Here is a 72,089-nt window from a genome sequence, read left to right as displayed (position 1 = left end):
TTTTAATGCTTGTAAATCCTGTTGAACAAAGAGAGAATTACAAGTACATTATCATTACCTCCATACTCCAAGGAATGAGACGTCAGCGATTCGTTGACCGTTGTAGACCTAGGTTTGTTACTGCTATTCAAATTGCTCTCGCCACAGCTCACACAGGTCCGAATATCTTCATTTTTAGCAAACCCAGCACTACATATACACTCAAAATGGTACCAAATTAAACACTTTTCACACTGGATACCATTCTTCACTCGCTTCTTGTTTACACCACACTTATTCCCGATTATTTCGCAAGTGAACCGGGAGCTATCTTCACTTACATCCTTCGCTGATACCATCTTGAAAAAGAAATCCCGCGAAATCCATCTCCTTAGGAGAAAGGTATCCTCTGCTGTGTAGTAATAATTTTATCTGCAGTAATTAAGAAGTATATCGGATAGAGATATACAGCATTTGCAATTCTATGTGTGCGCGTTGATTACATAGGAGTGCGATTGTATCAACAGGGAGATTAATCTTATAATGTTCTGCCTTATAAATTTATCTGTTCTGAACACTAACATTCAACATGTTTTGTCTTGTTCTACAATCAATTTTAGTGTGTGCTAATTGTAACTTGTCTTGACGAATAGAAACATATAGCACAATAGGGATAAAAGTTTTCTCTTTAATAGTCAACATGTTTTGTCTAGTCGGATGAAGTCATACAGAATGTCAGTTCTATATATTTGTAATTGCATTCCGCAACCAGATGGAACATGTTTTGTCTTGTCGGATACAGCATTATCTTATCCTACAATATTTTCGCATGCTGAAGATTTATTACTTTCTCCATACCGCCTCCTCCTCCTACCGCTTCCTCCTCAATCAGAAAACTTATGCGACCAGGACAACGCTATATAATGTAAGTATATTTGTTTGTAATGTAACGATCAATTCAGGAAAGCATCTGTCTGTAAGAGGAGGGATTGAGCTAACCTCAGTAACTGTATGAAGGAGTCCTTTTGCCTTTTTGCCCTTTTGCCACGAAGAGACCTTTTGCCAGGAGGAGGAGCCCTTTTGCCAAGAGGAGGAGCCCTTTTGCGAAGAAGAAGAAGAGCCCTTTTCCTCTTTTGCCCTTTTACCCTTTTCTTAAACGGATAAAGATGAGCCCTTTTGCCCTTTTGCCCTACAGATGAGAAGGAGCTGTCCTTCCTGTCCATTTGCCCTTCTACTAGGTAGAGTTTCCCTTTTGCTCTTTTGCCCTTTTGCTATACGGATGAGGAGGAGGAGGAGGCAGATTAAGAGGAGGAGGGCGACTGTGTCCTTTCGGAGGAGGAAGAGGCCATAAGAACCTATGTAACGCCACCATCTTGTGCAGTAGCCACTGGGCTGATTTTCTCCATAGGAGCCTGTGTATAGGCACTATGGCAAGCAAGCGCCCTTAAGCCGTCTCCTAAGAGCTTACGTATACCCGTCATCTTGCACAGTACCCTCTGACCCAGGGTCGAGGAGTTAGTCTCATAAGAGCCTGTGTATAGCCGCTTTCTTGTGCAGCAGCCTCAAGCTAGCTTTCTCCATATAAGCCTGTATATAGCCGCCATCGTACACAAGCGTCAGTGACCACCATCTTTCTCTATAACAGCGCATGTATAGCCGCCATCTTGTGCAACCACCCTTCACCGGCATCTTTCTCCATGAGAGCCTATGTATAGCCACAATCTCGCGCAAGCGCCCTTAAGCCGTCTCATAAGAGCCTATGTATAGCCGCCATCTTGAGCAGTAGCCTCTAAGCTAGCTTTCTCCACATAAGCCTGTGTATAGCCGCCATCTTGGGCAATCGCCCATGGCCGGCATCTTTCTCCATAAGAGTCTATGTATAGCTGCCATCTTGTGCAATCCCTCCATGGACGGCATCTTTCTTTATAAGAGGCTATATATAGCCGCCATCATGTGCAATCGCCCATGGCCGGCATTTTTATCTAAAAGAGCGGATGCATAACCGCCATCTTGCGCAATAGCCCATGGGGGCATCTTTCTGCATAAGAAGCCGTATATAGCCGCCATCTTGCTCAAGTGCCCCTAGGCGTCTAATAAGAGCAGAAGCCATCTTGCCCAATCGGCCATAGCCGTCATCTTTCTCCATAAGGAGCAGTGAATAACCACAACTTCTTGCCCAAACGCCCCTAAGCCGTCCCATAAGCAGCTGTGTATAGTCACCATTTTGTGTAATTAGACAGCAGCCATCTTGCGCAAGTGTCCCTAGGCTGTCTCAAAAAAAGGTTTCTATAGTCATCATCTTGCGCATTTCGATAGCCGCAACCTTGCGGAAGCGTCTCTAGGCCGTGTCATGAGAGCCTATGTATAGCCGCCATCTTGCGCAAGCGCACTAGGCCGTCTCATAAAGAGCTGTGAGTAGCCGCCATCTTGTGCAGTTGGCGTCGGGAACGGCATCTTGCCGTAAAACTATGGATACCCCTCTTCAAGACGGCCGATGTGAGGTTAGGATTGCTCTCTTAGAAGTCGAGAAGAGCAACTAGCCGTTAAAGTGAGGGTACGCACTTCAAGATGGCGACTGTGATGTTAGGCTCGCTTTCTTATGTAAAAACCACAAATCGGCCTCTACTACTATGATACGGGTCAATGACCTCGGCTCAATGACCTTTGGGCTAGACCCCGCCCAGGTTCACTACTAGAGGTCAATGAAATGGGTTGCTATAATTCTAGAAAATAGATCTCAGAGAATTAGAGTAGGTGAAGCTTTATCTGACCCTGTAATAATTAAGAGGGGAATTCCACATGGCAGTATTATCGGACCTTTATGTTTTCTTATATATATAAATGATATGAGTAAAGGAGTGGAATCGGAGGTAAGGCTTTTTGCGGATGATGTTATTCTCTATAGAGTGATAAATATGTTACAAGATTGTGAGCAACTGCAACATGACCTCGATAATGTTGTGAGATGGACAGCAGTCAATGGTATGTTGATAAACGGGGTTAAAAGTCAGGTTGTGAGTTTCACAAATAGAAAAAGTCCTCTCAGTTTTAATTACTGCGTTGATGGGGTGAAAGTTCCTGTTGGGGATCATTGTAAGTATCTAGGTGTTAATATAAGGAAAGACCTTCATTGGGGTAATCACATAAATGGGATTGTAAATGAAGGGTACAGATCTCTGCACATGGTTATGAGGGTGTTTAGGGCTTTTAGTAAGGATGTAAAGGTGAGGGCATATAAGTCTCCTGTTAGACCCCAACTAGAGTATGGTTCCAGTGTATGGGACCCTCACCAGGATTACCTGATTCAAGAATTGGAAAGAATTCAAAGAAAAGCAGCTCGATTTGTTCTGGGTGATTTCCGACAAAAGAGTAGCTTTACAAAAATGTTGCAAAGTTTGGGTTGGGAAGAATTGAGAAAAAGAAGAAGAGCTACTCGACTAAGTGGTATGTTCCGAGCTGTCAGCGGAGAGATGGCGTGGAAGGACATTAGTTGACGAATAAGTTTGAGTGGCGTTTATAAAAGTAGGAAAGATCACAATATGAAGATAAAGTTGGAATTCAAGAGGACAAACTGGGGCAAATATTCATTTATAGGAAGGGGAGTTAGGGGTTGGAATAACTTACCAAGGAGACTTTTAATAAATTTCCAATTTCTTTGAAATCTTTTAAGAAAAGGCTAGGAAAACAACAGATAGGGAATCTGCCACATGGGCGACTGCCCTAAATGCAGATCAGTATTGATTGATTGATTGATTGATTGATTGATTGATTGATTGATCGATCGATCGATCGATTGATTGATTGATTGATTGATTGATTGATTGATTGATTGATTGATTGATTGATTGATTGATTGATTGATTGATTGATTGATTGATTGATTGATTGATTGATTGATTGATTGATTGATTGATTGATTGATTGATTGACCTCGGGTGCTGACGCTGCAAAAAATGCTGACGCTTACGTGTAGGGAGCCCCGCTGCTCCACTACTATTGTTAGTCAACACGAAGTGGATACTTTATGGGAAGATGGAGCGTGGGATGTACAGGAAAGAAGAAGGGAGATGTCAAAGGGAGCACACACCATAGCGGGGTCCAAAGTACTTGAAAATAACAAATACAAGGCTGGAGATGAGAAGGCGTGGCTGTGTGTAGGCCGCATACATCGATTCGTCTATAAGGACAATTCGGTTAGCATTTAAAGCAAGATGGAACTGAAGGGAAGATAGAATGTGAGGAGTTGACCACAGCGGGCGAGAACAAAGCGTTCAAAGTGCCTGCCCCCTTCGAAGGCAAAGGCATGGTGGAACATCCACAATTTTGGCCGAGAAGCATCGTCGTCGACTACGTCTTTTTCGGAGATACTACGACACAAGGATCCGACCCGCGGGAGAAAACTATGACTGAGAATATCAGAACAATGACATGAAAAATAGAAGATGCAATGAGTGCTCTAAGCATGTCCCCAGTCAATGAACTCAAAGACTTTGACATTGTAATCCTAACGGAAAACTTTCTCACTAAGGACTTGAATTTTGAAGATTTATTCAACATCCATGTTCTTGCTCTGCAGGGACCAAAAGGTAGGCAGTTCGGTGGAATCGCCTGCCTGCTGAAGCCGATAATTACCCATTTACTGTGGAATACATGACCCGAGAGAAGATTGTGTTTAAAACGAGTCTGTGTTCGATCATATATGTGTATCTCCAGCCGTGGTATAGTGATGAAGATATTATAGATATCATTAGCCTTGAACATTACAAGGTGGGACAACAGGAATTAGTTATACTCGCTGGAGTCATTAACTGCAGAGTAGACATTGACAACACTAAGTCATAGGGAGTCTTCGGATTCCTTCAAGGAGAAGGTCTGAACCTGATCAACTCTTAGGCAGAGAGGACATACTTCTGCCGCAACGGATTAGCACGATCGATTTAGTGTTCTCAAATACGAATAACGTGACAACGTAGCGCAAATAATACAGAAGAATAGTGTCAGGAACATCTGCTTGTGGTGACAAACTTTACTGTACAGCAAAGCATCCCTACCACATCACATACCATAAAGTGGAGCAGAGCACTGGATATACAAACGATCGAGGAATCCACCCCGTTGATCTCTGATGCAATGCAGCTCATACAGCATGGATACAGTGATAGAGTCGTACAGGAATTAGAAGACGACATACTCTGCGCAACGACAGTACTACTGACATTTAACAGGATAGCCAAGCCCTGGTTCAACGCAGCCTGTTACCAGTCCAGGAAAGCAACGATTCAATCGCTGCACGCAGCGTTGATGTCACCGTGTGAAGCCACCCTGTGCGAATACTCCAGGAAAAGACAGAGCTACAAAGCACTGATCAGAGAAACAAAACGAAACATTTTGAGGGAACAGTAGAGAGGCTTGTAGAAGAAGTTAAGAATAACACATTCAAAGTCTTAAAGCCGAGGAATACAACGTTCACGAGAGACATTCCTATGCAGATCTAGCGTGATCACTTCAGTAAAGTGTTACAGTCTAAAGACATTACATCTTGCGATGCTACTGTCAGCCAAGGAAACTTGAGAAGCACTGAGTCATTCACTCAAGAACAGATGGTAGAAGCAATTGCAACACTGAAACCCAATAAAGCCTGTGGACGTGATTTGATTCCAAGTGAATATCTCCAGAGTTCAGCTCAAATATTAGGAAAGGCATGGACTGAATTGCTTTATGAATGTCTCCAGCAGGGGAGAATTCCGGACAATTGGAGGATTTCGAGGGTTAAAACACTGTATAATGGTAGAGGGGTCCATAATATCCCTGATTCCTACAGGGGCATAGCGCTAAAATGTGCATTATATAAAGCCCTTGGCGAAACTTCTGACCTTGAAATTGACAGCCATAGTAGACAAGTGTATCCCAGAAGAACAGTTGTGTTTTAGGAAATGTCGATCGACAATCCAAGCAGTAGAACGACATATATGAAGCCCTTTGACATCCAAAAAGGGAAACTAGACGTTGCCTTCGTTGATCGTACCAAGGCATTCGACACTATCAACATAACGAAGCTAATGACGAAACTACTATGAGAAGAGGACTGCTTTACGAGGCTAGTGAAAAATATACTTTAAAGGAACTATACTGAAGTGGACGATGCATTTATGATCTCTAACCCGATCAACCAGACGATGGGAGTCTTACAACGGGACCCGGTAATCCCCCTCCTATTCAGCATTTCTACATACGACGTGGTGCAGGCAACGAAGACGTAATGGTATACCTGTACGCGGATGATACGGTCCTGGTTTCAACATCGATCACTTCGTTACAAAAAGCGTTCGATCACCTAGTGGACTGGGCGAACGACAGTGATCTCCAACTCTACGGGCTGAAGTCGGTGAAAATGACCTTTAAAAAGGAGAAAGACAAGCAGCAGGGGACGTTATATACTTAGGCCAACAACCACTAAGCACTGTGAGCAGATTCAAATATTTGGGAAGCACTCTACAGGCACAGGGAGGAACATTCTATGCCCATGTTAGAGAGAGCGTGGCCGCATCTATGATTGCAAGAAATAATATCAGACATATCAAGAAGTTTTCACTCCGAACAGCTATGAAATTATTTACATTTAAGGTTATACCCGTAGCTACGTAAAGGTTACAGTTAATCTTCCATTGCTTCACAAAAGCGAACTTGAAGGACATCGCAAAGGTTAAGATCAAGTATATGAAGCGAGTCATCGGTGTCTCCAAATTGTTCCCATCTAGACTGGGCTACGAGTTGTGCAGCGAATCTATGCTTTTTAAGGTCTTCGCCTACAGTTTGGACTGCCATCCACGCCGGCTTATGAGGAAATAACCTCCGAACAGCACAGGAAAATATAAAGACATCTGGATTGACTTCTACAGCACAGACGCGATGTTGACAAATGACTGGGAGAAACTGAACTACGAGCTGAGGCACTTTGTGACAAGGTGCGCGATCCACGGCTTTCACTTCAAAGTCTGCTGCACTGACCGATTCTTTGAACCATGTGAAGACTGTAGTTGTTCCTTGGGTAGTAAGTCATGTGATCGATACCACCCGCAATTTTGTGCGAGCCGGCGTATGTCGCCTACAAAATTCTGCTCGGAAACTGTTAATACCGAGCAGACTGTCAATTATACAAATGAGTTTGTTATTTGTAACATCTACTTATATACAGTATTTAAGTTTCTCTATGACCATTGGCTGCAATAAACGTATTATTAAATGTTGTCTCGATTTTATAGAGTTCGTCTTGAGAAAATCTTTACAAAGAAGCATAGCAACCGTGCGCCAATATACGCACTTAACGTTTACGCTGAACACTTGAAAATGTTAACAATTTAAAGGACATGGCCTCACATGCTCACACCACGCACCTTGCTTATTTTGTTAACACATTCAATTATAGATGAGTACTTCCATTGCCAGCACCCTTGACATCGCAGTAGGGACCCTAACCTTTGACTTCATCTAAAGCGCTTTGGCGGGAAAATACCTAATCTAAGTGTACACATAAAATATCTGAGTGGTAAAGCACATCCTGCTAGTGTACAACTCGCAACACACAAAAATCAAACCGTTGATCGGAACCACACACGAATGAATTACCGGTACATGGAAAGGAACAAACTTTACACAAATCAAAAAGAACATAACACGTTGTCATATTTCCATTCCCACATAATAATTAGCATGCCACATGCAGGCTAATGCCACACACAAAATTTAGATAGAAAATATATCACAGTAAAAATACTACAATTTACACAACTCATTCCCTAATGAAATCATTCCTAAAATCTTGAAAGTTGGTGAACTAACACGTACACCTCACTCATGAAAGTAGTACTACTACTACTAATAATAATAATAGTATTAATAATATCAAATTAATGTAATCTGATTTCCCACACCCGGAACAGGAAACATCATATTGCCGTAACGAACCAGTTAGCCAACAATAACTTCGCAATGAATCGTGACAATGTGCTGTTAACTCCACAAAATTGATCATATTCGTACTTACCAAAACTGAAGATGCCTTTAACAAGTGTGTGGATCAAAGCTCCACCTGCATTCACTCACTCACACCTCATGCACTTTACTAGAAAATGTGACTGCATCTTCTCATGCCTTTTAAATGCCTTCATCCAACTTACCTTTTCCTGAGTGTAATCTTAATCCCTTTTTGTATGTCAAATATTTACCCCCGAAATGTGCATTTCATCTCAACATCAAAAGAAATGCGAAAGCAAGGAACGTTAATAAAGTCAGAAATATTTTTTATAAAATTTATGCTAACCAATCAACTACGAAAATGAAATAACTGGCAAACTCCATGCAAACTCCAAACTCCATACATTAGTCAAAATGTATTTTACAATATTTACAAATTATTTTAAATATATACTACATCTTACTGGAAAGTTCAGGACACAGTCCAGTGAATTAAAATTTAAGCCTATTGAAATAACGTGACAAAACTAACCTTTATTCTCTGCAATATTAGATAACGATATGACAGTCAAAATTTCATCAAACATCTGGTACTCATCTATTTAGAAGTTACATCGCATCCGCCTCCAGCCATGATTCTCCCATCCTTTAGTGAACTCACCTGGTCATGGTGATATCCTCAATGACGAAGCTGAAATCTCCATAGGTTTCCATCCTAGGCGTATAACCACGTTCCTCGGGTGGTCAGATTCTTACTTGCAGTGTGGACATGGACTTCTGTTATGACACATTTTTCATTCTCATGTTAGAAACTCTCACAGGGAATTTCATGTGGCCGCCCTTGACCTAGAAATCAGTTTTCATTCATAAACAGGCTACCATCTTACTGTGCACTTGGCATCCCAACTATCTGATTGCCTTCCCTTTCACTCTAAGTACAGCAGTGTTATTTGTTCTGACGAACAGTTCATAACTCTGGATTTACTTTTCATAACTTTTCCGTTACCCGTGTCCGGCGAAAACAATCATTCATTCCACAAAACTAGCTATTTTGTAATAGGTGGACTACTTCGTTACCGCAAATGTTCACTCGTGCAAATGTTTATCCCGCGTAACTTTTGGCAGTCTCTAGGCATAGAACTTGCTAAAAATCTAACGTAAAAAGTGTTCCTATAAGACCCAATGCCTGTGAGAAATTACAAATTGGGCTCTAATGTTCTAAGTCCGAACATACATACATCCTACAACACACGGATTTTTTTTTTTGCTACGGGCTTTACGTCGCACCGACACAGATAGGTCTTATGGCGACGAACACACACATACGTTTTAACCAAGATAAGAACACACGACGAATAGACGCTCTATTCCACGCGCTGATCGGTCACTTCTGCTCGTTCAGGGCACATCTCTTGTCCCACAACATAAAAGTGACGCTATTTTCTCATTGTGGTATATCGCCGTGTTACTACCATCACCCTTAAATTTTTGTCATACGATCTCTCCGCCATAACCCTTAATAGACGCTAAAATTGAGCCTCGCGGCGGACTCCCGAAAAGTACACCAATGGTCCATTCTGTTGTCTAAAGTTGTTTCTACTTGTACTAAATGTGTTAGGTTGGAAGCCGTCCTCGCGTCATGTAAAGACCCATCATCAATAGATCTGCTCGTCGTACTGACGCTGTACATCAGTAGTATATTTGGACAGTTCTGGCGCCTCCTCCCGCGGGAAATTTGAATTCTGGCGGGAAATTTGAATTTTGGCGGGAGATTTGAATTTTAGCGGGAGATTTGAATTTGTAAACAAAGCCACGTGCTTTTTGACAGCTGTCTTCGACAACAACGCATCGCTAACCTCACTGCTGCCATCTTGACGGGCCTAAACCTCAGTAGTGCCAACTTAACATAACTAGCGTGAGGTAAACAAAGCCACGTGTTTTTTGACAACCACGTGCTTCTTGACAGACAACAACGCATCGCTAACCTCAGTACTACCATCTTGACGGGCCTAAACCTCAGTAGTGCCAACTTAACCTAACTAGTGCGAGGTAAACAAAGCCACGTGTTTTTGACAGCCACGTGCTTTTTGACAGACAACAACGCATCGCTAACCTCACTGCTGCCATCTTGACGGGCCTAAACCTCAGTAGTGCCAACTTAACCTAACTAGCGCGAGATAAACAAAGCCACGTGCTTTTTGACAGCCACGTGCTTTTTGACAGACAACAACGCATCGCTAACCTCAGTACTGCCATCTTGACGGGCCTAAAAATAGTGGTACCAACTTAACCTAACTAGCGCGTGGTAAACAAAGCCACGTGCTTTTTTGACAGCTGTCATCCGCCATCTTTAAACTACAGAGCGCTGTGCTGCCCTCTTTATCGTAGTAGTGGTAAAATTCGTCACCTGTCATCGGCAGTGCTGCCATCTTGGCGGGCCTAAACCTTAGTGCTACCAACTTAACCTCACTAGCGTGAGATAAACAAATCAACGTGCAGCTGTCATCCGCCATCTTTAATCCAGAGAGCACCGTACTGCCCTCTTTATCTACTTAACTTTGAAATGTGGTACATCACAGCTGTCATCCGCCATCTTGCATCGCAAACCTCAGTGCTGCACTCTTAACTTTGAAATGTGGGGGCGGCAAATTCTTAATGCTCTTGTTTGGAAACAAAGCCACGTGCAGCTGTCATCCGCCATCTTTAATCCAGAGAGAACCGTGCTGCCCTCTTTAGCTACTTAACTTTGAAATGTAGAACATCACAGCTGTCATCCACCATCTTGCATCGCAAACCTCAGTGCTGCACTCTTTAGTTTGAAATGTAGTGACGGCAAATTCCACGTGCTCTTGTTTGGAAACAAAGCCACGTGCAGCTGTCAACCACCATCTTTAATCCAGAGATCACCGTGCTGCCCTCTTTAGCTACTTACCTTTGAAATGTGGTACGTCACAGCTATCATCCGCCATCTTGCATCGCAAACCTCAGTGCTGCACTCTTTAGTTTGAAATGTAGTGGCGGCAAATTCCACGTGCTCTTGTTTGGAAACAAAGCCACGTGCAGCTGTCAACCACCATCTTTTATCCAGAGAGCACCGTGCTGCCCTTTTTAGCTACTTACCTTTGAAATGTGGTACGTCACAGCTGTCATCCGCCATCTTTCATCGCAAACCTCAGTGCTGCACTCTTTAGCTTGATACCTTTGAAATGTAGTGGCGGCAAATTCTTTATGCTCCTGTTTGGAAACAAACCTATGCGCTTTTTTGTCAGCTATCATCCGCCATCTTTAATCTAGAGAGCACCGTGCTGCCCTCTATGTGGTGGTGGTAAATTCTACGCGCTTTACAAACCCATGTGCTTTTCTGACAGCTTTCAACCGCTAGAGAGCACCGTGCTGCCCTCTTTATGCCGGTTTCAAGTTCTACGTGCTTTTTGACAGCTGTCATCCGCAAGAGAGCACCGTACTGACATCTTTAGCTAGATATCTTTGAAATGTGGTGGCGGCAAATTCCACGTGCTCTTGTTTAGTAAACAAACTCACGCGCTTTTTGTCAGCTGTCATCCGCCATCTTACATCGTAAACCTCAGTGCTACACTCTTTAGTTGAAAATGGTGGCGGATAATTTAAAAAGAAAAATTCTACAGCAGCCATCTCTCGACGCTAATTGCACAAGATGGTGGCTATACATGACTCCTTAAAGGTGCTTATGCGAGATGATCGCTATACATAGTTTCTTATGAGACTCCCTTGGGATCCTTGCGCAACATGGCTGTTATACAAGGCTCCTTATGAGACACCCTAGGGATGCTTGCGCAAGATGGCGGTTGCTCTTATGAGGCGGCTTAAGGATCCTTGCACAAGACGGCTAGAGACGCCCTAAGGATGCTTGCGCAAGATGGCGGACGCAAGATGGCGGTTATACATAGCTCCTTATGAGACAGCCAGTACTCGATACAACATGTGATCAGAACATTGATTGATGAGTTCAGAACACAAAATAAGTGATCAAGACTAGAATCGAACACTGTACTCGATGTCGTTAACCTTAACATGTGATCAGAACATTGATTGATGTGTTCAGATCACTAAACAAGTAGAACCGAACACTGTACAACATGTTAGGGGATACCTTTGTTCTAAGAAGATCAGATTGAAACATAACAAGACTAGAATCGAACACAGCACTCAATGTCGTTAACCTTAACATGTGATCAGAACATTGATTGATGTGTTCAGATCACTAAACAAGTAGAACCGAACACTGTACAACATGTTAGGGGATACCTTTGTTCTAAGAAGATCAGATTGAAACATAACAAGACTAGAATTGAACACTGCACTCGATACAGCATGTGATCAGAACATTGATTGATGTGTTCAGATCACTAAACAAGTAGAACCGAACACTGTACAACATGTTAGGGGATACCTTTGTTCTAAGAAAATTAGATTGAAACATAACAAGACTAGAATCGAACACTGCACTCGATGTCGTTAACCTTAACATGTGATCCGATACAACATGTTAGGGGATACCTTTGTTCTAAGAAAGTTAGATTGAAGCATAGCAAGACTAGAATCGAACACTGTAAGAACATTGTTTGATGTGTTCAGTACAACTTCAATGATTTACCTAGTGTAAAACACGCACTGTGCACATATCGCATAGCTATCTCGCCTATCACTTACCTAGTATGAAAATCAAAAACACACTGTGAACATATCGCATAGCTAACTCGGCAACACTTCAAATGATTTGCTTAGTACGAAAATAAAAAATCTATACCGCGTAGCTAATTCGTTCATCGCACTGCTAAGACGCTTAGTAATTGCAAATACACTGATATATGTCATACGGAAATCAATAAAGCACACTGCGTAGCCAACTCGCTCGGGTCACTCGCTTAGTAATTGCAACACGACTAGAACACTGATACACACACGGATAAGAATGTTGTGAGATACTACATATTTATATGTTTTTTTTTAATTTGGGGTGAAAGATCATAAATTATATGTACACATGTTGTCTCCTCCAAGTTGTAAGACGAAATAGACGCAGTACTGCGAGTTTCCGCTATAGCTGGCGAACGGAAGTAGCATGATATCTCAGCAAAAAAAAAAAAAAAATACGCGTGAGCTTGCATACATGCAAGTCAGACACAATGATGGATACCACGATTCAAATCCTGGCAACTTATGCCGTCAGGAAGGGCATCCGGCTGTAAAACAATAGTTCATGATACAGCGATTTAAAATCTAAGAAGAGCATCTAGCTGTAAAACACCGATTCTCGTGTTAGAAGTTGTAAAACAGATTCTTAATCCGAGTTCTTTGACGTCAGGAAGGGCAACCGGTCGAAAACAATAGTGTATGATGTAAGAGGCTAGGTACTGCTAGTTTTGAGTCAGGAAGGGCAAATAGTCTTAAAACAAATTCTGGCGATTTAAAATCTTAGGTTTTGCGTCAGGAAGGTCATCCGGCTGTAAAACAATAGTTCATGATACAGCGATTTAAAATCTAAGAAGAGCATCTAGCTGTAAATGAACGATTCTCGTGTTAGAAGTTGTAAAACAGATTCTTAATCCGAGTTCTTTGACGTCAGGAAGGGCAACCGGTCGAAAACAATAGTGTATGATGTAAGAGGCTATACACTGCCAGTTTTGCGTCAGGAAGGGCAACTAGTCTTAAAACAAATTCTTGCGATTTAAAATCTTAGTTTTGCGTCAGGAAGGGTATCCGGCCGTAAAACAATAGTTCGTGATACAGCGATTTAAAATCTAAGAAGAGCATCTAGCTGTAAATCCCCGATTATCGCGTTGGAAGTTGTAAAACAGATTCTTAATAAGAGTTATTTGACGTCAGGAAGGGCAACCGGTCGAAAACAATAGTGTATGATGTAAGAGGCTAGATACTGCCAGTTTTGCGTCAGGAAGGGCAACTAGTCTTAAAACAAATTCTTGCGATTTAAAATCTTAGTTTTGCGTCAGGAAGGGCATACGGCTGTAAAACAATAGTTCGCGATACAGTGATTTAAAATCTAAGAAGAGCATCTAGCTGTAAATCCCCGATTCTGGTGTTAGAAGTTGTAAAACAGATTCTTAATCCGAGTTCTTTGACGTCAGGAAGGGCAACCGGTCGAAAACAATAGTGTATGATGTAAGAGGCTAGGTACTGCCAGTTTTGCGTCAGGAAGGGCAACTAGTCTTAAAACAAATTATTGCGATTTAGAATATTAGTTTTGCGTCAGGAAGGGCATCCGGCTGTAAAACAATAGTTCGTGATACAGCGATTTAAAATCTAAGAAGAGCATCTAGCTGTAAATCCCCGATTATCGTGTTAGAAGTTGTAAAACAGATTCTTAATCCAAGTTCTTTGACGTCAGGATGGGCAACCGGTCGAAAACAATAGTGTATGATGTAAGAGGCTAGATACTGCCAGTTTTGCGTCAGGAAGGGCAAATAGTCTTAAAACAAATTCTTGCGATTTATAATCTTAGTTTTGAGTCAGGAAGGGCATCCGGCTGTAAAACAATAGTTCACGATACAGCGATTTAAAATCTAGGAAGTGCATCTAGCTGTAAAACCCCGATTCTCGTGTTAGAATTTGTAAAACAGATTCTTAATCCACGTTCTTCGACGTCAGGAAGGGCAACCGGTCGAAAACAATAGCGTATGATGTAAGAGGCTAGATACTGCCAGTTTTGCATCAGGAAGGGCAACTAGTCTTAAAACAAATTCTTGCGATTTAAAATCTTAGTTTTGCGTCAGGAAGGGCATCCGGCTGTAAAACAATAGTTCGTGACACAGCGATTTAAAATCTAAGAAGTGCATCTAGCTGTACAACCCCGATTCTCATGTTAAAAAGAGCATCTAGTTGTAAAAGAGATTCTTAATCCAAGTTCTTTGACGTCAGGAAGGTCAACCAGTCGAAAACAATAGCGTATGATGTAAGAGGCTAGATACTGCTTTTTAAAATCCTAGAAGGGCATCCTGTTGTAAAACGGATTCTTGTGATTTAAAATCTCGCGTCAGGAAGGGCAACCGGTCGTAAAAAAAATTCTTGCGATTTAAACTCCTGCGTCAGGAGGAGGCACTCGGCTTTAAAACATATTTTTAATCCCGGCCCTGCTACGTTAGGAACCACATCTAGCTGTAAAAACAGGAGCTTCAAACATTTACAGTTTTATTCTTTAGGAACGGGTTATGGGTTACATTTTCTGTTCTACTGCATAGAACACTATCTTTGAAGTTGTATCGGCGCAGTCATTCAGAGCGAGGAATGGAATGCATGTGTTAGCTGAAATTGTACACTCGGCTTCCGGCTACACTAGCCTTGAACGAAGACACTGCATGCTGATGAGCGACTTGTAACTCACCGTGTAAGCTCCTAACATAAATTATCATGATTGTACGGAGAGGTTAAAACACACAGTGCTAGCATATAGCCCCCCATCCCATCGAAAGAGCCTGCACGGCGCCAGCATGTAGTCTACTCCTGTTGAAGGAGCGTGTACAAGGCTTAACATCCCTCTATCAACAGCCCTTACTTTATACTAGCTTTTTTTGCACACCCTCGAAACTGCCTAAGAATGTAATATACTACCGTAGGGAGAGGGTAAAACTCGGTGCCAGCACATAGCCTACACCTACCGAAGAAGCCTGCACACAGCTTAACGCCTCCATCCGACAAATGAATCACCCTCAACACTCTTGTACTCACAATCAGTTTCGGGGAAGCCTGCACAATGTTTAACACCCCCATCAACAGCCCTTACTTAATGCAAGCTTTTTGCACGCCCTCAGCCTGCACACAGCTTATCACCTCCATCCGACAGATGAATCACTATCAAGATCTTGTACTCACAATCATTTTCGAAGGAGTCTGCACAAGGTTTAACGTCGCCATCAACAGCCCTTACTTAATGCTGGCTCTTTGCACGCCCTCGAGACTACCTGAGAATGTAATATGCAACAGTAGGATCACCCCCATCCGACAAATGAATCACCCTCAACACGGGTTTTACAGCTAGATGCACTTCTTAGATTTTTAATCGCTGTACCACGAACTATTGTTTTACAGCCGGATGCCCTTCCTGACGCAAAACTAAGATTTTAAATCGCAAGAATTTGTTTTAAGACTAGTTGCCCTTCCTGACGCAAAACTGGCAGTACCTAGCCTCTTACATCATACACTATTGTTTTCGACCGGTTGCCCTTCCTGACGTCAAAGAACTTGGATTAAGAATCTGTTTTACAAATTCTAACACGAGAATCGGGGATTTACAGCTAGATGCTCTTCTTAGATTTTAAATCACTGTATTTTCAGCCGTATGCCCTTCCTGACGCAAAACTAAGATTTTAAATCGCAAGAATTTGTTTAAAGACTAGTTGCCCTTCCTGACGCAAAACTGGTAGTATATAGCCTCTTACATCATACACTATTGTTTTCGACCGGTTGCCCTTCCTGACGTCAAAGAACTCAGATTAAGAATCTGTTTTTCAACTTCTAACACGAGAATCGGGGTCTTACAGCTAGATGCTCTTCTTAGATTTTAAATCGCTGTATCACGAACTATTGTTTTACAGCCGGATGACCTTCCTGACGCAAAACTAAGATTTTAAATCGCAAGAATTTGTTTTAAGACTAGTTGCCCTTCCTGACGCAAAACTGGTAGTATCTAGCCTCTTACATCATACACTATTGTTTTCGACCGGTTGCCCTTCCTGACGTCAAAGAACTCGGATTAAGAATCTGTTTTACAACTTCTAACACGAGAATCGGGGATTTACAGCTAGATGCTCTTCTTAGATTTTAAATCGCTGTTTCATGAACTATTGTTTTACAGCCGGATGCCTTTCCTGACGGCATAAGTTGCCAGGATTTGAATCGCGGTATCCATCATTGTGTCTGTCTTGCATGTATGCAATCTCACGCGTATTTTTTTTTGCTGAGATATCATGCTACTTCCGTTCGCCAGCTATAGCGGAAACTCGCAGTACTGCGTCTATTTCGTCTTACAACTTGGAGGAGACAACATGTGTACATATAATTTATGATCTTTCACCCCCAATATTTTTTTTAAAAAACACATGTAAGTATGTAGTATCTCGCAACATTCTTATCCGTGTGTGTATCAGTGTTCTAGTCGTGTTGCAATTACTAAGCGAGTGACCCGAGCGAGTTGGCTACGCAGTGTGCTTTCTTGATTTTCGTATGACATATATCAGTGTATTTGCAATTACTAAGCGTCTTAGCAGTGCGATGAACGAGTTAGCTACGCGGTACAGACTTTTTTATTTTCGTACTAAGCAAATCATTTGAAGTGTTGCCGAGTTAGCTATGCGATATGTGAACAGTGTGTTTTTGATTTTCATACTAGGCAAGCGATAGGGGAGATAGCTATGCGATATGTGCACAGTGTGTGTTTTACACTAGGTAAATCATTGAAGTTGTACTGAACACATCAAACAATGTTCTTACAGTGTTCGATTCTAGTCTTGCTATGTTTCAATCTAATTTTCTTAGAACAAAGGTATCCCCTAACATGTTGTATCGGATCACATGTTAAGGTTACCGACATCGAGTGCAGTGTTCGATTCTAGTCTTGTTATGTTTCAATCTAATTTTCTTAGAACAAAGGTATCCCCTAACATGTTGTACAGTGTTCGGTTCTACTTGTTTAGTGATCTGAACACATCAATCAATGTTCTGAACACATGTTGTATCGAGTGCAGTGTTTAATTCTAGTCCTGTTATGTTTCAATCTGATCTTCTTAAAACAAAGGTATCCCCTAACATGTACAGTGTTCGGTTCTACTTGTTTAGTGATCTGAACACATCAATCAATGTTCTGATCACATGTTAAGGTTAACGACATCGAGTGCTGTGTTCAATTCTAGTCTTGTTATGTTTCAATCTGATTTTCTTAGTACAAAGGTATCCCCTAACATGTTGTACAGTGTTCGGTTCTACTTGTTTAGTGATCTGAACACATCAATCAATGTTCTGATCACATGTTAAGGTTAACGACATCGAGTACAGTGTTCAATTCTAGTCTTGTTATGTTTCAATCTAATTTTCTTAGAACAAAGGTATCCCCTAACATGTTGTACAGTGTTCGGTTCTACTTGTTTAGTGATCTGAACACATCAATCAATGTTCTGTTCACATGTTAAGGTTAACGACATCGAGTGCAGTGTTCAATTCTAGTCTTGTTATGTTTCAATCTGATCTTCTTAGAACAAAGGTATCCCCTAACATGTTGTACAGCGTTCGATTCTACTTGTTTAGTGTTCTGAACACAGCAAACAATGTTCTGTTCACATGTTGAAGTTAACGACATCGAGTACAGTGTTCGATTCTAGTCTTGATCACTTATTTTGTGTTCTGAACACATCAATCAATGTTCTGATCACATGTTGTATCGAGTACTGGCTGTCTCATAAGGAGCTATGTATAACCGCCATCTTGCGTCCGCCATATTGCGCAAGCATCCTTAGGGTGTCTCTAGCCATCTTGTGCAAGGATCCTTAAGCCGCCTCATAAGAGCAACAGCCATCTTGCGCAAGCATCCCTAGGGTGTCTCATAAGGAGCCTTGTATAACCGCAATGTTGCGCAAGCATCCCAAGGGAGTCTCATAAGAAACTATGTATAGCGATCATCTCGCATAAGCACCTTTAAGGAGTCATGTATAGCCACCATATTGTGCAATTAGCGTCGAGAGATGGCTGCTGTAGAATTTTTCTTTTTAAATTAGCCGCCACCATTTTTCAACTAAAGAGTGTAGCACTGAGGTTTACGATGTAAGATGGCGGATGACAGCTGACAAAAAGCGCGTGAGTTTGTTTACTAAACAAGAGCACGTGGAACTTGCCGCCACCACATTTCAAAGGTATCTAGCTAAAGATGGCAGCACGGTCCTCTATTCCGGATGACAGCTGTCAAAAAGCACGTAGAATTTGCCACCGGCATAAAGAGGGCAGCACGGTGCTCTCTAGCGTTTGACAGCTGTCAGAAAAGCACATGGGTTTGTAAAGCGCGTAGAATTTACCACCACCACATAGAGGGCAGCACGGTGCTCTCTAGATTAAAGATGGCGGATGATAGCTGACAAAAAAGCGCATAGGTTTGTTTCCAAACAGGAGCATAAAGAATTGGCCGCCACTACATTTCAAAGGTATCTAGCTAAAGAGTGCAGCACTGAGGTTTGTGATGCAAGATGGCGGATGACAGCTGTGACGTACCACATTTCAAAGTTAAGTAGCTAAAGAGGGCAGCACGGTGCTCTCTGGATTAAAGATGGTGGTTGACAGCTGCACGTGGCTTTGTTTCCAAACAAGAGCACGTGGAATTTGCCGTCACTACATTTCAAGCTAAAGAGTGCAGCACTGAGGTTTGCGATGCAAGATGGCGGATGACAGCTGTGACGTACCACATTTCAAAGGTAAGTAGCTAAAGAGGGCAGCACGGTGCTCTCTTAATTAAAGATGGTGGTTGACAGCTGCACGTGGCTTTGTTTCCAAACAAGAGCACGTGGAATTTGCCGCCATTACATTTCAAACTAAAGAGTGCAGCACTGAGGTTTGCGATGCAAGATGGTGGATGACAGCTGTGATGTACCACATTTCAAAGGTAAGTAGCTAAAGAGGGCAGCACGGTGCTCTCTGGATTAAAGATGGCGGATGACAGCTGCACGTGGCTTTGTTTGCAAACAAGAGCATAAAGAATTTGCCGCCACCACATTTCAAACTAAAGTGTGCAGCACTGAGGTTTGCGATGCAAGATATCGGATGACAGCTGTGACGTACCACATTTCAAAGGTAAGTAGCTAAAGAGGGCAGTACGGTGCTCTCTTGATTAAAGATGGCGGATGACAGCTGCACGTGGATTTGTTTATCTCACGCTAGTGAGGTTAAGTTGGTAGCACTAAGGTTTAGGCCCGCCAAGATGGCAGCACTGCCGATGACTGGTGACGAATTTTACCACTACTACGATAAAGAGGGCAGCACAGTGCTCTGTAGTTTAAATATGACGGATGACAGCTGTCAAAAAAGCACGTGGCTTTGTTTACCACGCGCTAGTTAGGTTAAGTTGGTACCACTAAGGTTTAGGCCCGTCAAGATGGCAGTACTGAGGTTAGCGATGCGTTGTTGTCTGTCAAAAAGCACGTGGCTGTCAAAAAGCACCTGGCTTTGTTTATCTCGCGCTAGTTAGGTTAAGTTGGCACTACTGAGGTTTAGGCCCGTCAAGATGGCAGTACTGAGGTTAGCGATGCGTTGTTGTCTGTCAAAAAGCACGTGGCTGTCAAAAACACGTGGCTTTGTTTACCTCGCACTAGTTAGGTTAAGTTGGCACTACTGAGGTTTAGGCCCGTCAAGATGGTAGTACTGAGGTTAGCGATGCGTTGTTGTCTGTCAAAAAGCACGTGGCTGTCAAAAAACACGTGGCTTTGTTTACGTCACGCTAGTTAGGTTAAGTTGACACTACTGAGGTTTAGCCCCGTCAAGATGGCAGCAGTGAGGTTAGCGATGTGTTGTTGTCGATGACAGCTGTCAAAAAGCACGTGGCTTTGTTTACAAATTCAAATCTCCCGCCAAAATTCAAATCCCCCGGAAATTCAAATTTCCCGCCAGAATTCAAATTTCCCGCGGGAGGAGGCGCCAGAACTGTCCAATTATACTACTTACTTCCACTCATGTATCGACATGCTTGCCTGAGTAGCACCAAGTCACAAAGACTTCAATGAATGAATTAGATTATATTCCCAATAAAATCATATATATTAATTAAACTGAGTACGTTATAAGGGCTTAGTAGGTAAACACCAAGTGAGTTCCGTTGTTTGAGAAGGTTTCTATCGACGCGACACTAAGTCACAACTTTGTTGGTAGCCAAGCCTCTCATTGGCAGATAACAGTTCTTTTAATACATCACCGGAATATTTCTGCCAAAGAAGTTGTCAATGAATCGCGGGTGTGTAAGTTGGTCGATTGAGAAAAGTTCCTTGCAAGTCTGAATGGCAGTAAAATACATTTTAGCAGACTGATAAAAGGATGGTCAGGCACTTCCAAATCTCGGGGGAGAATATTTATGATAAGCTGGAAAGCCGGCCATTGTCTCGATGGGAGAGGAACGATACATGATCATAAGCAAAATATCAGCATTTTATGTATAAAATTAATGCCATTCATCCCTCTCGGAAATATGTAAGATTTGTAGTTATATTAGTTTCATGTTAAGTACATTCCTGAAGCTGTGGTTTCCTATTTATTCTGGAACTGAACGTGGTGGACTACGTTGGAGATTTCAAGTCAATATTGTTTGGTATTTGAACTCTATTCGGCAGTCATTTCATTTGTAACTAGATAGCATTGCTCTGCACCCTCAGGAGATGTACTCTCCTCATTGCATACTCACGAAACAACAATATTCTCCACGAACATCAAGGCATTTCACCTGCTACGATTACCACGGTACAGTCTGTTCACATCAAATCATCAATTAACACATTTTTGAAGCAAGTGTAATAGAGTGATATAACTTGAAAACAATATTCCTTCACCCGTGGGTAAATAATGCAAGTATCGATCTCGAATTATTATTATGATTATTATTATTATTATTATTATTATTATTATTATTATTATTATTATTATTATTATTATTATTTTACGATTATGATTATTGTAACGCGAAGGCACACCCACCCCGTTCATTTAAATCAAGCGCCCAGTGAAATGACATCTTACACTTAAAACTTGAAACAACTAGAGCAAGAAATTTGGAATTTGGTGAACAGATGTCGCCACTAAAGTGATGAAGTAATTTTGTATTCCTAGCTTTACTACACTGTGTTGATTGTCTTTTGTTTTGGTATGTTAAAGTTGTCAACACTTCGACCTCGTTCCGCCAACTTCAAAAGTAACCAACAGAAAATTTCCTGTATTTCATTTTCAACCAATCAGAGTTTCCTTCTACATATTTAATTATCCAATAAAAGATTGGGAGGGGGGGGACTGTCGGGCGTTAGTCCAGATCTCTCTCGAACCTTCCTCTCGGGTATATGATCTGGCAATTTTTCGAGCTATCATGTCTTCTTGATCGTCCAGTGTACTGAGTGTGTGCTAATAGTGGAGGCGGGGCGTTTCTCCCTTTATCGAGCAGTCCAGCGCAATAACGTAATGGCCGCCATTAACTAACTAGGTTGATAGCCTCTGAAAGCTAACCCGAGGAGACGGTTTCCTGTCTTTAAGAATGTAACTTTAATTTCAAATCTTCAATAATGTAACTTCTTCAAATATAAATCTGAAACTAGCTATAAACTTAGCCGAAATTAGGGAATAGGGAGTGCGACACCCTCTCGAATTCCCCATCAACTTGTATTTGAAGTGACCATGTTTTTGTAACCGTTTCCTATCTGTAGCCTTGTACATTAATTCTTCTCCATCGAGTCACTTCAGTAGAATAGGATTAGCCTCTGTAACTTCGGGCCAGAAGCCCATATAGGGTTTTAAATTAGTGTGCACATTTCAAGGAGAGCAAATGTCTGCCTCCGCATCATTTTGATTTTGGGGCCTGTGTTTCTTCTTTCCACCAAGACCCGGTAGAATGAGTATTCGATACTCCTGTAAAAGTTATTTCAGTTAAGTGGTTAAACTCTTGAGTGCTGAAGACAGTGAAATCTGTTTGAACTATTAAATGTAGGTTGTGCCTCGAGAGGCCTGGACACCGTAAAATATCGGTGAGCAAAAATTCTCGGGTTGTAATGGTATTAGGTTCGGAGCTCGGTCTCCTGGACAATTCATAGAGCATAGATCCTCTTCCTATTCTTGTATATACAGTACATTCTGTAAATGAAATGGGGAGACTTGTCTCCTTAACGTTTGGGTGCATGGAGCATAGTGCTCAAATAACACTTATAAAATTGGAGATTCGAGCTCAGATGATTAATTAACCTATTTTCTTGATTTTCTGATTTCTCCTACTGTGTATTCAAAGTACTGTACCTGAAATCTTGTAATGTCACTGGGCACCTGGTTTTGTTACAGGTAGCATTGGAAAAAAGGAACAGTCAAAAGAAATATAACTTTGATTTTTAAAGCTTTCAATTGATCTTTTGATTGTAGTAGATAGACCCATTCATGCCTGTACCGTATTTCACCTCTGTCCACAACGGAAACTCCGTAACAGTTGGTATTATTTTTATGACTTGTGAGGTATGGTTATGAAGTGTTTATATGGCTTATTGTTGTATACGTCATGTGTACAGACGATACGATCGTACTATTTGTGAAGTTATGTCATGAAACATGTGCTATATGTATTTATGAATCTGTAATTAATAGTATATAATTTATTATTACCTGTATATATGGTGTGTAATCCACTACAGTATTGTGCAACACATTGTAATATCCAGAATAAAAGTAGGTAAGGTTAGAACTATGAAGAGCCTTCCTTACAATTGTAACAATGTATTAAGCACTCTAGAATTTACTAGAAGATAAGCTGTGACATATCCTTCTAGAAGCCTGGCCAAGCGACATACACTATATAAGGATGCGATCATGATGGTGGAGTTGTTTTCGTGAGCACGTGTTGCGTTTAGGCCGACATGCTAATGTAAGCAGTCAGCAGTCAACTGTTTCAAGGTTGCAGTCTCCATGTGCTTCGTGATAGGCAGTTGTTAAAGATGTTGGTTTGTTGATGTGAGTGTTTTGTTTGTGACGGCATTTGATTAGGGATCAGTGTACGCAAGCTGACAGCATTTCGTTTGCGTCCTTGTGGCTACATCAATTTGAGAATATTGTAGTGAATTATTATCTATGGGTTTTTTCAAAAGACCACACAATTTATTGAAACCTTATTGAAGAATTAATTTACTACAGGAAGCATTTATTTCGTAAAAGCAAAGGATCCGAGTTCGTAAAATGAATACAGTGCTGTATTCATTTTACTGGTTGTTGAATCCTGATAGCGACGTAAGTAAAGGAGGCTGTAAACACAATTTAGTGCTCCCTGCTTTTTGTTCTTGAAACCACATGAGTTTTCGAGTGGGTCAATTCATAGCAGGTTCCCGCATTAAACTTAGTGCTTGGCCGTTTTAAATGGTAGGAAAAATTCATTCATTACGTAGGGGTAGAACGAATAAAAACTCAAAAGTTTCTAGTTTAAGTTCCTATAGAGAAAGTGAAATTAATACAGAGAATAAATAAAGGACTGAGAATGATTAACGCCTTAGAGAGAATATTATAGGACATTGCACAATGCTCTTGTACGTTATGTTTGAAATCCCTATTATTAGTTGCATATGCTCCAAGAAGAATGGATATGGTTCCGGGATATTCAGATATGTGGTTATTGAGGAACGAGGTTGAACGATTGTAAGACTTCAAAGCAACGGGTGTTGGAGCATGAATAGACAGGTTTAGATTGGACGCATGAGAAGAGGAGGCTGGCGCTAGAAATTAAAGGGAAGGTTGAAATCAACATATAGACTGAATGCCTGAAGTAGCCCAGGAACTGCATTTTGAGGCTCATGTCTTATTACACCATGGCCGTACAGATTTAGGAATTCTGCAAATGCTCAATTTTATAAGTCCATTATCATAGTTCCATATTGCATTCAAACCTATTTTAATCCTATTCCTTCAATGAATAATATTATCATACTTAAAAAATACAGGCGGACCGACTATTTCTTTACAAATTACTCTCAAATGCACGTAACTTCATTTTAACAATCTCTTCCCCATATTTCCACTTCGTGGTTACTTGCCATATCTTCTTCCGATATCAGTGAAACTGTTCTTGAACGCTGAATGCAGGTTTACACACAAACATACTTTAGATTTTCCCACATTCCCTCCTAACCAGGCCACTCCTTCTTGATCAATTAAAATTGAAAGTGACACGGTGATTGCTAGCAGATTACTGCTGTGCCACACAATTTTAAAATTGTGTCTTTCTTCCAAGTTCTACTGCAAGCGAAGTTATTTGCTTGTAATGTAGTAGCCACGTAGAATTATTTCTGTAAAGGGGAAATTTCAAGGGGGAATTCGTGATATTATGCTTCGCTATTGCGACGATTATCAATTCAATTCCTTATTTTCATGCAACAACATCTATTTGAGAGGAAAAAGTATAAATTTGTATAATATACTTCAGTATTCTCTTTATAACTTACCTGAATATGGAATCACTACTATTGATGTTATCCCAGTATTAACAGAAATTCTATGTCAGCAAACTGTAGTTAAACTTCAAAACCTCAAAACCCTCATACCACGAATAAATATGTCATATAAGGAAACACCACTCACTGTCGCATCTACATGTACCTCGTATTAGTAAAGAAGACGGTATTTGACCTCTACGTCAACGTGGGAAGACTAAGTATACACTCAAACTATGTGGCTTAGCATCTAAAATAATGAGAATATTTAATGAGTTGTCAATCTACACCAGGGGAAGGGGACATATAAAAAATACGGGAAGGAAGATTAATTTAGATTAATTTAGGAACGTTTCGTGGTGTTTCGGGTTAACGTTACCGAGCTAATGTATCATTGGTAAAGTACCAGGAAGAAAATGTCGAAGGAACCGCTGAGAACAGATGAGAGAGAGCTGGAGTCACTTGTTTATATTCCATTCCCTTCCTGTTGTTTCAGCTTTTTCTGCCATCACGCTACCCACATTATCGCTATCCAACAGTCCACTGTAAGCCTCTAAGCTCTAGAGTGATCATTACCACTGTCTATACTGGAAGCTTCGTACAAGCGACCAGTACTTCAGTGGACACTTCTCAAATTTCGTACTATACTGTGTCGAAATTTACTTGCAGAAATTTGAATGTACTAATAGACAACAGTTAAAAATGAGCTACACTGTATTTTAATTTCAAAGGAATATTATAAAACAGTAAATTTATGTTAAACAAAATTACTTCTATTTTTATGATTAAGTGCAGATTGGAGTAGCTGTTGACAATATGCATCGTTCCCATTTCTAGAACCTAGACGTATCACGAAGAGTACTTGATGGACGTTGTATGAAGAATTACTGTTGCCACATGCCCATTCATATATTTCTCTTGTATGAAGTTTTTATAACCTTAATTTCACCCACTACCGAGTGTGTAGAAGAAGGGAAGCTACACTCGATACCCTTCTTTTGTAACAAATGAAAATTCGATTCAAATCCCTTAGATTTCTACGTTATTAATTTCGACGTGCACGACTCCCTCGTGATAGAAAAATATCAATACTACAATGTATGCGGTCTATATTCTGTACAGTAAGTTTCTAAATGCAATGTCATTACTGGAATGCTAATGATTTGAGGTCTAATCTGCATCCTGCATATATCCTACTTAACTTCAACCACACATGAAAATGCCTCGACTGGATTCACAACTTCCAGACTGAAGAAGAAAAAAATGATGATGCATTCATTCCAAACTGAAGGTATTAGAGGACCCTGCTTATCATGGCAATAACGTTTCCTTAAAAATTAGAAGGGAACCAAACCAGACATGGAGAGTGGAATGTGGTGCTTGCTTTTTGCTCAAAGGGGACTAACATCTGGGTCATCGGCCAAATGGAGTATAGAGGAAGAAGGATGTATCTGATGATTGTTATTTTCTCGTTTCATTATAGTTTGTAGCAGAATCTTGGTCCAACGTCGCATTATTTCTTCGACTCAAGGATGGGAAAAGGCTAGGAGATGGAAGGAGAAAATGGCAAACCTCGTAAACCACCTTTAGAATTGACGACGGTGGGATTCGAACTCTTCATCTCCCGAAGGAAAGCTCACAGATACGGGACCATAACCACAAAGCCAAAATTATTACGAGATATAGCAATAATTTTCAGAATGTTATGTACTAACAAGTTGCGTATGTACGAGGTTAAGAGCAACATTGATCATAAATAAATGAATAGTGATAGGAGGAGCTGAAAAAATAGCACACCGTCTGGTAAAATCTCACTGGAAGTCAAGCCACAATAAATTATTTGAGAATTACATCAATACTCATCTAATGTGCAAATCGAGATGACATTGGAGTTCGTACATTCCGTAATCTGGTGCGGTAACCAGTTTTGAAATTTGGAAAATATGCAATATTGGCCATATAAGTTTCGAAATATGGCATTGGTTACCAATCAATCAATCAATCAATCAATCAATCAATCAATCAATCAATCAATCAATCAATCAATCAATCAATCAATCAATCAATCAATCAATCAATCAATCAATCAATCAATCAATCAATCAATCAATCAATCAATCAAAACAGATCTGCATTACGACAGTGGCAAAGTCAGTTGTTTAAGTAATAATTTCTTCAGTAATTTCAAGGAACTTGGAAAATTACCGAACACCTAACTTGGTAAAATATTCCAATCCCTAATTCCTCTTCCTAAACACGAATATTTGCCCCAATTTGTCTTTTTGAATTCCGTCTTTATTTTCATATTGTCATCTTTCCTCCTTTTATAAACACCACTTAAAATTATCCGTCAAATAATGTCATTCCACGCCCTTTCACCACTGGCAGCTTGAAACACAACGCATAGTTGAGCAACGCCTCTCCTTTCTCCCAAGTCTTACTATCCCAGACTGTACTCATTTCCTCAGGATCACCTACAGCAAATCGAGCTGCCTTTCTTTGTAATGTTTTCTGCTTCTCTAATCAAGTAATCACTGTATCCCTAATGCTGGAACCAGACACGTATACATCCTACTACAACACCTAATACACCTCATAAATATTTGAACTCGTTAATATGATTGATTTTCCAATGGATATATATGTATTTGGCATAGCTCCCTCATGCAGACAGCAAACAGGTAAGTACTACAGATATGGTAATATACCCCCATAAACATATCCATATCCCCATATACACCATATACATATCCCCATAAATTTTTACAATTCAAATCGCTTTCATAGTTTTCATCTTCTGTATCTTGTTGTAAACTAGCATTTGTAGCCGTTCTTCGCACGGGAATTTGCAGTGGATTAGGTGCCCCTTCAGGAATTAACATGGCTCTGTTCACACGTTTAATGCGAAAACTTAAAATAATATGTTCCTACTTAAACAAGTGGCAGTAACGTGAAATATGAAGACGAACGAAGTTGAACCCCCCCGTCTTTTCACTGATTTTAAATGTTATGCATATCGAAACCTGCTCCCGGATTGTTATTGTTATTATTATTATTATTATTATTATTATTATTATTATTATTATTATTATTATTATTATTTATATATTTATTTTCATTAAATTGTACAATTAAGGGTGGTAGATTGAGAAAGGGCAAGCCAGACATACAAGGAAGTGTCTTTATCCTCACATGTATGTGTACGAAAAATTCGACTGAAGATTTACATATATGTATACAATTTTAAATTTACATATTTACATCTTAGAAGTGAAGCTTTCACGGTGTGAAGAATTATTTAATTTATTTTCCGGGTTGAACCGTGTTGTGCTTGTACGCATATCACGTACAGTTTGCCGACGTTTCGAATACATTGCAGTATTCTTTGTCAAGGCGACTGAGATACCCCTACTCGATCCGAGGTAATCAGTCTCCCAGGCAGAAATTACACTACTAGAATGGCCTTGATCTTGGCCTTTTATATCCTAGCCTTTCTGGCTGACGTAAGCCCTGGCTGTCTCGCGAAGCTTCTGGAAAGTATATGTCACAGCCAGGTAGTGGGGGCTTGCCGCGCTGTTATGTAATGGGGTTGCGGCCCGTGTGTTTATGTTGTGGTCTGTATGTCTTAAACTATGAATGATAGGCATCCAAGAATTACTGATTTTATATCCTTCTTCTAAATTTATGTTATTCGGATGTTTCTTGATTTCGATAGCCTCGCGGATTTTCCTTTCCAGATTCCAAGGGATAGCTGCTAGGATCTTGGACTTGTCAAATGATATTCTGTGCCTAGTTTCGTAGGAATGCTTACCTACTGTTGAAATATCTGTGTTTTGGTTGTTGGTGTGATGGGTGGAGATCAGACGTTTTGTCTCACCTACATAACAAGCTCCGCAGCTACATTCAATGTGATACACTCCAGGGGCCTGTAATTCTACTGTGTCTTTTACTGGTGGTAGATAACGGGCTAGCTTACGGTGAGGTTTATAGATAGTTTTTATGTTGTATTTGTCCAGTATCTTGCCGATCCTGTCTGTAGTGTTTTTGATGTATGGCAGTATCGCTGTTTTCTGGCGGGTCAGTTCTTCTTTCCCGTTGTTTTTTCCTGCGGCGGTCTTTTCTTTCTTCTCTTCTGATTTTTTAAGGACTCGTCGGATGTTATTGAGCGAGTAGCCATTTTTCCTAAGGGTTTCCGTGAGATGTTCTTTTTCTTTCTCGAGGTGCTCTGCGTCAGATATCGCTATGGCCCTGATCACTAGTGATGTTAGGACAGCCTGCTTTTGTGATGGGTGATGATGAGGCGAGGCGTGTAGGTACCTGCCTGTGTGAGTGGGTTTCCTGTATACTGCGCGACTCAGCGTCCCATTGGGGTTACGTATTACTAGCACATCCAGGAACGGTAGTTTTCCGTCTACATCTATTTCCATGGTGAACTGAATATTTACGTGTATGGAGTTGAGATGGTTGAGAAATAGCTGTAGGTTATTGCTCCCGTGAGGCCAGATTACAAAAGTGTCTTCCACAAAACGGAGAAAACATTTCGGTTTCAGGGCAGATGTAGCTAAGGCTTTCTGTTCGAAGTGTTCCATATACATGTTTGCTATTACTGGAAAGAGTGGCGACCCCTTCGCGGCCCCTTCTGTCTGTTCGTAGAACTCCCCGTTGAAATAGAAATAAGTGGCGCTAAGGCATTCTTTAGCTAGTGTTGACAGGTCTTCTGGAAGTTTCTGATCTAATAGCGGAAATACTTCTGTTAGCGGCACCTTGGTGAAAAGTGACGTGACGTCAAAGCTTACTAATAGGTCCGTACTTTCAATTGATTGGTCCTTAAGGAGCTGGATGAAATGTCGGGAGTCCTTCACGTAGGTTTCAGTGTTTCCTGTATGTGGCTGAAGTAGTCCAGCTAAGTAACGGGCGATCTCGTGCGTGGGAGAGCCTATAGCGCTCACGATAGGTCGCAGAGGTATGCCTTATTTGTGGATTTTAGGCAGGCCATACAATTTTGGAGGTATCGGGTCCGAGGATATCAGTTTCATCTGTATTTCGGCTGGGATACTGGAATTTTTTACTAGTGTGTGGAGTTTGTTCTTAATGCGGTTGGTAGGGTTCCTAATTTTCCTGTATGTAGAATCGGTGAGTAATTGTTCTATTTTCCGAGTGTAGTCTGTGCGTGTCATTATCACCGTAGCGTTGCCTTTATCTGCGGGTAGGATAATTGTTTCCGTATCTTGACGTAGTGTTTTTAGGGCATGAATTTCTTCTTGAGTCAAATTGGATGGCGGCGGCTTTGCGGATCTCAGTAGACATGATATATCCTGTCTGATCTCCTCTGCAGATTCGGTAGGAAGGTGCCGGATTGCAATTTCTACTTTGCTAATTATTTCTTCTACCGGTATACTATTCGGAGCTACTGCGTAGTTGAGTCCTTTTCTCAAGACCGAGGTAGTAGGTTCACTGAGTGGCTTGTCTGCGAGGTTTACTATAACATTCTTCTTCAGTGGAGCGGGTGGTTTCGGTTTCTGTTTTTGTAAGAGGCGGTAGAATTTCTTGTTTTGCTTGGCAGTGGCTAGTTCCAGTGTACGCTGGGATTGTGTGTTGCTAATGATGTCTAACGTGGTCCAGTCATTGAGCGACAAAGTGCTGGCAAGTTGCAGGTGGAGATGAAATAATTTATTGTTGAGGTAGTCCAGAGTCTGTCTTGTGTCACTGATCCGTTCTCTGAGGAGTTTTATGCTGGTTTCGTGAAGAATACGGTCAGTCCGTCGGTTCTTGGTGTGATATTTCAGTCTCACACATGCTGGTATAATGCTGTTGTCCCTGCAGCGTTTCAGAAAGGCGAGTCGAGCCAGGTAGTTACACATTTTCTTTCGAAGGTTGTCGAACTGCCTAGTAGCTTTGAGAATATCCTCCCCGTAAAGGTTTCGAATCTTAGAAGTGAAGCTTCCAATAATAGCAAACATGTATATGGAACACTTCGAACAGAAAGCCTTAGCTACATCTGCCCTGAAACCGAAATGTTTTCTCCGTTTTGTGGACGACACTTTTGTAATCTGGCCTCACGGGAGCAATAACCTACAGCTATTTCTCGACCATCTCAACTCCATACACGTAAATATTCAGTTCACCATGGAAATAGAAGTAGACGGAAAACTACCGTTCCTGGATGTGCTAGTAATACGTAACCCCAATGGGACGCTGAGTCGCGCAGTATACAGGAAACCCACTCACACAGACAGGTACCTACACGCCTCGTCTCATCATCACCCATCACAAAAGCAGGCTGTCCTAACATCACTAGTGAACAGGGCCATAGCGATATCTGACGCAGAGCACCTCGAGGAAGAAAAAGAACATCTCACGGAAACCCTTAGGAAAAATGGCTACTCACTCAATGACATCCGACGAGTCCCTAAAAATCAGAAGAGAAGAAAGAAAAGACCGCCGCAGGAAAAAACAACGGGAAAGAAGAACTGACCCGCCAGAAAACAGCGATACTGCCATACATCAAAAACACTACAGACAGGATCGGCAAGTTACTGGACAAATACAACATAAAAACTATCTATAAACCTCACCGTAAGCTAGCCCGTTATCTACCACCAGTAAAAGACACAGTAGAATTACAGGCCCCTGGAGTGTATCACATTGAATGTAGCTGCGGAGCTTGTTATGTAGGTGAGACGAAACGTGTGATCTCCACCAGCCTATCCGTCACACCAAGAACCAAAACACAGATTTTTCAGCAGTAGCCAAGCATTCCTACGAAACTAGGCACGGAATATCATTTGACAAGACCAAGATCCTAGCAGCTATCCCTTGGAATCTGGAAAGGAAAATCCGCGAGGCTATCGAAATCAAGAAACATCCGAATAACATAAATTTAGAAGAAGGATACAAAATCAGTAATTCTTGGATGCCTATCATTCATAGTTTAAGACATACAGACCACAACATAAACACACGGGCCGCAACCCCATTACATAACAGCGCGGGCAAGTCCCCACTACCTGGCTGTGACATATACTTTCCAGAAGCCTCGCGAGACAGCCAGGGCTTACGTCAGCCAGAAAGGCTAGGATATAAAAGGCCAAGATCAAGGCCATTCTAGTAGTGTAATTTCTGCCTGGGAGACTGATTACCTCGGATCGAGTAGGGGTATCTCAGTCGCCTTGACAAAGAATACTGCAATGTATTCGAAACGTCGGCAAACTGTACGTGATATGCGTACAAGCACAACACGGTTCAACCCGGAAAATAAATTAAATAATTACATATTTACATTCCAAACACTGTACTCTTAGAATAATTATTATTATCTCGATTAGATTCTCTAGGCTAGATATAAGAGTAACCCAGCCATTTACACTCTCACTCATACCCATGTATGCACACTCATTCACAACCATTCCCACAGGCGCGCACGCATACACATTCACCCACATTATACTATACTTGCACCCATCTTTCTTACAATTCTATTTTATACAAGTTATATACATAACATATGGGTATCTATTTACATGTAAATTTTCTTTACTGCGCGAAGGAAGTGACGAAGAGGAAACAGTTTTACCTCAGACGGTAGAACATTCCAGATACGAGTTGACCTCGAATTAAATAAATTTAAATATGAGGTTGTTCTGGCGAGGGGAGGGACATGAGTAACTCCTTGGCCTCTCTCAACATAGTGGTTATTAAGCTGCAAGCGGGGGCAAGGGGAGAGGAGTGTGTTGTCTGTCAGGGTTTTCTTAAGGAAGGCTACGTCTATTTGTTTACACGAGGATTTCACTGGTGCCAATGACCTGACTGTGCTTAAAGGGGTGTGTTGGTTAATTTAACGCTCTGCTCGTCGCTGGACACCCTACAGTTTCCTCATATCCCGTTGTCGTTGTGTACCAGGAAGGAAGAGCATATATAGTAGTATGGGCCCCACCAGGGAAGTAGGGCTTTGCTTCCTCCTCCCGAGAGACATCTACGGACAAATCCTAGCGGTCTGTATGCCTTCAACATCACTTCCTCCACGTTCTTACTCCATTTTAGATTTCCCGTAATGTGATGGATTTTGATGGAGTTAGAAGTCGGCAGTTGGATTCCACATAGAGTAGGTTGGTTCTGGAGTGGTTGTTTAGCTCTGCTTATTCTTATATGTTTACATTTCTTATTATTTATATATGTTTTATTTACCTCACGCCACAGAGCTATACTATTCAGATCTGATTGGAATTGTACAATATCATTATTGTTTCTCACGGCTCTGTAAATGACTGTGTTATCGGCATACTGGCCATGGCCGAATTTACACAGTCCGGTAAGTCGAGAGTAAAAATCATGTGGAAGATGGGACCTCTCACACTGCCCTCAGTTAGTGAAAACACGTTTATACCTTTAAAGATGGTAAGGAATGGTAAAGACCCATGTTAATATAATAGAGAAATAAAGACACTAAGAAGGAGGTGCAGATTGGAAAGAAATAGAGTTAGAAATGGCTGTGGAAGTAGGGAGAAATTGAAGGAATTACGGATAACATGATGGCATGCATAATTGGTAGTCATAAAAATTTTAGTGGAAAACTGGAAGGGTATGTATAGGTACTTTAAGGCAGAAACAGGTCCCAAGAAGGACATTCCAGGAATAATTAATGAACAAGGGGAGTGTGTATGTGAGGATCTTCAAAAGGCATAAATATTCAGTCAGCAGTATGTAAAGATTGTTGGTTAAAAGTACAATGTACGGATAGGGGAGATAGCTAATGCTAAAGAAGTATATAAATATGCAAATGATAAAAATGACATTTACAATAAGATACAAAAATTTGAAAACTAGGAAAGCGGCTGGAATTTAAGGATTTCTGAGGATATACTAAAGACAATGGTTTGGGATATAGTCCCATATCTGAAGTACTTATTTGATTATTGCTTGGTTGAAGGAGCCATAAAAAGTGAATGGAGAGTTGCTATAGTATCCCCTCTGGATAAAGGAAAGTGTGATAGACATAAAGCTGAAAATTACAGGACAGTAAGTTTGACATGCGTGGAATGTACGCTTTGGGGAGGCATTCTTTCTGATTATATTAGACATATTTGAGAAATTAATAACTGGCTCGACAGAAGGCAGTTCGGTTTTAGGGAAGATTATTCCTCTGAAGCTCAACTTGTAGGATTCCAGCAAGATATAGCAGATATCTTGGATTCTGGAGGTCAAATGGACTGTACCGCGATTGACCTGTCTAAAGCATTTGATAGGGTGGATCATGGGAGACTACTGGCAAAAATGAGTGCAATTGGACTAGAGAAATGAGTGACTGAATGGGTTGCTACATTTCCAAAAAATAGATTTCAGGGAATTAGAGTAGGCGAAGCTTTATCTGACCCTGTAATAATTAAAAGGGGAATTCCTCAAGGCAGTATTATTTGATCTTTATGTTTTCTCATATATATAAATGATATGAGTAAAGAAGTGGAATCAGAGGTAAGGGTTTGTGCGGATGATGTTATTCTGTATAGAGTAATAAATAAGTTACAAGATTGTGAGCGACAGCAATATGACCTCCATCAAGTTGCGAGATGGACAGCAGGCAATGGTATGATAATAAACGGGGTTAAAAGTCGTGTTATGAGTTTCAGTTCTCTCAGCTTTTATTACTGCGTTGATGGGGTGAAAGTTCCTTTTGGGGATCATTGTAAGTATCTAGGTGTTAATATAAGGAAAGATGTTCATTGGGATAATCACATAAATGGGATTGTAAATGAAGGGTACAGTTCTCGGCACGTGGTTATGAGGGTGTTTAAGGGTTGTAGTAAGGTTGTAAAGGAGAGGGCATATAAGCCTCTGGTAAGACCCCAACTAAAGTATGGTTCCAGTGTATGTGAGTCTCACCAGGATTACTTGATTCAAGAACTGGAAAAATTCCAAACAAGAGCAGCTCAATTTCCTCTGGGTGATTTCCGACACAAGTGTAGCGTTACAAATATTTTGCAATGTTTGGGCTGGGAAGAATTGGGACAAAGAATACGAGCTGCTTGACTAAGTGGTATGTTCCGAGCTGTCAGCGGAGAGAGGGCGTGGAATTACATTAGTAGACGAATAAGTTTGTGTGGTGTCTTTAAAAGTAGGAAAGGGGACAAATTGGGGCAAATATTCATTTATAGGAAGGGGAGTTAGGGACTATATAACTTATCAAGGTAAATTTTCAATATATTTCTAATTGCTTTGACATCCTTTAAGAAAAGTCTGGGTAAACAAGAGGTAGGGAATCTGCCACCTGGGCGACTGTCCTAAAAGCAGGTAAGTATTTATTGATTGATTACTCCAGATGTAATTGTGGTTTTGTCTGATTTGGCTCCTCCGTACCCAACAAAATGCGTTCTAACCAACAAAAATGGCCTTTGCCATGCCACCAGAGTACCCTGAATGCCTAAGTTATTAAGTTTTAGCAGAAGTGTTTGATGTGACACTTGGTGGAAAGCTTTGCTCCAGTCCGGATTCACACAGTCCATTTGTGAGTCATCCGTCTGCTCCTAAGAGAACTTTCAGTCATCAATGACTTGTGTTAAAATAGTTGTACAGGATTTTCCAGGAATTAAGCCGTGCTGATTTGGTTCAACCGATTTCTCTCCCTGAGAAAATCCAACATATCTTTAACAACTAGACTTTCCATACATTTACAGACCCACGATGTTATCGAAACTGGGTGTTAATCAGCAACGTTTTCATTATTTCCATCTTTGAAAACTTGGACTAATTTGGCTTCCTTCCACTCCACAGGCACAGACCGGGTATTCCTGGAATAGTTGAAGAGAGGGTGCCAAGGCGGCTGCACAGTTCTTGTTGGCACTTGGTCGCGGCATGTTGTCTTATTTTCTGAAGGCTCTCCTTGACTTCATTTAATGAGAAATACAGGTTGGTTAGAGGGAAGAGAGGCGTAGGTGCTGTTCTTGTATAAAGCATGCTTTCTTCCTCAGTAGGGGGCGGAGAAATTATTTTTAAATTTCCTGTTGAAGGAATCCGCACATTCTTGCGGTGTGGAGACTTCCGTACCGTTATGTTTAAATACAGATGGAGCTACGTTGCAACTTTTATTTCTGTGAAAAGCCCACAGTTCCTTGGAGTTGGTGTTGAGGCTCTGAATATAAGAATCGTAGGAATCTGTGATAGATTGTTTAGCCGTGTTCCAAGCCAGCCTGTATTTCTCCCACTCACTATCGGTTGGGTTTATTTTCCATTTCTGGTACAGGCGGTCTCTTCTTCGAATCTCTCGTACTATCTCCTTGGTAATCCATGGGTACTTACTGCTGCTGGTTATATTTACTATTGGTGTGGTTTCTTATACGTATTGGAAGAACATTATCTTCCAGTCTTGCCATGTCGTATTTATGTCTGTACTGCCGGTGAAATCTGAGATGAAAACAGGGAGGCGGTTTGATAGTAAAGTGTACATATCGCTCGAGTTTGTTCGGTAAAAAATATCGGCTGCTCTCCTATGGAGTGTTTGGGATGGTTTTATATGGGTCAGTGTTGCGAGAATTGCCTGATTGTCACAGAATCCAAGAATAGTATGAAGAGATCGGACGGACTGTGGAATGTTGCTTAGGAAGAGTTCAAGTGTTGAGCGTGTTGTTTGCGTAATACGCGTGGCTTCGAACATTAATTGATGAAGGAATAAATCATAGAAAGCGGAAAGGAATCTATTAGCGAGAGGGTTATTTGAAACAGGTCCATGTGATTTCTAGGTTGAAATCAGCAACCATATAAATGGGATCGTAATTTTGTTGTATATGTTGCTCACGCTCGAGAGAGAGAATTAGTTCATCGTTCACTTCCTGGAACGACTTAGGGTGCGATAAATTGATCCAATAAGGAATCCGTGTTTGTTGCATGTCACTTCCACCCACAGTGCTTCGGCTGTTGTTTCCGAGTTGGATGACATTCTGGCTTGGCTGCAATTAGAACTCCCCCTGCAGACCTGTGGGAACGGTCCCTACGGAACAATATCAGCGAGTCAGGAAACACTTCTGAGTCATTAATTTTCTTTGATAACTACGTCCCACTGACACATACGATGGTCGGGTCAAGGCTCTCAAGCGATGAGTGGATATTTTGTAACCGTCCAGGTCGCATACTACTGCGCGCATGAAGGCGAAAAGTGATAGATTTTTTATTTAAATATCTACATTTAGAATGATTTACCAAGTCACTGGCAGTATCTCTGGTAACTGTAAAAACAAGTCTGATAACGGCGGCATTTCACACTGCCAGGATAACCATGTACGGGAAGCGTTCTTTATTTTTCTGAAATCAAACACTGAGAGTTTTGCGCATGTTCCATGGCCATTTAGTGAGCAATTATTACAGTGGACAAATAATTAGTTCCTCCTACTGCACTGTCGAGGTCCCGGGTTCAGTTCGATGTTCCCACTTAAGGCAAACGCCAAGCACAGCAGTAGCCGATTATCTACAGGCAGCCTGACAACACCGCTCCCGTCCCTTTGCCCTGGCCGACCTATGGCTGCCATCCCCAGATTTTCAGCACTGCACCACGACCAACAGTTAAGAGTACACTTGTCACTCACCAATAGTTTTTCCAATATAATTATGTTCTCTAGGTATCCAGCAGGGTTATCTGAAGCGATTATAGCACTTTTGGAGTACTGCACAACACTCTTTACCACCAAAAATATAATAATACTGCGCATAACACTCAGCGCCACTTCTGCACATGCCGCCCTCTTGATATCAATCTCTGAATATGGAGCTTGGTCGAGATGTAATCAATATTGTAATAGAAAATTGAAAAGAATCTCTTCTGGTCTTCCTATGAACTCCAGTCTGTTCAGTGATTTTTAAATGGCATGCATATCGAAACCTGCTCCTGGATGAGCAGATACTAAATATGAAGGTTGGTCGACATATAATCAATAGTGCAAAGGAAAATTTAAAAAACCGTTAGTCTTGCTACAAACTCACAGTGTGAACCGTGATTTATAAATTATATGCATATTGAAACCTGCACCAGGATATGTAGATTCTAAATATGAAGTTTGATCGTGATACTTTCAGTTTGTTCCCTCGGGAAAGCCTGTTAACCACTAGAGGGCGCGTCTCCGGGTGGCGGATAGCGGGACCCTACAATTCAGTAGGGCTGCTTGAAATGCCCAACACAACCCGTGGACCAACAAGGCAGCCCAGTTACTGTGGGCTTTAAAATAATGGGACACCCTCTCTACAGGGGGTCACAAAGATTGAGGGCCCAAGCCCAGGAAGACCACAACGCCATCAGCGGCGAAGAAGGTGAACTTCGGCACGGCATCGGTGGCGGAAGATTGAAACTTATAGCGTCTGTACTCCAGAGGAGCGTCTACAGGAGGCGTCTGCACTCCAGTGGAGCGGCCTAGAATAACACCTTCTGGTTAGTATTAAATGCCTTTGGTAGTGGTGACCCCATCTTAATAATAGCCTATGTATGGTATGGTACTAGGAAATCAACCTCGGAAAAGGCTAGGGTGTCCCCTGATTAAAGCGAAGTGCAGTTCTCAGGGTACTGGAGGAACTCTGAGAAATGGGCGACCAGTAACAAACATTAAGATAGCAATAGTAAATCTTATCACCCTGACAGAAAAGGCGGAGGAAGTAGTAGGTTTCATGGAGAAGGAGGAGGTGGAAATGATGAGGCTGATTGAAGTGAAATGGAAAGGTAACGGACGGAAGAAATTGAAGAAAGGATACACGTTATACTGGAGTGGTGGCCAAGAGGAAATAAACGGAGTGGGGCAAGTCATTTTGAAGCAATTGGTGAAGTATCCTTACAGGGTACAATGTGTGAGTGACACAACAATGAAGATTAGACTAAAGATGAAGAATGAGGTGGTGGACTTCCTACAAGTGTATGCACCACAGACTGGAAACACGGAAGAACATATTGAAGGAATCTTGTAGAAAGTGGGAAGAGACATTCCAGGTGTGGAAGTGGTTATTATGGGAGATCGGAATGCACAGGTCGGAAACAAGAGACAAGGAAAGGAATAAGTCATTGGACAGTATGGGTATGGGAAAAAGAATAGCGAAGGAGAGGAACTAGTGGATTTCTGTGAAAGGAATGGACTTATTGTGGGTTTCGAAAGGAAGACAGCAGGACAATTACCAAACGCGGGTGGGGTTACAGGAAAACAAAATCAGTAATTGACTACTTCTTGGTGGAATGGACAAATCGCAGGGAGTTGATGGATGGGGCAGCTTTGCCAGGAGAAGCATTTGATGGGGACCGTAGAGTTGTGACGGCAAAATTACGATTGCGAAAAATCTAAAAACAAAAAAGAGGTAAGTGGAAGCAAAGTTCAAGTATGGAAATTGGAAGGCAAAAATGTGCAGGAAGATTTTCAGGAAAGATTGAAGCAACATATCTCAATTACTGAAGTGGAAAACGTAGAAGAGGAGTGGGCCAATTTTAAAAAGGCATTTGTTAGTGCAGCAGAGAATGCTTGTGGCAGGACATCTACAAGAGTGAAAGAAAAGGAGACACCGTGGTGGAATGAGGAAGTGAGGAAAGTGGTGAAAGAAAAGAAGACAGCCTGGCGAGAATTGAACAGAGATCAAACAAAAGAAAGCAATAGGAAGTATCTCGACAGCAAACGGAGATTAAGAAGGTGATATGAGAAGAGAAGAAGAATAGTTGGGAGGAACTTACACAAAAAATGGAAGCGTGTGTAAGTGGCAGTAAAATGATATTTTATGGAATTTTAAGAAATAAGGGGACAGAAATAGTTACCACAAAGATAGTGAAAAAGGATGATGGGAATTTTTAACACACCCAGAAGAGATAAAGGGAAGATGGAAGGAGTACTTTGATAAGCTATTGAATGTGAACAACTGTACAGGGGAGATAGAAGCAAGACTCACCAACAGAGGACGATGATACAGTGCGGGAGGTGGAGTTAGCGGTACAAATGATTAAGATGGTAAAAGCAACAGGGGTGGATGAAATCAGTGTGAAAATGATAAAAGCTGCTGGACCTGCTGGTATTCATTGGTTGTATCAGCTACTAAATTGTATGTGGAAACACAAATGTGTGCCAGAAGACTGGGAAAAGGGATAATAATACCAGTGATTAAGAAAGGGGACAAGAAAGTTTGTGGTAACTATAGAGGAATCACACGTATATTCTATAGTGGGTAGTTCAAATGGTGGAAAGGATATTGGAAAGAAGAATAAGAGGAAAGATTGAAGGAGAGTTACAAGAGGAACAACATGACTCCAGGACTGGAAGATCTACAGTGGACTCAATCTTTAACATGAGACAGCTAAAGGAAAAGAACTTGGAATATGGAAACGATCTGGTCATAAATTTCACAGATATAGAAAAGGCATACGTTAGAGTCCCCGAAGAGAGGGAAACCTTGGTTAAAAAGAGACTCGGAAGAGAAATGTCAGAAATGGTGCAAGCAATGTACAACAACTGTGTTAGCAGAGTACAGACCCCAGTTAGAAATAGAGAATGGTCGAGGAATAAGACTAAACTAAGACAGGGGAGTGTGCTGTCACTTCTTTTGTTTATTATGTTCCTGGACGAAATTGTAAAGGAAATAGAGGAAGCCTATGGAGATGAAGATACTGCTATTTGCATATGATGTTGTGATCTGGGGAGAGAACAGCAAAGAGGTGCAACAACAACTAGATGCACATAACGAAAGAATTGAGAAGCATGGCATTAAAATCAGTACAGTGAAAAGCAAGACTCTGGTGTTGTCGATAGGAGAGAGGCAAGGAAAGGGCACTGTGAAGATTGGAAGTCAGAGTCTGGAAATTGTGGACAGCCTCTAATACCTAGGAAGTGAATTAATGCAAAGTGCTAGGGTGGTCATGGAGGTTAACAGGAGGGTACAGCAGAGTAATTTATTCTTCCAAAGTGTAGAAAACTTGTTTGGAGCAAAGGAGTATCAAGGGAAAGTAAAGAGATAATATAGAAAATGTACTATGTATCCATACTCACTTATGCAGCTGAGTGAGACTTGGACTTCGACTAGCAGGCAAGAGAGTAGAATTCAAGCCAGTGAGATGAAATTTCTAAGTAGTCTGATAGGAAAGACAAGGAAAGACAGAGTGTGAAATCAAGATTTTGGGAAGGAAGTTGGGACAGGGAAGATAAATGGGAGAGTTGGAAAGAATAATCTATGGTTGTTTGGGCAGGTAAAGAGGATGGAAGAGGATAGAATTCCAAAACAGGTGCTGGAGGCAATGTGCGAGGGCAAGAGACCAAGAGGAAGACCTGGAACAAGGCGGATTGATTCATTGTATAACGGCATAAGAAAACGGAATTTAGACTGGGACAAGATTCTGGAAAAAGAATGGTGGAAGGAAAGAGGAAGATGTAGAAGTGCAATTTGTACCCCAGGAGCTGGATAAGGGGAAGTGATGATGATGATGATGATGATGGTGATGCTGATGATGTTGTTGATGATCATGACGATATTCGGATTTTACCCGTTTTAAGTTTAATTTTCTCCTTGAGTTCTATACGTTTCGAACACGAGTCGGTAACCGGTGTTCCAAATAATCTGCTGCAGCGGTGCGTACAACATGTCACATGTAAACCACCTCTTCGCACTGAGTTCTATATGGCATTTGCTATTTTGCACGTTTGAAAGTTCTGCTAAGTTTAAATTTCAGTGTAGGTTCTTACTGACTCCAACACTGCAAGAAATTTCACAGGGTGGTTCCCTTCAGTGTTTGATCCCAGCTGTTCCCCGCCTTTCTGTATGATGTTTCCCTGTCGTAAACCCGATCGTTGCTGACCCGCAATATATTCAGGAATGTCTTTTTGAAACTACTCTGTAGTAGCATGTTTTTATTAAGTACTGAACATTTGCACCTCATCTTTCATTTTATGTATTTTTCCTTCGTTCACAACATGGCTCGTAACAGGCCCAAATTACAGTGTACATACTCTGCTCATAGGTACTATATCTTTCCAATATAATAAAATATATTTCAATCGATACATATTGCACCCGTAACTGACACGCACTAAATTACGCGTGTAATGGAAACATGAGATCTACGCTGTCTTAGATCAGGAGAGTGTACAGAGAAGGAATAAACATTGCATATACGGGCCACATAAAATTTGTTAATGTTAGCAAGTGTCAATGGGTTCCCTGTGGCTTTATTAAATAATTGTCAAATTGAATTAGCATACACATTTGATGTTTAAAATGCAGACAAAATTCACTGGTGATAGACGTTTAATTTTAGTAAAGTTCATTCTTGAAATTTCAAATCCTCAATTCGAACGAAATAAATAACAAAATAAAGAAAGAATTTGTCAGTTTGATTGACTATAAAACAAACAAAGTATCAAAACTATCGAAATTAACTAAAGCTTACTCTTCAAACAACCAATTGTTCGACGTATTGTAAAATTAAATACTGCTCTAATTCACTGGAAACTAATTTGAGGGAGTGGCAAAGTCTCAATTGTGCTATAAATGTTATTCGAAGTCCCGACTCTTTAACAAGTTCATTGGTATGACTTAATACTACACTGGTTAAATAAAACTATAAGTTGCTTGCTAAATTGGAAATTACTTATAAGTTCGAAAGTCATATAGAAAGTCACTATAAGAAAATGTACCTTGAAAAATTAAAATTGACTTGTAGACTGGAAAATTAAACGATAAGTCGCGATTCATAATGTTCTTAAATAACACAGATATGCATTACCTGGCTCCGTTTGCCTGTGTCCTCACAGGCCCGTAGCACCATGTCAACCGGTGATCGGGTGCACCATTACTGGAACTTCGTCACCACGCAACCCCCGAAGCTACCACGCCTCCTTCGACGGGAGTTCGCACGATGATACGGGTAGTTGAATTATGCATTCGGTGTCAAACTGCACATGCCACTAAATGATATAGCAGTGTCTGTTCCTAATTAGCAAGTGTACCGGACCCAATACGAAAAAACACATACATAACCGACGGGAGATTTGAGGACGTGGACTCCGATCAGGAGAGGCAGATAACAGCCTCGAACTGAAGACGTTGATTAATAATAATAATAATTCATGACGAGGAATAAAACAACTAACTACCAGCAATAAAAATCAGATGAAATTAAATGAGGGTTTATTAAGATAAAACGTAAATGCAAAAAGGAAGCCACCCAAAAAAAAGGTAATTGAAACATTATTACATACGTGCTTTTGTCCTTCAGGTTAGTAGAAGCTAGCATCGTAACCTTTTGAGCACAACATACCATAAACATATGGATAAACAATACCTTGAGACGTGCTCGCGGCTTAATTGATATATTCACAACATCTTTAAACACCTACAACAGGAAGGATCCTCACGGACTTATTTTGGTCATTTCTTTCCGCGAAGCAGTTCACATTATATTTTCCAAACATTACTCAAACCTCCATCATTATTACAGCATCAACAATGACCATCACAAGGATAAAAGATAACGCAGCCTCTCGGAGTAGAGCGACAAATAGTTACATGAAGGCAATGTAGGTATCGAAATGGCCAGGAGTGCAGCATCTCTGTACCAAAGAGCACACGAAAGGCAAAGAAAATAAACCGGGTGTGCGCATCACCCGAATTGAAATGAAACAAAAATGGCGGCCATAAGAACGAGCAAAACGGTCATAAAATAGACCAAGACCAAAATAATAAACGCCGCACTCGAAGTGAAAACAAGTGTACGAGGAATAAATAAAAAGGAAGACATAAATTAACCGACCGATACGACAATCCTTTTAGCCCCTCGCTCGCTTTCACACATACACACAGACGTTCAGGCATTGTCGATATCGGGCAACAATAGGGTCAATAACCTCTTTTCAAAACAGATCGTAAACACATGTAGTATGACTCACCTGGCCATAAGTAAGTTTCCACACACGACGCAGAAACGTGCACACTGCAAATATGTTATAAGCAGGACGATATGGACCCACGGCCCACGTACAAGCCCACCAACACAGGCGCTGGTTACGACGTATCTCCGTGTCGACATCCAGAGCCTACTAACATTTGGTGGCAATAAAGAAGTATAATGTCGTGCACATGATGAAAATTCTCGTAGAGACCCAGTTACCTCGTCACCACCACCACAATAATGCCCGCAAACACACACCCATTCATATCGCGGGGCAAAGACGTATATCAGCCAGTCGCGATTACGAGGCACTTAAAACGGCCACAAGGTAAAGATAAAATAAAAGTGAAAACACGGGCTCACATTACCTGAGGTTGAAGCTGATCAATAAAAAATCAGAATATGAATACAGGCAGAGTTTAAACCTGATAAAAACCCATCGATAATTCAAAAATGCTACTCCGAGTAGAGGCGACTCCATCTTTCTTTCTTTTAGGTCATAACAACAACAAAGACATCATGTCAAGGAGATAAAAGACTCGCGGAAGGAAGGACCATCCGTTTACAAAGCAGGGGCACTGCCCTCTGCGGTACAGTTTGGGAAATAGTTAATAGTCAGTTTAGTGAAGTCAAACGAGAGCTAATGCAAGCTCTTAGCAATCATAGATAAACCTACATGTAATGAACATGCTAAACGAGCATGTTTCATCATCCTACTGCTCCGTTTTAAAATGTGTCTTCCTTTGGTGATCAGCCAAGAGACACATTTGAAAATGAGACTCATACCTATTAACTAGAGTGTGCACACATCTAAACCTAAAGAATCTTACATCCTAACTACAACTAAATGAAACACACAGGACAGATACAGTTACGAGATGTGTACACAACAAGGTATCATGAAATCGAGTTCATTTTGAGGTTCACTACTTTCTTGATTAACAATAACAGGCTGAATTAATCAGTCTCTCTCTTCCCTTTTTTTATCCCTTCTTTTTACGCAATTTATTTAATGTCTCCACCAGCGATGGTCGGAATAGCTGAGCGAAAGTGAGATTGTGAGTCCTCTCCTCTCCACTGAATCTGCATTCATTTCGTCTCATCTCCAATTCACGACAATCCGTTTATTATTTTCCCTTTCCGGTCTCTCTTTTTCATCAATATTATCCCTGAAAGAAGGAGAATTTTAGAAGGTTGCCAATGTTGCTACAAGCAAAAGAACATGTACAAGTATTAAACATAATATGGCAAATTAATGAAGTATTATGGCTCCGTGGATGATAATCTTTCAACAAAGACACGTGAGCCTTACTAAATTTGTTACTTTTCAGGTCCTGTTGTTCAACGGTGACAGGTCCCAAGAATCGGGCTATCTTTTAGGGGCCTGACCATTTATGACACAGTTTGGCGGTGACCTGGTTAGCTGCAGAACTGACAGGAAACGTTTTCACCACCACCAAGTCTCCAATTTGCAGGGCGACCTCTCTTCTGCCCCGGTTGAACCGTTCAGCCACCCGGTCTCGTGCACGGATCAAGTGGGCGACTGCTTCTTTCCATTTCTATTCAATTTCTACGTTCCTTGACGGTTTGCTCAGGTATTCAATGTTCCATTTCAACTCCAATGGGTCAGCCAGATTTCTACCAATGAATAATTCTGCCGGGCTGCGGCGATGGGACTCGTGGACTGCACTGTTGAAAGCTAGAACATCCCAGGTCCGCTGATCAGCGCTATGGTAAGCACTCAGACAGGCCTTGAGATTGCGATGAAATCTTTCGACGTGTGAGGGTTTGGGATAGTGGGGGTTCAGAAAAACCTGCTTCACTCCCCATCCGAAACACAGATGGCGAAATTTATTGCCACTGAAGGTAGACGCATTGTCAGTTACTAACATTTTCGAGGGGCCATAAACTCCGAAAATATGGTGAGATAGAAGGCGAATGGCGCTGCTCGAGTTAATTTTTCTAACCGGAAACAACCAGACGAATTTAGAGAAGGCGTCAACTACCGACAGAATTCCGATGTTGCCATTTTGGGACTTCATAAGAAGACCAAAAATATCTACAAACAACTTTTCTCCGGGGTAGGATGCAATGTCAGCGGAATGAAGACCAGTTTGACAGGATTGCGCAGGTTTGCACCTTTGACATATGTCGCAACTTTTCACATACTCCAGTACATTCTTTTTCAGGTTGGGCCAAAAGAAATCCCGAGAGATACGATTCAGGGTTTTGAATTGACCCAGATGAGCACCTAGGTAAGAGTCATGGTAGTAGTGTAACATCATGGATCGTAATGCCAGAAGAACGAAAACCTTGTCTTTGCCATTTTTACGGCTGCGGTGGACTAACAGCCCTCGTTTGACACCAAATGATTTGTCTCGAAGAGACCCATCAGCGACACCCTTCATCAGCTCCTGACATTCAATATCATTTTTTTGATGTTCGGAGATGTCTGTGAAAGACCAGGGATAACTTTGCAAAATGTTGACGCTTTCAACAAACTCGGGTGGATAACAATCGTCTTCGGGTTCGACCTCACTCTCCGGCACTCCGTCGAACATGCGCGACAGACAGTCGGCCATCACATTTTCTTTTCCTCGAACGTGAACAACGGTGAATTTATAAGCTGACAAACGGAGTATCCATCTAGCCGTTCTACCGAGTCGTTTGACATTAGCGCTCATCCAAGATAGCGCTTGGTTGTCAGTATGGACGAAGAAATGGCGGTGTTCCAAATAAGACCGGAATTTTTCAACTCCCAAGACTACGGCTAGGCATTCTTTGTCATAGATAGAGTACCGCAATTCAGCTCCGTGCAACAACTTGCTGAAGAATGAAATGGGGACCAGCTTCCCATCCTCATCGGATTGATTTAATACGGCGGAAACTGCAAGTTCACTAGAGTCGCACTGTAGAACGAAATCACGGGAGAAATTTGGACTGTGAAGAACAGGGGCTTGACAGCGGGCATCTTTCAACTGATTGAAGGCATTGGCTTGGGGTTCGTCCCAGACGAAGCGACTATTTTTCTTTTTGAGAAGGTTTAAGGGGGCCGAAATTTGGGAGAAATCCTTAATGAAACGACTGTAGAAGCCAACCATACCCAAGAATCTTCTAACGCCACGTACATTCTTTGGGCGAGGAAATTCTCTAATACATTTGACTCTGTCAGGGTTCACAGCAATGCCGGACTCGGAGATGACATGGCTAAGGAAATTCAGGCGCTTAGAGCAAAGAGACACCTTTCTGGGATTGATAGTAAAACCGTGCTTGCGCAAACGGGTGAGTACCTCGCGCAGGTGAGCTAGGTGTTCATCGAAGCTCGAGGAATATATGAGAAGATCATCCAAAAAATTGAATACATAAGAACATTTTAGGTCTCCGAAGATCGAGTCCATCACCCGACTAAGCGCTTGGCCACCAATTGAGATACCCATAGGCACTTTATTGAATTCGAAAAGCCCAAAAGGAGTAGCGAAGGCGGTGCAAGGACGACTTTTAGGGTCTAAGGGTATTTGATAGTACGCCGAACTGAAATCAAAACAGTGAAGAACCTTGCGCCATGAAAATGTTGAAATGCGCTTTCGATGGTAGGCAACGGGAAACTGTCAAAGACGATGTTCTTATTGACTTTTCGATCACGAACCTAAATCGACCGTCCTTTTTGGGGGCAAGGAAAGCGGGGCTACTAGAGGGCGATTTTGAGGGACTGATGACCTTCCTTTCTAACAACTCGTTTACCATTTCGCGCATAGCGCACAATTTAGTGGGTGAACAGCTAAACGGAGGGGACCTAACAGGGGTGTCGTTTTTGAGTTCGATTGAATAGGAAAAGTTCTTGGCACAACCCAGATCGGCAGTTAGCACATCGGAAAATTCTTCTAACAGACCGTTCAACATCAAGGTTTGATTTTCAGTCAATTCACATGAGGCGTTGGGCAGTGGAAATTCCACGATGGCGCATGCGGTGCCACGCTGAAAGGGGGTTTCAAAGGGGTAACTCACATCAGATTTGAACCGAAAGGCTAAGGTACGACTGATGAAATCAATGGACAAACCAGTTGCCAACATGAAATCGGATCCTAAAATGACCGGGACAGACAAGTCGGGAACAATATTGAACGTCCAGTCCCATGACAAATCATGAATTTTGATATGACACTCGACACGACCCACGGCACACACCTGACGCCCATCAGCGGACATGAACTTTCCCAGGTTCTCACAGGTTGGCAGATACGTCAAATTGAGGGAAGATACAAGGGATTGGCTGATGAACGAAACACTCGACCCAGTATCCAATAAGGCATAAACAATTCGCGATCCTATCAAAATCTTGGCCCAGGGTGTAGACGAGGGGAGACCCCCGATTCTTTTATTCACACCAATATCAGGCGCCAACGGCGGGCCATCACGCCAGCGCGCCTTCAGTTTCCCTGCTCAGGATTGCATCGCGGACACACGCGCCGAGTAACACCAGTAAGACCACAATTAAAACATTTGAGAGGACTCTTAGACCGGCAGTACTTTGAAATATGTCCCAGTTTACCACAATTCCAGCATTTTATAGCAGTGGCGTTGCTTACGGTAGTCGGATTAGAGGGTTGAATGGCGTTGACATAGCGCCGAGGTGGGGATGGAAGGTCGGACTTTCGATCGGGACTGCCACAAGGCCGAGATGAAGAGGGGGTGGCACCAAAGGAAACCGACTTGATGGGTACACGACAGGCAACATCGGGAAAAGAACAATCGGAAGGAGTAGGAGGTGGACGATACAGCTTGTTCTGACTGACTGTCGATTCGAACTCACGGCCTAAATTTATAATGTCTTCAACAGAGTCAACTTGGGACCTCTTTATATATAATTTGTAGTCAGGGGCCAGATTTCGATCAAAATTGGTCAAAGACCTCATATTCTGGTGCATTAACGCTTAAACGATTGAATAGGGTTAGAATGCCTGTGGCGTAATCGTCGATACCTTCTCCATTCCCTGAGTGCTTCTAAAAATTTTCTGTTTCAAACAATAATCCATGTCTGATAAACAAAATCGCTGCTTAATGCGGACGGCGAAATCATCCCACGACCGAATATTGCCTTTCGTCAATCTAAACCATCTCAACGCCGGCCCTTCTAACATTCCGGGGATGACGGGTACGAACAGATCGAGGGGTAGCGAGCTGCACTCTGCGATGTCTTCCACCCGCTCTAAGAATTCAGTCACGCTAGAACTATTGCCTTCCACCGAAAAATTTAATTTCCATTTAAGGACTGCATCAAATACAGGGTTGATATTTGCATTAGCGTTCGGATAACAAGCAGGTCTGGCAATAGGAGAAACGGGCTCCTCACGGTTCAGGTCAAGGGCACGATTAGGACACTCAATAACATTGCCACGGTCAGGGCACCTAGCACTATCATTATCGGACGCAACTGAAGCATTGAGCTCATGAGTATCCTCCCCTTTATCTCTCACAGCGTCGGGCATTTCCGTATTCAAATCATCGGTATGTTTACTCATCTCAATCGTTTTCTGACTCTCCATTATCAACACAATGCTATTCAACTCAAATAAACACAACGCATACACCCCGATTGGCACAACAATGCAGATAAATAGAATATATGACTCAAAATTAAGGTGAGAATAATAGTGGCTCCACAAGATAAATTAAGAGAAATTGAGGCTTCACATAAAAAAATAATCATAAATCACCATCTCCAGTTCCATCTCGTCCGAGTCTATTACAGAGGAGACGTCCTGATCGAGCACGCATCTGCTACCATTTGTACCGGACCCATTACGAAAAAAACACATATAAAACCGACGGGAGATTCGAGGACTTGGACTCCGATCAGGAGAGGCAGATAACAGCCTCGAACTGAAGACGTTGATTAATAATAATAATAATTCATGACGAGGAAAAAACAACTAACTACCAGCAATAAAAATCAGATGAAATTAAATGAGGGTTTATTAAGATAAAACGTAAATGCAAAAAGGAAGCCACCCAAAAAAAGGTAATTGAAACATTATTACATACGTGCTTTTGTCCTTCAGGTTAGTAGAAGCTAGCATCGTAACCTTTTGAGCACAACATACCATAAACATATGGATAAACAATACCTTGAGACGTGCTCGCAGCTTAATTGATATTTTCACAACATCTTTAAACACCTACAACAGGAAGGATCCTCACGGACTTATTTTGGTCATTTCTTTCCGCGAAGCAGTTCACATTATATTTTCCAAATATTACTCAAACCTCCATCATTATTACAGCATCAACAATGACCATCACAAGGATAAAAGATAACGCAGCCTCTCGGAGTAGAGCGACAAATAGTTACATGAAGGCAATGTAGGTATCGAAATGACCAGGAGTGCAGCATCTCTGTACCAAAGAGCACACGAAAGGCAAAGAAAATAAAGCGGGTGTGCGCATCACCCGAATTAAAATGAAACAAAAATGGCGGCCATAAGAACGAGCAAAACGGTCATAAAATAGACCAAGACCAAAATAATAAACGCCGCACTCGAAGTGAAAACAAGTGTACAAGGAATAAATAAAAAGGAAGACATAAATTAACCGACCGATACGACATCCTTTTAGCCCCTCGCTCGCTCGCACACTTACACACAGACGTTCAGGCATTGTCGATATCGGGCAACAATAGGGTCAATAACCTCTTTTCAAAACAGATCGTAAACACATGTAGTATGACTCACCTGGCCATAAGTAAGTTTCCACACACGACGCAGAAACGTGCACACTGCAAATATGTTATAAGCAGGACGATATGGACCCACGGCCCACGTACAAGCCCACCAACACAGGCGCTGGTTACGACGTATCTCCGTGTCGACATCCAGAGCCTACTAACATTTGGTGGCAATAAAGAAGTATAATGTCGTGCACATGATGACAATTCTCGTAGAGACCCAGTTACCTCGTCACCACCACCACAATAATGCCCGCAAACACACGCCCATTCATATCGCGGGGCAAAGACGTATATCAGTCAGTCGCGATTACGAGGCACTTAAAACGGCCACAAGGTAAACATAAAATAAAAGTGAAAACACGGGCTCACATTACCTGAGGTTGAAGCTGATCAATAAAAAATCAGAATATGAATACAGGCAGAGTTTAAGCCTGATAAAAACCCATCGATAATTCAAAAATGCTACTCCGAGTAGAGGCGACTCCATCTTTCTTTCTTTTAGGTCATAACAACAACAAAGACACCATGTCAAGGAGATAAAAGACTCGCGGAAGGAAGGACCATCCGTTTACAAAGCAGAGGCACTGCCCTCTGCGGTACAGTTTGGGAAATAGTTAATAGTCAGTTTAGTGAAGTCAAACGAGAGCTAATGCAAGCTCTTAGCAATCATAGATAAACCTACATGTAATGAACATGCTAAACGAGCACGTTCGGAGTGATTTTGAACCAAGGTTCCACATAATAAGGTGATCGAACCTTCATGATACACTGAATGCACTATATTTCGACTGCAAATTTTAACGCAGTTCGAAAAGTTTAAGCGGAGACTATGTATTCTACTTCATACATGATGATGTTATGAGATTCAGTCTATGTTCCTTTACGTAAATTTAAGAAAACAGTCTACTGTTAATCTAGCACCAAGGAGTGTTAATATTTGATTTCACAGTCTATGTCCCATTGCGTGAACTTATATGCACGTAGTTTCAAAAACAAAGTCCTAACTACTGTAGTTGGTTACTTGCAGAAATTCTACACGTAAACTTGTCTCATTAAGCTATAAGTTTTATTGACTGTTCTATAGCACACGGCATAAATTAATGAAAATGAAACGGCATATGGCTTTTCGTGCCGGGAGTGCCCAGGGACAAGTTCGGCTCTCCAGATGCAGGTCTTTTTTGACACCCGTTGGTGACCTGCGCGTCGTGAATGAGGATGAAATGATGATGAAGACGACATATACACCCAGCCCCCGTGCCAGCGAAATTAACCAATTAAGGTTAAAATTCCTGACCCTGCCGGGAATCGAACCCGGGAGCCCTGTGGCCAAAGGCCAGCACGCTAACCATTTAGCCATGGAGCCGGACGGCATAAATTAATAATGTCTAACTTATGACACTTTTTTTATAGGTTTGTTTGTTTGTCCAACCCTTGACCCGTTTTCCTACGGAGTCGGGTATGAGATGAGATGAACCTGTCGTGGCAGGTTTTTATGACCGGATGCCCTTCCTGACGTCAACCTAATCAGAGGAGTTAATGAGATGAAATGATTGACGTGATATATGATAGTACGGAGAGGGTGAAACCCGGTTCCGGCACAAGGCCTACTCCTGTCGAATAGCACCAAGGGGTCTGCTCAAGGCTTGACGTCTCCATCCGACGGACGAATCACCATCATCAGCGTCATATGCCCTCACTCCATATGAGCACTGCGGAGAGGTTTGGAATTTAATCCAGGCTTTTGGCACGCAATATAGGGATTAGAAATTGTATACCACCAGCTCCCCTACCCTGCCGGCCAACGGGACTGGAACCGGCTACCTTAACGATCATGGCCACCAGGCGGGCACTTGTGTTTATAAGCAAGCCACACAAAATGTTTAAGTGTTCGAATGCTCTACATGCGTCCTTTCGAAAGGATGGAAAAACCTTAGAATGTAGAATTGTACCGCTGTCACAGTTAAAGTTCTAGACCATACCTCACCGGTACTGAGTTCGAAGTTCGGAACTTGGCACTCACGCACTAAGTTAAGTCACACAATTGTCGGCACAATCTCGTGCAGCAGTCACAGTGTCGTTTGAGAGTTTAGGCTCGCCCTATGTACCAGAGCAGAAACGTCATTACTATTACCTATATGGTCTTGTTACCCATTTGTTGATGTTCCATCAGGAAGCGGAGATATAAAGAAGCTTCCAGATGATTCTGAGCAGGGTTGAGTGGCTCAGACGGTTAAGACACTGGCCTTCTAACCTCAACTTGGCAGGTTCAATCCTGGCTCAATCCGGTGGTATTTGAAGGTGCTCAAATACGACAGCCTCATGTCGGTAGATTTACTGGCACGTAAAAGAACTCCTGCGGGACCTCGACGTCTCCTAAGTCCATAAAAGTAGTTAGTGGGACGTAAAGCAAATAACATGAATTAATTCTCTCTGACGTGCGGGCCACATGTTCGTGGTCGTGCCTCAGCAAGCTGCAGCGAGCTCGTTAGCATGAAGCGTTGCATCACAGCCCACAATGAGCACAATTTAAACTGACGAAACAGGCCGTGCAGTTCCCAGTTCGATCACGGGCGGTTCCTATTTCAATATATTACATGAATTATCTCCTTTATATCAAATGTACATTTACTTGTACACACTGCACAGTCTATATAATTATTGTGTGAAGCAGTTCTTGCTACAGGTTTCATACAATTTGTTGCCGCGACTTACCTTGATGCAATACAGGGAACATTGAAATTGGGGAGTGATAGGAAGGCCGGATAATCAAGTGTTGCATTTATACTTTTATACAAAACTGTCGTATCATCTATCTGCCAGCGATACTCCAATTACTTCATACCAAAATGTAGTAGTGATTTCCCTTAGGATACCATAAAGCGGTGAGTATCTGTTGATTGGAGATGCAAGAATCTGAGAAAGTGTTACTGAACTTGTTCTGTGCTTTTAATAGGATTATTTCAGCCCGGACTTCAAATTTCACTCACCTATTCCAGTTTAGTTTTGCAATAACATTGTATCAATCAATCAATCAATCAATCAATCAATCAATCAATCAATCAATCAATCAATCAATCAATCAATCAATCAATCAATCAATCAATCAATCAATCAATCAATCAATCAATCAATCAATCAATCAATCAATCAATCAATCAATCAATCAATCAATCAATCAATCAATCAATCAATCAATCACTACTGATCTGGATTAATGGCATTCGCTCAGGAGGCAGATTCCCTATCTGTTGTTTTCCTAGACTTTTCTTAAATGATCACAAAGAAATTGGAAATTTATTGAACGTCTCACTTGGCAACTTATTCCAATCCGTAACTCCCTTCCTATAAACGAATATTTGCCTCAATTTGTCCTCTTGAATTCCAGCTTTATCTTGATATTGTGATCTTTCCTACTGTATAAATGAATGCATATGCTAGTTTTATTTGACTTTATATTTCTCATAAGGTTTCGGTCACGTTCGCTAATGATCTATTTTACGTATTGTACCCGTCTAAATGGTGCCTCAGTTAATTTGGGAAAGATGGCAAAATTTTATTAAGGAATATTGGTTTACGAGAACGCGTGTATCAGCTGTTACCGTGCCGTGCCGTTGGGAGCCAGCCGAAAGTAGGTCAACAGCTGTTGAAGGCCGCCAGCGCACGCAGTTACGTCACCTGACACACCGGCAGACGAGAGGGGAGTATTATTCTCGAAGAATCCACTCCCAGCTGTGAAAGACGAATCACGGCGCATGATGGCCAACAGCCAATGGAAATAGAGGAAGGTGCTAGAAAATCTTAGGATTTTTCTAGAACAAAGTCGAGGAAGAGTCTCTTGTGAAACACCGAACAGTACAGAGAAGAGTACCTTACGAAACGACGAACAGAACAATTTTGAAGAAAGTCGTACAGTCGTATTCTTACGGAGAAGATGAACAGTGCATTCTCTACGGAAAAGAAGAGTATTTGCAGACGACATTAATACCTGTATAATTCTTGTATGGCACAACCATTGCTTTATCTTAGTGCCCGTGCAACTTGTCGTTAGCTCAATGCAGTATCCAACGAGTTTATTACAGCCGCACATTTTCCCGAGTGGAACTTGCTGAACCGCAGACAGTTCGTGTGTTCATTGAAGCCAAGTTGTATAATAGAAACTCATGGAATGTTCCATTGGACATTATAAAGGAAAGGCACGATCTTAAGGGAATATTCGAGAAGTAATCTGGCCTTTAAACATCGTAGTAACCAGTAATATTATTTGTCAGCTTTAAGACGTATCGTAACTAGGTGAATGTGTTTGGAAGTCGAAGCTGGTAGTAAACCTGGACCTGAAAATACATCGTTGCACCAGTTAAGTGTTGTGAATAATTTAGTGAGTTACAACTAGTGTGGATCCTATTGTTAATGCAGAATTTCAGTTTCAGCTATCTCCGTGAAACCTAGCAGCCAAGATGCAACGAACACGAGGAAAGGATTGGAATTTTCCGGAACTTTGCTGAAGTAATACGACGATGCTGGACGTAGCCATAGTCATGATGGATTAGACTCCAGTGTGCAAGCCAACACGTTGACCTTGTACACCTGTAAACCATCATAGCTGAAGAAGAGGACGCCGACGCCCATAGCAGCATCCCGACGCCACGAATTCTCATCGGAACTATAAGTACCGTTGTAAAATTTCTTCTCTTTTAGTAGATGCCTAGTAGATTGTATTCTTGCTTAGAGGAATGTAGTTTCTTTAGTAATGTTGTACTTAATGGTGATGGTAGAGTATTCATTCCTTCGTTGATTTGTGATTTCAATATTGTTCTATCTTTGCATTTTCTTAGAATAATGGTTTCCTTTTCTTTTCGAATTCGGTGATGAGTAATCCCTGTTGCCAGTGAGTTGACAAGGTCATAGGTAATTACGATCTTCAAAAGGACATTATAAGCGATTAAGACCTAATAATAACGAAAATAATAATAATAAAAATAAAATAAGTTAATAATTATCATGACAAACAGGATGTGATTAAAATAGGAGTAAACTATGATTAAAACGTAATCTTAAAAAAGCTGTTAGACATGTATGATGATTGATACTGGAAGGGAAGGTTATCGACGAGTAATAGGAGCAGTTCATCGAGAGAACGTTCTAGGGGCCATTGTAGGAAATAGAAATAATTTTAATAATAATAATGAAGGTCGGGAAATTTTAACGAGTTGTTGAGAAAATTGAGCGATCATTGTGATAGTAAATTTTGATGAATTGACGATATGGGACCACTAGGGTGCATATCAGTCATAATGATTATAATGGATCACAGTGATTATATTGAGTGATGGTGGTGATAGTGATTTATGATGATATGAAAAGATTTAGGGACTAATAAGAGTTCTTGTTCTTCGCTCAACAACTGAGATGAATAATGCACGACTTAATCATTATTTGATTTTCTCGAGGCTCTTAAACGCATATTTCGAATGGTGGTGATGATTATTTATCGAGATAAAAATTTTGTCATCCTATTTCATCTTATAACTACAGTCATGAGGAGTTCTCATTATGGCCAGGTAATGTTGTAAGGATCTTCAACCGAATTCAAGAGGAATAGAAGGTTACAATAAAGTAATAATAATAATAATAATAATAATAATAATAATAATAATAATAATAATAATAATAATAATAATAATAATAATAATATAGTTTAATGGTGTGATAAATCTACTTATAAACAGTTGTTAGAATTATGTTATTTGGTGACATTTACCCAGATCATTCCAGGAATGCTTATCTTTTGTGTATTTGATGTGATTGATGATGCATTGATATTGTTGTTGTTGATTCCACATAGTGTTATTAAGAATTCTAAAGGAATACAGTCGAGCGAAGTCTACGAGAGAGGGGAAATTCGCCAAAGGATTTTTCAAAATTTTCAAACAGTGTAAAGAAGTTTCTCCAAGTGATAAAGAGTTTTCCAAAATTATAACGACGATCTCAAACATTGTAAGGAGTTTTCCAAAAGTGATATGTAAAGAACTTATTAAGAATAAGCTAAAGAATTTCATGATGGAGGTAAACGATTTAGAAAGGATTTTTCACAAGTGTGATAAAGTCAATCTTTAACAAAAGAAATTTAAATAAGTAAATGCAATTTCGATAGTGAAGTTTCTCAAGAAGTATTAAAGTAATTTACCTGAGGATTTTCTAAACCTGTGTTGCAAACTGAAAATGATAGCATTGCTAATTACATGATTAACTTAATGTTGCAGAGTAAAATGTTGGAGGGAGTTTCATTGAAGAAGTAATGGAATCAAATAAAACCGAGAAGCATGCAAGAACTCACAGTCATTTTATTTGTTCACAAGCAATAATGAATTGAATTATTTTGGTGAAATATTGTATTATGTTTTTTTTAAATTTTGCATTTGTCCAGACTGAGTTTTCATTATATTTTAATAAACAATGTTGTTATTTTGTCCTGATTTTCATTCAACATTATGTCTCCTATCCAATCACCAATGGCCCTGTAAAAATAAATGTTCTGTCGGTCGGTCCCGTAAAAGCAAGTTGGCCCTGCGAACAGTCCACCCTTTGGGACTCTCGCCCCGCCGACTGAGCGACCCCGGAGAAGGGGATAGTATGGAATGAAGGTTAGCTCACAGTCGAACACTTCCCTCCTTTACAGTTCTTTCCGTTTTGGTCTTCTTTATACTCAAATACTTTAAACTGAATGTATCTTGTTGAATCTTATTGTGAATTCATGGCAATAATCAGCAATGTAGGACATTTGAAGGTTGGACCATCAGGAAGTCAGGAGGACTAGTAAGCCCATTCTTGAAACCAAAATGTATGATTCCCTGGCCTGTTAAATCACGAAAATCCTTATATTTAGGATTTAATAATACATCAGTAAGCTACTTCTTATTACAGCGAAACCTCGTTAACGCATTATTCATAAGTTTTATTGCTTATTATGATCACATTCCTTCAGCCTCGAAAGCATTTCTTGTCTATCCGTTGTGGAATTTGAGCCACTCTTTACCCCACGGGTCACGAGACGGGTGAAATCTGTGCAGTGACATGTAGCTGGACCATGAGTATCGGCGAGTTTGTGATTACCGTGCCATAGGTTTGTATATTCAGCATTCTAATAAAGAAAAACGTGAGATGTTGAAGGAAAATATTGTTAAATCATTAACTAATGAATTAAAAGTCATAACGCTGCAAGTAGACAAGACAGAAATGTGTAAATGAGGTTTCACTGTATTTTAAATTGGCAACAGTCGACTAAAATATTAGGCTGTAACGTTCATAGCGTACCTCACTCTTGTATCCCTAGTATTTCTCCAGGATTCTGGATTACTCTACCATCTCCTCCTGTTACCTTCCGTAACAGGAATACTATTCCCTGTTATCTTAACGTACTATATTCAGAGCACAAAACTGCATGATAACTGAAACAGTTCGAGAGCGACAGGTATAAACTATAAACATTAGGTAAATCTTAACTCGAATTTACGTGATGAAATTATCCTTTTTTTACTTGTTGCCAGTCTACTACAACAAGCGGCGAGTTATGGAACAATAGCCTAACCTCGATGACAGATTTCTGTGGGGAAATTCAAGTTTTTGTGCTTACATTCGTGATAGGATTATCAGAAACCTGAACAAGAAGGAAATCCTACCTTTAAATAATTTTGTTTTAAATTGGATAAGGCGAGTTTTGGAACGTACCACCTAAAATTAACTTTATTGTGTGTGGAAATAGTGTGTTGTTAGGAGGGGAAGCGCGAGTGCGTTCTGAATATTTAAACTAAATAGAATAGTTTAATTTCCTTCTTAGAAGGACATTTGTTCAGGCTGTAACGAAAATAAAACCTTCCAGTGTAATTGCAAGTTGTAAAGTCCAGTGTGAGGTGATACCCAATGAAAAGGTTGTATTATTCTCCGTATTCGGGGGACCAGTGTTGTTAAAATTGATTTGATAGTGGTTTAATTCTTCCAATGGAGTGAGGCCTATTAGTACCCTTCACTACTGACGTGAGATCCCATAGACGCTACTAGAAAATGTGAACGTATTACTGAATTAAAATGTGTTAAACATAAGTATTTTTTCATCACCAAAAATAATATTACTTGTAAGGCTGCGGTTTCACGGTACAAAACAAGAATTTTCGGAAATGTCCGTTTATTCACAGACTGTAACGCATATTTATATAATTGCATTCTAAGTGTAGTGTTCACAGAACGAAGGGTATTAAAGCTTACTCAGAATACTCATCACAAGCAACAGAAATAATTTGCTGCACTTACCTTCTCCTTATAACTGAGAGCCCTCTTCCGAGATATTTTGTAACAGATGATGATTATTATTATTATTACTATTATTATTATTATTATTATTATTATTATTATTATTGTTATTATTGTACCGGGAGGTACACCCGTCCCGTTAAATTAAATGAAGAGCCTTGGAAAATGTTCTTAATACTAAAACTCGCATCTAAAAGCGCAAGAAGTTTGAAATTTTCTCTACAGGTTTCTCTACCAAAAAAATATATATTATAACCTCAGGTGTGAAGAGAGACTATTAAGTAATTTGTTATTTTAAGTTTACTGAACTGAATTAGTTATTCTTTGTTTTGGGCGTCTCCGAAGACCTTAAAAAGTAGTTAGTGGGACGCAAAGCAAATAACATTATTATTATTTATTATTCTTTGTTTTTGGTATGTTAAAGTTGACGAAATTTCTACCTCTTCCCGCCGACTTCGGATGCTGGCCACTAGAAAATTTTGTATATTTTTCTTCAACCAATTACAGCTGTCATGTACCTATGAAATTATCTAATAAGAATTTGGGGTGAGTAGGGCCTTAGCTCAGAGCTCTCTAGAACCTTCCTGTCGGGTATAAAAGCTGGCACATTTTTCTACCAGGGGATCTTATTCATCACTCCAGTGTAGTGTGTGTGTGTGTGTGCTAATAAAGGAGGCGAGGATCCAGCAGCTCGAGGTAATGGCAATTGTATTTAAGTGATAGTCTTTAAAACTTGCTCGAAGGGAAGGTTTCCAATCTCTACTAATGTAACTTTAATAGAACTTAGCTGGAATCAGGGAGTAGAGAGTGTGATACCCTCTCGCGTTCCCTATCAACTTGACTTTGAGGTGACTATTATTTTGCAACCTGTTTCAGTTTGAGCTCCTTGTTATTTAAATTTTCTCTCCATCTAGTCACCTGGGCAGTTTGGGCTTAGCCTCTGTAACTTCAGAAGCCCAAATAGGGTTTTAATCTTTTAATTGCGAATTTCAAGGAGTGCAAGTGTCCGCCTCCGTTTCCCACAAAGGCCCCGTAGAATGGGTATCTGATACCCCTGCAAAATTCAAGGCGTCTGAGGCAGTGAATACTGTGTGAATTATAAAATGTAGGTTGTGCCTTTGATAGGACTGGACCTTCTCTGGAACTAGGTTTCCTTCTCTGTAATGGTTAAATGGTGCGCTTGGAAGGCCGGTGTGGTATGTGTGGACAATAGTCTCCTAGATAATTTTGTGGAGCAAAGGTGGGCTTGAAACATTGTATGTTTTGGATTCTCTGTAAAAGAAATTGGGAGGTTCGTCTCCTTGACTGTTTTTTGAAAGGAGCCTCAGAGCTCATGGAGAATACATTGGGCAGCTTCAAGAGCAAGTTTGTTGTTATTCGATATTCCAAAAATTGTTACCCTGTTAACATTTGTGCCTGAATTATAAAGCTTGTCTCTGAAAGAGAAGATAAGCTAGAAAAGAAATATAATGCTAATTTTAAAGTTTCTTTAACCCCTGTCCAAGACGGTATCCCCGTCAAATAATAATAATAATAATAATAATAATAATAATAATAATAATAATAATAATAATAATAATAATAATACCCGTGCGGGGATTTACCGGTTACCTCCATCGGGCGCGTCCCATTGGAATTGGGGAAGCTCGCTGGCTCTGCCGCCAGCAGAGTCAGAGGGTAGTAGGGAAATAAAATACCACCGTGAAAAAAAAACTGGTCCCTTGCCAGAGTTACGGTGAAGACTGGTAAATGACCAGAAGCCAGAAAACATCTTGAGGCAACCTCTAGGGCTAACAACCCTAGTTGTAAAAGGATGGGTACCCTTTCAAAGCAAAGTCAAGTCAAAAAGCATGATGGCACAACATTTCAAGAAACATACCCCAGGGGGTCAATCTTCGGATAAATCCCTCGTCGTGAACGCCACGGCGCACGAGTCTCGTTCGGATTCTGGGGGAGACTCGACATCATGCAAGAGACGTGTCGGAGCTTCTCGGTGTACCCCGAAGAGTCAAAAACTCAGGCCAAAATCTAAAACCCTTCTAGCAACTTACAACATAAATTCACTTACACAAACTGGCAAGCTGAAAACCCTCACCAAAGCTCTTCACGAAAATCAGATATCCATAGTGGCCCTACAGGAAACAAGGTACCCAGATGAAGAGATTTTTGAATCTGAAGGCTACCGATTTTTCAAGAGCAAAGCGCAAAGAGGAATCCTCAATGGAGCTGTGCTGTTAGAACCAAGATCCTTAAATCGGTTGCAAATTTCGAACCTGTGAATGACAGATTGTCTATACTCACAATTAAATGCGCGAACAAAACCTACGCCCTAGTTAACGCACATGCTCCTACAAACGATAAGAACAAGTCTGATCCAGACGAAGTTGATAATTTCTGGGACCTACTGGATGAAAAATTCAACAAAATCCCCAAACACCATGTCAAGCTTCTTTTGGGTGACTTAAATGCCCAACTAGGTCGTGAGCAGAATACAAGAAAGTTATAGGAAATTACCCTGCTCACAAAAAAAAAATCCCAACGGCAAAAGACTGGTGACCGTTTGCGAAAATCACAACCTGCAGGTCATGACGACCCACTTTCGCCATCTACCCAGAAAGCAAATGACTTCGCGTTCTCCCGTCCAAGCTCTCGGAGAGTTCCAAATTGACCATGTTGCGATCTCCAGGAGAAACAGCCCTGAGATTATGAATGTCAAAGTAAAGAAAGGCATCAATGTGACCTCAGATCAATATATGTCTCTTATCAAATTCAAAACAATTCCCGCAAACACAAGGAAGACAACCAAACAGATCACACGCTTCGACAATGATAAACTTCGGCAAAGGGTCGAGGAGTTCCAGGAGAAGGCTAGACCAAATGACTGTGACTTTAACAACGCCAAAAGTCTCCTTGTTGAGGCCACCAAAGACGTTGCAGAAATCAAGAGAAGCAAAAGGCATGCCTGGTGGAATAGTACCTGCGAATCAGTCCTCCAAGAAAGACTCAATGCGTGGAAACAGTACAACTCTACTAAATCAGAAAATGATTGGGAAACCTACACAACCCAACGTGCCCAAGCAGCTAGGGTGTTCAGAACTGAGAAACGTAAATACGAAAAATCTCTCATTGAAAAGATAGAACAAAACTTTACGAAGAATGAAAGCAGAGTACTACAGAGCCTTCAAACGCAAACTCACTGGCTATAAACCACCATCTCTATGCTTTGAGCGAACGGACGGCACACTGGCGACGTCAAATGAAGAAAATTGCAGCATTCTGGCAGATTACTTCAAGAATTTACTTAATTGCTCTAAACCGCAAAGCGCCATTGAGACCAAGGAACCCTTACTCAGGTACCCAGATTCCAGACCACCCGACTGAGATGAAATCAAGCGCCACATTGCCCGTCTCAAAAATAACAAAGCGCCGGGGGAAGACTCAGTATTAGCAGAACTATTGAAATATGCCCCAGAGGAATCACTTGATATCTTGCAAAAGCAAATAGAAGATGTTTGGAACAAGGAGACCTTACCCGAAGATTGGAAAATAGCTTTGATCCATCCATTACAAAAAAAAGGCAGCATGAAGAACATCAACAACTACAGAGGAATATCTTTGCTACCCGTGACTTACAAAATTCTATCACTTGCCATCCTGGAGCGTTTGGAAGCACAAGTCGAACATCAAATAGGTGAATACCAAGGAGATTTCAGAAAAGGTCGCTCAACAGCTGAACAGATCCAAAATCTGAAAACGATCATCAGATATAGTACACTAAGGTCCAAGCAGTATGTGTCTGTCTTTGTGGACTTTAAGAAAGCGTACGACTCCATCGACCGGGAAGTCCTGCTAAACATCTTAAATGAATTTGGAGTTGATTTGAAACTGCTGGCATTAATTAGAGCCACCCTGACCGATACAAAATCCAAGGTGAAGTTCCACGGATGTCTCTCGCATTCCTTTGACATCAAAACAGGAGTCCGACAAGGTGATGGGCTATCCCCGATACTCTTCAACTGTGTTCTTGAAAAGATCATCAGAACCTGGCGGGTGAGATTACAGGAAACCAACTACAGTCCATTGAGAATAGGAACCAAATCCAAGGGGATCGCAACAGACTGCTTAGCATTTGCCGATGATATTGCTGTTCTCTCAACCGACATAGAAACCGCTAGAGCTCAAGTTGAAATTTTAAAGGAAGTTGCCGAACAAACTGGTTTGCAGATATCGTTTGAGAAAACAGAAGTAATGACTAACATCAAAGAGGCTCCACCAAACCTCCATACAAAATACGGGGACATCACCCGAGTAGACAAATTCAAATACCTGGGTGAGATCATCATGAAAAATGAACTGGACAAAGAAGCACTTCAGGAGCGAGTACGCAAACTGGAAATAGCCTACCAAACATCCCGCACAATCTACAACAAAAAATGCCTTTCCCAAAACACCAAGATACGTCACTATGAAACAGTTCTGAAGCCAGTAGTTCTATATGCAGCCGAAACCCTGTCTCTAAATGCCAACAAAGGACTACTTGAAGAACTGGAGAAAAGAGAACGCAAAATTGTGAGAGGAATCTTGGGATCAAAGTACAGAAATGGAATCCATCAAAAGAGATCCAACAAGGAAGTCTACAGCAAAATAGAGAAAATTACCGACACAATCAGAAAAAGACGGGCACGATTTTACGGTCATCTGAAAAGAATGGACAGAAGAAGGTTAACTAAAGAAATCTTTCACTTTTTTGATTCAAACCCCAAAACCACAATTCCCTGGTTTAGAAATACCAAAGAAGACCTGCAAATGCTACATATCTCAGCTGAAGACGTCTTTAACAGAGATCTCTTCCGCAAGAAAATATTGACGAACGGGCTGAACCGAGACGAGCAACCGAAGAGAAGACACGGTGCCCCTTGGACAGAGGAGCGTAAGCAGGCCCAATCACAAAGAATGAGGGAAATTTGGGCTCTAAAGAAGGCCAAGTTCAGTGTCAAATGCAACAAGACTTAACGTGGTCATTGATGGCCCCAGCGAATTTTATATAATAATAATAATAATAATAATAATAATAATAATAATAATAATAATAATAATAATAATAATAATAATAATAATAATAATAATAATAATATATTTATATGAATTATATATATTATTATTATTATTATTATTATTATTATTATTATTATTATTATTATTATGAGTAGTAGTATTAGTAGTAGTAGTAGTAGTTGCAAATACATCACAAATGTACTACTAGTTTTACATTCTAAAACCAGCATCATATAAAAATTCACACACAACTGAAGTATTTCCAGTACTTAACACTACAGCTTAAATTACTATAGGTGAACTCACTTCTAACTTAACACTTTAAGTGATAATAAAGTAAAGATTAAAACATAATTACCAACAACAAAACAACTACATAAAGAGTACAATAGTCTCTCTTTACAAAACATGGATCCGTCAGTCTTATTTTCAATTTTCAATGATCGTACTTAGTTACTAAAATACAGATGTGCTGTTTGAAGAGTTACTTTCAAAACACATGGTTAGCTTTTATCACAACGGTAATACGGAAAATAATGGGCAATCGGGTACTACACGGAGAAAGAGGAGAAGAAGAATAATAAGAAGAGAAGAAGGATCCTGATACAAGCAAAGGGAGGTCAATTCGGGGCTGAGCGTTTCAGGGGATCGCACGTCAGTAATTAAGGGTTGAATGATGAATCCTGTTCTGTTTCACAGATTACAGAGTATATGGTCATTTATTTAATGGAATAACTAATAGGAATGGTCTTGCGAACCAGCTAGGTCCTGTAGCGTTGAACTAATTGCTTAAAATTCTGCCTATGTACACTCATGTTTGATAAATCCTTCAGGATATACAGTATGAAGACGTCCACTTTTATGAGGGTGAATCATTTTCTCATTACAACATAACTAGCCAAGAGCTAAGTTACTTGTTTTTTAGTATGAAATTATATTTACCTTGGTCATTTAGATTTTGTGACGTCGGTTAGCTTAGGTGAACTAGCGTAAATAGTGATTTCAGTGTAGATAATTCGCACACCACACATGACACTACCCTCCACCACAATAACACGCAGTTGCCCATTCAAGAATACCGAATAAGGTATCAATAAGAATTAAATGCACGACAACTTGGGGTATGCATCTTGTTAGTGTATTAGGAATGTTTGTAACAGGTTGAACGTAATTTCGGTCATCGTGGATATTTGTGTCCTAACTTGCATGGTTGTTGTTGAAGACTGCATACCTGCACAACGGGCTACTACAAACAAACATCAACACAAGGAGAAGGACGGAGCGTGAAGCACAATGATACAATAGCAAACAGCGCCGATAACTATGAACTGTTCAGCAGGTTCCCACTACTTAAATCAGGCAACAATGTTTTAGTTTCAGTTTACAAAAAATTTACATTTTCCGCACACTATCCTTTATCCTTGAAAATTGTATACACCAGCGTCTCCACGCATTCACCTCACCTTATATCTCAACGAATCAGCATTGTTTTCTACCAGGTGGCTCTTGTCTAACAAACCTGGCCATTCGGCATAGTTTTCCATCACATGCCATTCTAGCTAAATCACAACTGGATATATGCTACGTAGACATTTCGAAAGTTTCCTATTATGTAGACAAAACTCCACTGCTCCATAATTTCTTCGAACGATTTAATGTGGAAGGTAGTATTGTGACCCTTTCTGGTTGGCTTCCTACATAACCTTTGGCAGAGAGTGATGATATCAGGCAAATAATCCTCATGGTTACCAGTCATGTTCGATGTCCTACAAGGCAGTGCTCTTGGCCCTTTGCTGTTTTCTTGTTTCTGGATGATCAGCCGTCCAAACTCAACGATGCAGCAAATACCCGCCCTCTGCTGACGACTGCAAGACATTTAAGATCAGGAATCCAGCAGATGGAGCTCCTCTACGGTCCTCAAGTAATGTCCTCTCGAACTAGGGTCTTGAGGTGCATATGGCCCTGAGGTTCACTCAGCCTGCACCAAAACTGAGTACCAGGTTAATTCCTGGGGGCAACGGTGGCCGGGCGTAGAGCTAACCACTCTACCCTATCACGTGCCACGGTTAACAATGGTGGAAGCCTTTACCTTCCACTCCTCCAAAGGCCTTCATGGCCTGTACAGAGGTGTCTTTGTCTTTGAACTAGTGTCTTACGTGGAAACCTATCCCCAATCCACCTGACCATAACCCTACGTAAATCTCCACTACCGACATCATATTACTTACTCGACAATCCCATCGGTGTAGTCACGCAACAGCGTGTCTTAGGTGTAATATTCGATACGAAATTACAATTCAAGAATCACATAGAAGCATCTAGAACCAAGCCTATGAAATTACTAGGCATTCCCTACCGATTTACATTCATTTCTGATCCAACTGCTCTTCTCCACTTCACTCTCACGATCATTCAACCTGTCTTGAACTATTGCTCTCCGATTTCGATAACAGCATCCCCCCCAAATATTAACAGGTTAGACGGAGCAGTGTACTTCTTTGCTGCTATGGAACACTAACCCCAAGCTCAGAAATCTGTCTACGCAGAAGGTATTAAGGCTGCACATCAAGCGACAGGCTGTTGAACTGAGTTTCCTCCATTCGATCGGGTGGATGTAGGTTTGAATGTAATATTCAGTAGTGTTACAGGATAACTGAAAGCAAAGCATACTGGTAGTGATCGCTCCACATAATATTCGGAGCGAAGTGGAGTCAAACAACTGAAGTTACCCTCTATTTGGACTGCGACGGCCGCCTAAAAGATTAAAATCGAGAAAGAGATTCGTCAACGTCTCTACCACGTTAAAGAAAATCACCCACAACATCCCGCCGTGACCTTTAGGTGTGGATGGTACGTCATGATTCTTCACCTCCTGGATATAAGCTCACCTGAGCTACTTGCACATCATTTGATCGTTTGATGAGTGGTACTGGGAGATCTTGGGACAACCTCAATAAGTCGGGGTATTTGGGATATCAGACAAAACCTTACGACTGTGGAGAAAAGCAAACTACCCCACAGGTGTAAAATTGTCAACTATACCTATCAAAGTGCACTTCAAGCTCTCGTTCAAGCGACTGATGAGGGAACTGCTGTCGTTGATAATTCGATGGACTCAGTGTGATCTAAACTTTTATTGTATCTGTACCTTGGAGTCTGGAGTGATTTTGTGTAATGTATTGTGTAATTTATGGTTTATGTAATTTGTACTGTTCATATTGTATCAACGCTTTGACATGTAATAAAATTGAATAACAACAATAATTTGCGGTGTACTAAGAAAACTAGCAAACATCAGTTCACATATACAACGTAAGTTGTATTCCTGTGTTGAATTAAAAAGCCTGAAAAATTATAATTACAGCATACTAAATTATTTTGACTAAAAGTAAACCATTCTTAAAGAAGTACTTCTCACTTTGTATAACAGACACGCGGCCTTCAAACCCGTAGTTTTCCCCAATATTACGTGAACAAACGAGAATAGAGGACAATGTCTGTAATCATTATGCGAAATATTGTTCAGCACTCAATTTTTAAAAGTAAAATCATTATGAAACAAAGCAACACACTTATTTGGAAATGCTAAATGCTCCACTCTTGTGACATCTACAACACTTACAATTCTGCTCACATGTGGATAAATGTCGAATGAATTCAATTGTTCTACTGTCTTAAGTAAAGCCATCGAGTGCATAGGCAGAGACATATTAATTGGCGAATTCAAGATGATGATAGTTTCTTCCAGCACTTCATCGTGGGTACACTCGGGCATCAGTGATCGTGTAAGTGCCTATCTTGGTGAGCCATAGAGATGTGAACGACTTATCTGATACTGTGACCTATTGTAAATATCACCTATATGCAGATGAAAATGAAGAACGTTTTTCAAAGAGCGAAACGTGCATGTAGCATATCATTTGCTTCAATAAATTTCTTACTTGTTTCCGGGATGTCAGAGACGTAACAAGCTTACAGACCTGCGAAGTAATTTAAGCAATTTTAATACATTACAATGCTATGAAAAACCCTGCTGCAAGAAAGGGGACTTGTGTTGGGTATATGTATTGTTAATATTACATATAATGTTAGTGTGCTGTGTTAATTATTTGCATTAGATTACGTACAACAACCTTGTTGCAACTCCTCAGTTTGTATATATATCTGAAACAAACTGTAACATCTCGTACATACCAAAATAGCTCCTCATGGACTAGGCAATAGGATTTAATCCTACAATGTTTCGTGCGAAATAACTTCTGTGTACTATTACAAGGCAATAACAGTCAATCATTCAGACTGGCGCCCTTGCAAATTTCGAAAGGCTGCTACCCTCATTTCGATTAACCTTTCGTTGGTTATGTGTCTCGAAAGATATCCATGTTTATTTGTGACCAAACAGCTAGTGATTTGCAATTTGGAACTTATCTTAATTAAGTCCTGCTTTTTCTTCACTCCAGATATTGAGTGTGACTTCATAGAATCTGCTGATGATCTTTTAATTTATTTGAAGAACGAGACATATGTCCTTAGTTTAATAGCTTGTATGCATTCCTTGTTTAGTTTTACAGGCATGTTATGGTATACATTTTATATTGAACTTTTGTGTTCGACAGACCGACAAGCTATTAAGTTACATTTTGCTTCTATATAGAAAACTGAGTTCCCAGAAGGAACACTGCCACTCTGGGTAGAAACTCTGGTAATTTAACGACACTAATAATAAAATCGTGTGGCTATTTCTAGCTGAGTGCAGCCCTTGTAAGGCAGACCCTCCGATGAGGGTGGGTGGCATCTGCCATGCGTAAGTAACTGCGTGTTATTGTGGTGGAGGATAGTGTTATGGGTGAGTTGCAGGGATCTTGGGGACGGCACGAACACCCAGCCCCCGGACCATTGGAATTATCCAAAAAGTTTCAAATCCCCAACCCAGCCGGGAAACGAACCTGGGACCCTCTGAACCGAAGGCCAGTACGCTGACCATTCAGCCAACGAGCCGGACATTTAGCGATTAAAATTGCTTAAAATGCTTGGATGTTATTAACATTTGCAATCAATGAAATTAAATAATAGTTCCATTACATTTTGACATAAAGACCGCAAGCATTTATAGAAGTGCTGATATATACCCTGAGCATTGCGTTACAGTGCTATCTCAACGGCACACTAGCTTCATGGAAACCTGTGCCAACTGCTACAGTGGGGCGAAACGCTGCTATTGTACGATTAGAAAGGCCTAATGAGCTCGAATGTATTTTATCATTGACAAAATGTCGTTCCATTCTGGTAATTAGCCTTGAGCTAAACACTCAGCTGGGGTTTCTCAACTGCATGTTGAAGAAATAATAGAGGAGTACCGGGGTGCACTTCTTTGGGTCTCTCTGGGTTCCTGTAGTCTCTGCGCCAAGAAATATTAAAAGTACATATATTCAAATGATCAAAATTTAACAAATTAAAATAAATTTCCTAAACCTATGGCCTAAGAATTGCTAGTACAGCTAAGTAGTTAAAGGTGAGAGGGAAGTAACAAATTTTGGCTTGCTGGTCTCAACTGCCCACCGGCCCCCAATACCTTGGAAAGGTATCGCAATGCAAATGAAGAGCCCACTGCCACACTGAAGCGAAAATTATGTAATTTCATGATTATTCATGATTATTATTATTAATTTCAATATATATATTATGATATATATGTATGATTTCATGATTAGTAAAACATAAAGCGCTTGGATGTTTAAACATATGCAGTAGGTGAAATTATGTCAGTTTCCTCCTGAGGAGTTAATATTTCATATACAAGACAGAGGCAGGCAGCAGGTGGAAGTATAATCTTTCCCTAGGGCAACGTCACGAAGAAGACTTGCATTGGTGTTTCAATGGCGCTCTAGATGCCTGTGTCTTGGATGGATGTGGACAAGCACGCTTCTAAATTGGGGTGAAACGCTGGTAATTTCACGACTGGCAAGGCCTGTGAGTTAGAATGTTTGTTACTATCCATCGAAATCCTTTAAGACGTCATTTCCTAATATATTACTTCCTGTATCGCCTGTCTTCGTTTAACTGCACTCCATTACTTTTGTTTTGGATTTGGTACTTTCAACTTGAACTCCTTCAAGACTGGGTCAGTCAGTCACTACTGATCTGCATTTAGGGCAGTCGCCCATGAGCCAGATTCCCTACCTGTTGTTCTCCTAGCCCTTTCTTAATGATTACAAAGAAATAGGAAAATTATTGAACATCACACTTGGTAAGTTATCCCAATTCCTAACTCCGCAATATATCCATTTAAATCCCAAATTTTTCTTCATATTGCGATATTTCTTACTTTTAAAGACACCACTCAAATATATTCGTCTACTAACGTAATTCCACGCCATCTCTACTCCGACAGCTCGGAACATACCACTTGGTCGAACAGCATTTTTGTAAAGCTACTCTTTCATCGGAAATCACCCAGAACAAATCGAGCTGCTTTTCTTTGGAATTTTTCCATTTCTTGAATCAAGTAATCCTGGTGAGGGTTCCATACAGTGAAACCATACTCTAGTTGGCGTCTTACTAGATATTTATATGCCCTCTCTTTTACATCCTTACTACAACCGCTAAATACCCACATAACCAGGTGCAGATATCTGTACCCGTTATTTACAGTCCCACTTACGGGATTACCCCAATGAATGTCCCTCCTCATATTAACAACTAGGTACTTACAGTGATCCCCGAAATGAATGTTTACATCATCAAAGCAGTAATTAAAACCAAGAGGACTTTTCCTATTTATGAAACTCACAACCTGACTTTCAACCGCGTTTATCACCGTACCATTTCCCACTGTCCATCTCACATATTATCGCGGTCATTTTGGAGTTGTTCACATTCTTGTAACTTATATATTACTCTACAGAGAATAGCATCATCCGAAAAAAGCTTTTGCTCTGATACCACTTCTTTACTTATATCACGTATATATAAGAACACATAAAAGTCCAATAATACCGGATGAGGAATTCCCGTCTTAAATTTTATAGGGTCAGATAAAGCTTGGCCTACCCTAATTTTCTGAATTCTATTTTCTGGAAATATATTCACCCATTCAGTCACTCTTTTGTCCAGTGTAATTGCACTCATATTTGCCAGTAGTCTCCCATTATCCACCCTATCAAATGCCTTAGATGGGTCAATCGTGATACAGTTCATTTGACCTCCTGATTCCAAGATATCTGCTCTATCTTGCTGGAATCCTACAAGTTGAGCTTCAGTGGAATAACCTTTCCCGAACTCGAAATGCTTTCTATCGAACAAGTTATTAATTTTGCAAACATGTCTAATATAAGCTGACAAAATGTGAAGTTAGATTTCAAGAGAAAAATTAGGGGGAAATATTCATTTGTAGAAAGGGGAGATAGGGATTGGAATAACTTACCAGGGGGTGTTCAATCAATTTCCAATTTCTTTGCAATCGCATAAGGAATGTCTAAGAAAACAACAGATAGGGAATCTGACAGCTGAGCAACTGCCCTAAAAATGCAGATCAGGAATGGTTGATTGATTGTTTGATTATAAGCAATGTATGTCAATCTCTCTGGCCTGTAAATTTCAGCTTTATGTCTATCAACCTTTCCTTTATATACAGGGGCTACTACAGCAACTCTCTATTCATTTCGTATAGCTCCTTCATGCAAACGATAATCAGATATGTACTTCTGGTATGGTACTATATCCCAACCCATTGTCTTTAGAATATCCCCAGAAATCTTTTCACTTCCAGCTGCTCTTGCAGTTTTCATTTTTTTCATCTTATTGCAAATGTCGTTGTTTTCGTAAGTAAATTTTCATACTTCATTAGTATTTGTCACTCCACTACCTCGACATTATCCTTACCATATAGCAAATTCTCCAGCACTTCTACAGACTCAGATAATATAATATATCATCAGCAAATATAAGGTAATTTCGATTCCCTTTCCAAATTCGTTTGTGTTTCCGATTATGCCGGTTC

Source organism: Anabrus simplex, chromosome 2 (assembly GCF_040414725.1).
Source record: "Anabrus simplex isolate iqAnaSimp1 chromosome 2, ASM4041472v1, whole genome shotgun sequence".
In the NCBI taxonomy this organism is placed as follows: Eukaryota; Metazoa; Arthropoda; class Insecta; order Orthoptera; family Tettigoniidae; genus Anabrus; species Anabrus simplex.
This window is presented reverse-complemented; position numbering follows the sequence as displayed.